We start from the raw sequence: 60,948 nt of genomic DNA, 5'->3' as shown, positions 1-60,948 counted from the left end.
CATCTAATCTAATTTAGCCAACGCTACAACTACAATGTTAGCAGGATAACTGCCAATGTATGCTTAAGGTAACCAAGGGAAATTCAGGATCTGTTTCACGTCTTTTCCCTCATTAGGACCTTCCCTCCTAGGCAATTATGTGGCCAACCAGAGAAAAGGGGCCAGGGACAGGTCCCAAACTGTAGCACCCAACCAGCAGCCTCCCATCTTCTGGGAACTTACCAGATATGCAAACTTCTGGTTCCACCCTGGACTACAGAATCAGAACCTTGTGATGGAGGCCCCTAAATCCATTTTAACCAGCCTTCCCATGAATTCCAATATATGCTCAAGTTTGCAAACCACTGAGCTGGAGAATGGAAGCAGAAGTCAACTGTGCACAAAGCATTTAATAATGGAGAGTTGAGTGGACATGTGTCTTAGGATGGTGGTTCCCAAACTTGGCTGCACACTGGCACACCTGAGCATCTGGGAAATTTTCTCCCACCTGGCCCTGGGGGTGTTCAAGGTGAAGCTATCCTCAGGTAATTCTATTGTCAGAAGCCTGTGGTCTGGAGAAGCTGCAGTACCTCACGTTATCACCAAAGGCAAGCAGGGTGCCCTGAAATAATTGGGGTGACCCAATAGCAGTAGGTTGGTCTTTTTTAGGTGGGCAGAAGCAGCATACCTGTAACAGATTTGTAGAACCGGTTAACTCAAATCAATCTCCTTTTCTGTGTCCCAGGGTCTCATGCAGGGTCCTTTGCTGCATTTTGCCTGCACATTATATATATATATATATTTTCTGTATGTTGCATTGATTCAAGAGGGAATTCAGAAGGGACTCTGTTTTATGGGAGGAAGAATTTTGTAGGAATAAAGCAAATGAGCTCAGTGGATTTAGGGATCAGGGCGGAAGTTGGTGAGGCTTTAGGGAGAGAGAGGCTGGAGACCAGCAGACAGGGCACATTTTGCATTCTTTCAGAAGTGAGGGAGCCGGGAGTGCCTTGGGGTTGGCCCCGCCGCAGGATGGAGATCTTGGAGGAGGAGCGGGCTGGGAGAACATCATGCAAGGGAAGGGGCTGCTAGCCTGCCGGCACCAGTCAGGGCAGACATTGGTTTCCGTGGAAGACCAGCTGCCCTGAGGCCAGAGGCTGCTGAGTTTTTTCAAGCCTGCAGCTACATTCTCCTCTGACTGACCTTCGTGGTCACCTTGTGGATGAGGTGACTGAAATGACCTGAGTGGCTGGCCCTACGTACCTTATGTCCACCCTCCTGTCCTGGCCTGGCGAGCAGCTCAGGAGGTTGAAGGGGGAGCAGTGGGGAGCCGGCAGTCCTGCTTGATGAGCAATCCTGATTCTAGGGCTCAGTTTGCCTCTGACAATGTCTGGGGTCCTAGACCTCCCTCTCTATCTCTCCGGCCAATGCCCTAATCTATGATATAGGACTATTAGACTAGATTAGTGCAATGAATCTTCTCCAGGTTTAATTTTTTAAAAAAATATGCATTGTGCCTCTGATACATAACAGTGTTATTGGACAAGAGGCCAATTGGACTGATTTACTTGCCGTTTAGCTCGCAAGGTAGGTTCGAGTCTTGCCTCCAACACCTTCTTGTAACATGATTACATTAGAATTACTGGGGATTTTCAGTCATATAAATAAAGTTGGGTTTAATTAAACTTATATACTTCCATGGCTTGTAAATTCTTAAGAAAGAAAGTGGTTGGCGGTAATAATAACTATGTATTGATTATCTGCTGTGTGCCAAGGGTTTGACATAATTTATCTTATTTAATTCTTATAACAACCCTAGGTGGCCTAGAGGAATTCATTCATTTGCAGAAGTCACAAAGTCAGCAAATGACAGTGATGGATATTTGTACCTGCTTCTTTTCCTCATCTTCTGCTACTCTCACCTCTTAATTTGGGGAATTGCCTCTCTCAGTCCTGCGGGGGTTCTCAGTAAAGCTACCACCTCAAACTCATGGGTGGCATATTCTCAAGGACTGGCCAATTCTATGTTCTTTCCAGACATAATGGTTGGCCCAAAAGTGGGCAAGTGACCACAGTGCAGCAGTCCTCGGCCTTCCCTGGGACTGTAGGAATGGCCACTGAGAAAGGCCTGTGCTCTCCATCTGGTGGAGGTGTCAGGCTGAGGCAAGTTGTGCAGAGCTGGTCCCACCCCAAAACATGCAGAAAACCAGCCTCTTCAGCCACAGGGACAAAAGAAGGAGGGAGGTCAAGACCAGAGATACCTCATTCCCCAAAGAGCCAGGCCAGCTCCATTTCTAGCTCTCCCAGTCACAGAGGAATCAAATCCCATTTCTGGTTAAGGTAGTTTGAGTTGGATTTTCATCACTGCCAACTAGCATACTGGCAAGACCCTGGGCAGAGCTGTGATGTGACCTTCTTGTCTTCACAGGTCTGCAGTGAGTGGAGGATGCACAAGGGAGAGCTGTTACTGTGGAATGTCTACCCATGGACCTAGTTTCAGCACCCAGCACATCTGGTGGGCTATATGGAACTACCTGGGTCTCCAGTCCCCTGGGCTTTAGGGGAGGGAGGACAGTGGCTTATCTGCCATCTAGCCTAGAGGACTGGTAGCCACAAGGGGACATCTTTCAACTTGTTATATGGCTGTAGGTCAACCCCATCCTACCATTTCAGGCCCAGGTCAAAATCTTCCAGGTTTCCTTTTTTCTTTCTTTTCTTTTCTTTTCTTTTATCTTCTCTTTTCTTTTCTTTCTTTTCTTTTCTTTCTCTTCTCGTCCTTTTTAAAAAAGATTTTATTTATTTATTTGACAGAGAGAGAACACAAGCAGGGGGAGTGGCAGGCAGTGGGAGAAGCAGGCTCCCCACTGAGCAGGGATCCCGATGCGGGGCTTGATCCCAGGACCCTGAGATCATGACCCGAGCCAAAGGCAGATGCTTAACTGACTGAGCCACCCAGGCACCCCTCTCCCAAGTTTTCTAATAGAAAGTTATACATGTACCTCCTGTCATTAGGTAAAAATCCTTTTCAGGGCACCTGGGTGGCTCAATCAGTTGAACATCCGACTTTTGGTTTCAGCTCAGGTCATGATCTCATGGGAGGTGAGATTGAGCCTTGCATCGGGCTCCCCCCTGAGGGAGACTGCTTGAAGATCCTCTCCCCCTGCCCCTCTCCCCACTCACATGTACTGTCTCTCTCAAATAAATCTTTAAAAAATGAATTTTGAGAGCAGCTTTACATTGGGAAGAAATAAGAGCGTGGCATCCTAAAGTCTATCTGTGGGGATAGGGGGAGATAGGAAACAAGGAAAAAACTGGATGCTGGTCCTTAATGTTGTTTGAACAGGAGCCACAGATGTGGTATGGAAACTCCCTTCCTCTGCTGTTCCCCTCCAGGCAGGTGGTGTATTTGTCTCTGTTTCCTCCCACCAGTAAGTCAAGATCAATCATTCATTACCAAACTTCGGTACTTACCTGGATTACCTGGGGAGTGTATTAAAATGCAGATTTCTGTTTTTTTTTTTTTTTTTTAAAGAAGCTCTATGCCCAATGTGGGGCTTGAACTCATGACCCCAAGATCAAGAATTGCATGCTGTACTGACTGAGCTCTCCAAAAGCCCCAAAGTGTCGACTTCTGATAGAGCATGTCTGGGATAAGAGCCAGGCATTTAAGTTCCTTAACAAGCCCCTTCGGAGATTCGGATGTGTGCGAACCTTTGAGTAGTTTAAAAACTGAGGCTATGAGGATTGTCTGGATTCCTTGCTCTCTTCCAATGCTGCATTTGGCACCCCCCACTCCCATCCAGTGGAATGTCTCAGGTTAACCTCAGGTTTTCTCTTTTTACACTTTTATTTTCATGGTTAACTCTTCCCCCATCACAGTAATTTCAAAATTTCATATTTCCCCAACTGTGTCTCCTATTTTTAACTGGGAAAAAAATTTACTCCTGGTGGACAAGCTGATGAGTCACAAGGTGGGCTAAATGTTCTAGCATTACCTCCCTCACTGGGTTTATTAATATGTCTAGAAGCTTTGGCTTTGGAGATAGGGGTGCCTACGGGGTTCTATCTATGTAACTAGGTGTTTATGACTTTGCTTCCTATTGGCATCAGCAGATACTTACTCTAATAATGAAGTAATGAAGAAGAAGCATTCCCGGTTATTGTTGAGAATTGTATTCAACTCTGGAAGAAAATATCGATAAACAATTAAGAGAAATGACCTTGCAAAATTAGATCCTACCATTATTTTCTTTCATCAATGTCGAATTTATGTCTTAGTTTGTAGTCATAAGATAAGGGCAAAAGGGTTTTTTGTTTTGTTTTGTTTTGTTTTTGTTTTGTATCATTTGCCTCCTTGATATTAGGAAACTCTCTTGTAATCTGGCTTGCCAAGCCTTGCTTTATGGCTGGCATAGCTGATCCATATTTCCCTATTTCACACTGGTTTTTATCCAAGTGTATGTGTTAGCAGGAAGTGGCTTTTGCAAATGCAAAGTATGCAGCTATAACTATAAGAGCCAACATTCTCTGCAGATTCCTAGTACTTGTCTAAATCCACAAAAATGTCTGAGTTGGAAAGCTTCATCTCTGGTTCTCACTACACTGTGCCTCTTTGAAGTCCCAGTGCTGCTTAGAGTCTGTCCTGTTTTCAGGGACTCCCTGGCATCTAGCACAATGTCCAGCAAATGGTTGACATAACTGCATATTTATTAAGTAAGTAAGTCTTAACTATGTTTACAATATTAATATGGATATCACACTTGGAGCAAAGAGAAAATCCTACTAGCTTCCATAGAGAAAACAATCAGGTCAACATAAAGCAACAATGGTGGAAAATATTCAAAGTTCTCAACCAAAACAGTGGAAGCTGAATGATGATAGAAAAATACCCTCAAAATCCCAAAGGAAAGTGACCTTGAACCTGGAATTTTATACCCAGCCCAACTGTTGATTAAGAATGAGATTACAATAAACATATATTCATGTTTAAATATGTAAATTCTCAGTATTTATCTTCAAGAATCCTCTCTGAAGAAGTACTGAAGAATATACTCCCCATAAAAGAAAGGAGGCATAGATCAAAAACAAGGATGCTGGTGAGGGAACCTAAAGGTGACCAGGCACAGAGCATGGCCAGTGTGTACTGGGGCAGATCAGAGGGCTCCAGGAGGTGTCCTTCAAAAAGCCAAAACTGACAAGATACCTGATACATCTGACACAGTTGGGAGGAGATTTAGACAATGAGCATAGTGTTTGGGGTTAAATTTGTGGGAAGTATAGATAGCTAAGCAATGAAAGTGGAGATAATTATTGTTAGAAACAGGATAATAAAATGTACAGGAAAAGAAAGGTCATTATACGACCTGCCTTACCTGTGGATAGTGTTCACATAATTATAACAACAGAAACAGAGAAGATTGATAAAACCAAAATTCATTATATTAGGAAGGCGGATAGTTAGGGTGCTTTTAGATGCTTGAATAGTATGGTGAAAGAAATCTAAACCCTGGTTTCCAGAGTGGCTAGTTCCTAGATTCTGCCTTAATCTAAAAAACTGAAAAGTAGCAATATAACCATTTTATTTTTAAAAAATGGAAACAAACACACAAAACAAATTGAGATTGGTTACTCTGAGAAATTGGGGAGGATGTTGGGATACTAGTCTTTTCCTGATAAGCTTTGTAGAAATCTTCACATTTTTGAACTGTAAGCAGCTATTTTTAAAAATATATAAATAAACACCAAACCAGCAAAACATTTGCATCATAAGGACAACCTTTAAGACTGCACACAATCATAGAAGTCCCTTCAGGGAGCTATAGGTCAGTTGATGTGTGGGGGAGCTCTGGCCCCTTTTGCAGTTTCTGGTCATACCCTCCAGAAGGGTAGAGCCTCTCTTCAGAAGGTGGCACGTGAATGATTAGGAATAAACTCATCATCACTTCAGCTGGGCAAGCACAATGTTTTCATACAACTCTTTTGCTACCACCGTTGAGCCCAGGGACATTTTGACATGACCTAAAAAAGATATCATTAAGCGTTCAGCTATTTTTATTCCAAGCAATGTGCTCAACAAACATCCTCTCCTCTCCCCATGGGCTCAGCCCTTCCTAAAACTCCCCGAATCCCATCTAAGGATGATTGCAGGGGGAAGGTCAGCAAGAGAAAAAAGACTCCAGTTGTCTTACTGATAACACGTTCTCTGGTGACATTTCATAGTGTGGCATTTGGACACAGCATGATTAAAAAGAGCTCCCTTAAAATGGAATACCAGCAAGCTGTGAAGCATTCACAGGGAAGAAGAAACAGGGCAGTTACCCATCACAGAGTCGTAGTGCTTTTGGTGCTAAGACTCCATTCTGCCTTGTCATTTGAGAGCTATTTGGAAGCAGAACGGAATAAGGGAAAGTGTTCAGCTTTGGAATCACATCAATATCCAACTCCCTTAGCAACTTGTCCTGCGACCAATTCTCTGCGTTTCATTTTCCTCGTGTGTAGAATAGAAATAACTATTGTGTCACAGGATTACTAAAAAGGTAAAATGGGACTGCTGTAATTAATTGCTGAGACCCACATCTTATTCGTCTTTGATGACTTCTGCAGAAGACACTGCTCGGCACACAGGAGATTTAAAATAAGAATCTGCCAAATGAACATACATTGCACTGATGAGCACAGAGCCAGATAGTGGGAGGTGAGTGCTAGTACCTGTCTCTTTCCCCTCTCACCGCAGCCTCACCCCCTGCCTTCTGGCCACAAAGAAACTGAGAGCCTCCAACATTAAATGCTGTGTTTTAGTCGGTGGCAGAAATTGAATTTGGATGAAGGTTGCCAGATTTAGCAAATAAATAATACGCGATGTCCACTTAAACTTCAACTTCAGGTAAACAAGCGGTAATGAAGACTTGGGACATAACACTAAAAACCCTGGGGTTTACCTGAACTTCAGCTTTAACTGGGCATCCTGTATCTCTTCTGACAGCTCTAATTTGCATAAAAGCCCTCTTGCTCAGAGTCTAGCACTTGCTCTGTGCTTGTCTAGAGGAGGAAAGCGGTGACAAGTCAGAGCAGGGGAGCCGGCTGGCTGGAAGCCCCAGCTGTGTGTGCACACGTAGTGATGTGAGCAAGCATCCTGGGGCGGCACTCACAGCACCGCCGGATCGTCCACGAAAGCCCAAGGGACATGTGACATACCCCTGCTGGATGGGAAGAGATGTGCCTGGATAGGACGAGCATTTGACACACTCTGAAAACTATGCAACGGGTTGCTCCCTCCCGGCTGCTTGGCGGTCCGCCTGCCCTTCTCAGGTGTCCTGAAAAAAGAATCTCAAGATGCCTCCTCTGTCCTTGCTGCTTCCCCTTGGCTTGGGGGCCCCTTTACCAGGTTGATGCATTACACATCTCACCGCGAGTCTCGGTTACTCACGGAGAGTCTTGCAGGTTCCATATATGGCATTTCTCAGCTGAGGCAGCAAGGCCAGGTTTTCCTTTGCTGTTCAGATCCGTGCTTGTTCAACGGGAAACACTAGGCTGAGCACCTCGCTGCTGTGGGGTGGCCTCAGAATTGGTCTTTCGGGTTACCCTGATGCAACTCAGTGGGAAACCACATGAGACATCTCTTGTCCTTCCCCAGTGACACATACCTTCCATTAAATTCAAACCAGCATAGTCATAGTAAATGCTATGAGCCCTTTCCAAAATCCCCTATGAAATAACCAGACTTAGTGCTCAAGTCCCAGGGACAACTTCCTCTGCCCAGAGACACACCTCGAGCTGTGGCACTGCTGGGGGCCGGCCATAAAACAGGGTTATACTTGAACCGCAGGTAAGAAAACAAGTCAGTGCGGGAGCAACCGAAACTTCCCTTCTGCCAGGAAAGATCAGCAGAAACTATGAGTAGGAAAAAAAAAAAAAAAAAAAAAAGAACTTCAAGGTAAATGGAACGGTTTCAGCTTAAAGAAAGGCTGATTGTTTTCACAAAAATCCCCACAGACCTGGCAGCGATTATTAAAGAAGTGATTCCTGAGGATCAGGGCATGGAGATTTCAGATGAATATGCAAACGATCAGAGCCATGTTTAATTCAGGGAAGTAAGCAAACAGTAGAAATAATTAAAAGCTGTTAAGGCATATGTCTGTTTGGCTGACACATATGTTATTAAAAAACAAGAGAGTCTATAGCCAGTTGCCTCTAAGAATCTGTCTTTGCTACCACCCACTTCCATTAGTAATAGTGCACAATAATAGTTTACATCCATGGAGCGCCTTTCATCAAATACATCAGCTCTCCACTCCGCGTTGCACTCCAGCAGACAGACATTCACTGTGGAGGTAACTCACCTCTGGACTTATCAAAAGCCACTGGCTTGGGTTACTTGCTCCAGACAACTGTTAATTTTATCTATAGATGGACAACAGGACACCAGGAGACGCCTTCCTCATACTCTGCTAGCCGGACACCTGGCTTGCCACCCTGGAACTCTCCAGCTGGAAGGAGGAAGGGGAAAGGAAGGGACGCTCCATCCCCTGAAGGCCGTTACTGGAAGCTGCACCCACTCCCCCACTCATCTGACGGGGTGGCCCTTTAGTCATCTGGCTACTGACCCCTGGCGCTCTTTATTCTGAGTGGCTCCGTCGTTTCTTGGAAACCAGAAGCTCTGTTACTAAAAAATAAGGCACAAATATTGAGGAACAACTAAGTAACTTCAACAGCACTCCCCAAATCCTCCAATCAATTGAGTCTATATGCCTAATTAACTTAGGTATCGACACATGGTGATTACCCGAGGAGTACAGGGCCATGAATGTAACACTACACTTAATGGAAAGCAAACCATTCATTTGCTCTGTAAGACATGAAAAATACAACTGTTGGAGCTTTAGATGACACACTCAAATATATACTCATAATCCTTGATTGATGAATTTGGTCACTAATTTATATTTAAAATCACTTATAAAAGGTAATTTGTTAATTTAAGAAATATTTGTGCTTATATTTTATAAAACAATTATGTTAAGGGTCAAGCTGTTCATGAGTATGCTGGACATCTATTTATCTTGAGCTAGAGTTTCTAACGGTATCTATGAAAGAACCTTTGAATTATCAATGGAATTTCCACTCTCAATTATTGTTTGAATCATCACCACAGTCAAGGAGGTGATTATATCTATTTGGGTCCTATGTGGTTGAGATGAACATGAAATCTTGATCTTGCTGAGTGAATCAAGAGTCCTTGGAAATCAGAAAATCAATTTGTCTGAGCAGCCATGTACCATCATCACTCTGAAAAGAGAAAGGGCACTGGTGGGTCTGTTCTGTTGTGTTGCGTAAAGTAAGGCACACGGACCCGTGTTGCCGTAACCTGGTGTTCTGCCTTCCCTGGTGGTGGCTGAGGGATGGTAAGAGTTCATCACAGCCATTTCTTGATGGGATCATCCTTGAAATCATCCTTGAAATAGAACAGCCAGGAGGAACGGAAGTTAAAATTACTAATTTTATTAATTCGATATATTTTATTACAAACTAAAATTACTCATTGGTACTACTCGTTAATAAGTCTAGGGTAGTGATTCTTCCATCTGGCTGGTTATCACAGTCAGCTGGGCAAATCTGTTTTGAATTACAGACTCCTGGGCCATACCTAGGGCCTACCGAATAAGGATTTCTGGGACAGGACTCTAGAGTCTCTATTTTTCCAAAGCTCCTGAGGAGACTTTGAGGCAGCCAACCTGACATTATTCCTTGGAACAGGATTTGGGAAACATCGGCTAAAACTTTCAAGAATATCCTCCTCAAAGTTTGGAGGGTGGGGTCAGAATTTAGGAGGCAACACTCTTTGGCGTAAGTGGAAGAAAGGACACTTGAACAAATAAGATGTGATTCAGAAGACTTAGGTTGGTTTCTTCTGATTTCTGTTTGTTTTTTACTATGCAAAATATTTTATTTACAGCATGCATATTCAGTGATGCCTCTAGCTTGAGTGCCTCCCAGTACCTGATGGCTTTTTCTTTTCTTTCCTGTGCTCTCCTGCGTTGTAATTCCCATGGCAATAAACAGGCTCCTAGCTCCCATGGGTCATGCTGTCTCCCTTCACTTTTATAAATGCACAATTGAATCACTGGATCTTGATTTAGGACTGAAATTTGGCAGAGAGTTCAACTGCTCATTTATAAAGCGTGCAGGTTATCAGGAAAATCAGTTACTTCATATATCAAACTCTTGGAAGGTCCTCCCACCAACACCCACCACATACCTGACTTATTTGAGTAGTACATAGCAGTTCCAAAATGGAAATATTATACTGACTGAATGGGGAATTTACGTAAGGTGATCTTCCTCTTTCTTCCAAATGAGAGTTTACTTAGAAGACGGTCTGGAAAACTCAGGAGGAAAATTTTTACTGTTAGCTAGGTCACTGAATTTGTCATTCCACCTTCATCTAGCAGCCGTGTCTCCCTTATTTACTCCTTTATTATTGGAGAGCCTGTCAGAACAGGCAGGAGTAGAACTGAGTGTGGTGGGTGGGGTGAGGAAGCTCAGGAGAACTCTCCCTGCTCCGAGTGGTGGAGCATCACCTTCCTCGGATGTGTCCTGTTTGCGAGAAAGAGGAAGGCACAAGACTCCATTCCTAAACGATTTCTCTTTCTTTCTCCCTCAAAACCTTCTGCTTCTTTGAGGTACATGACACCATCTGCCCCACATTTCTCTCTCTCACTGAAGACTGGCTCTTCCCCTGGGAAGCCCTGTTTCTGATTAAGCCCGACCATGTACCTTTCTCTTTTGCCGCCCACCCCACAGCAGCTGATCACTGACAGACAAAATCACACAAGGCTTCCGTGTAAATTTACACTCACAAATCCCAAGTGGGCACTTCCCACCACCCAGCAGTCCTGGTTTGTCTTCCTATTGTCTGTCTTCTAGTCAGGAAGGTCTTAGAGATCACGTGACCTTTCCTTGCTTGTTTTTTCCTTCTGGCCCATCCCTCTTCCCACCCTATCACCTGGTTATTTTAGAATTGGTTGTCTAATCTTGCTGTCTCCAATTTCTTGTTGCTGTCTCCAAATCACTTTCCAGTCCAGTTGGCCCTGCGAACCCATTATCACTGAGACCTTCTCCCCATGCCACATTCACTCACTATGGCAGTCACAGCGTTGACCACTTGACCACCACCTCCCTGTCAGGAGTCTCGAAGTACCTGGCTCTTCTCTCTCTCTCTCTCTCTCTCAATCAGCCCTGCAGATTTTCTCCTCTACCAGCCCCAGGGCATGGTGTTTCTTCTTTTCTGCCTTCACTTTTTTTCTAAGTGATTTCATCCTGTTCTCTCTGTGCTGATGCTGTCCAAATCTCTATCTTTAGTCTAGGCACCCCCAGTTTCCTTTTCGACATGTCCTTCCCCGTGACTAATAGACATCTCAGAAATGATATTCCAAAATGGAGCTCTTAGTTTCTATCCTTTGCCCCCAAATCACTTCTGTGGTTTTCTGCATTTTCTTTATCTACGATAAAAGCCAAAGTGTCCTTGATTTCATATCTTCTTTCAACCATCACATACATATTTTTAAGCAGAAATTAAGATTATATGTAATGAAAGTTTTAGAAATTTTTAGAAAAAAATGTATGCCAAACTAAGGCAGAATGAAATGAAAACTCACAAAGCCATAATACATGGTGATTGAAGTGGAAAGGATATAACGCTGACAATTTGTATCGAATCAAGAGAGTAAAATTTTTGCAGTGAGAGCCCATCTCCAAAAATAACAGAAGAGGTTATTTATGCCAACTGGGCATTCCAAGTGTAGAAAAGCCACAAGCTCCAAGCTCCATTTAGGTTTTCAGAGGTGAGTTTTGCATAAAGAACCTTGAACTGAACCTTGCATGGCATTAATATGCTCAAATCACAAGAGAGCATTGAGCTTTTTAATGGGATATAATTAAGTTTCTTCCTGGAGGTTTGATGATGTCACTGGGTCAATGCTTTTCTTGAATAATCTGGCTTCAAATACAAAGGTATTTGTATCCCCTTCTCATTCTAAATGCAAGATAAAATAACAATGAGGGTTACCTTTCAGATCACCATAAATCATATTCAAGATGATAGGATGATGGCAGGTGAAGGGAGAGACTTAGAATCACACACTTTGGCACAAAAGAGTCTGTGACAGGAATCACCAGCCTCTGGGTTCCAAATGCCTGGTGGCTGTAAAGGAACGTGTATGGCGGGAGAAGGGAGTACACTGTGTTATAAACAGGAGACGACACGAGTGTGGATTCCTCTCCTCTTTACTCTTAAAAGTGCTATATAAAGTTTATAGCTGAATTTGGAAATTACGTATTTTTTTCAAATGACAATTACTAAATAATTACAAAAAAAAAAAGTAACTGCTCTCATGAGTTGGTTCATGAGATTTTTGAAACTCCACAGGTAAATTTGAATTCATACCTCACGCCTTGGAGCAAAATAAATTTCAGATGAATCCAAGACCTAAATGTAAAATATAAATAAGTCCATAAGAAAAAGCCACAGGAAGATATTTCAAAAATAATCTTGGGGGTGTCTGGGTAGTTTAGTCCGTACGGGTCTGACTTTTGATTTCAGCTCAGGTCATGATCTCAGGGTTGTGAGATTGAGCCCCGTGTCAGGCTTGGTGCTGGGCAGGAAGTGGGCTAAAGATTTTCTCTCTTTTCCTCTCCCTCTGTCTCCTCTCTCTATAAAAATAAATAAATAAACAATCTTGGAACAAGGAAGACTTTTTAATGTAACCTACAACCCAAGATCTGTGGGAAAAAAAGGGAAAGAACGATTGTTGAATAGTGCTCCATAAAACAAAACTATGTGTGAAAAATTGCCATAGTCAACAACATTTGTGACTTATTTTACAAAGGGCTCTTTTTATCAATATATAAAAACTTCTAACATCAATAAGAAAATGCCCCGAACTCAGTAGATAAAAGGGCACGTTTTGTGATCAGGTGAAGGGCAGGATATAGAAATAGATCTTAAATAAGTGAGAAGATATTCAAGCTCATTTAGAATACTAGAAGTGCATATTTAAACCTCATGGAGATATTTTCTGCCAATCTTATTGTTAGAGCACAAAGGGTGTAATGCACATCCTGTTGCCAAATGTGTAACATAATAGAAAGTCCCCTATATCCCTGATAGAGATGGATACACCTCTAGGAAATGAAAGTTAGCAATAGCATAAAAGTTGCAAATGTGGATGCCTTTTTACCTGGCATTTTCACTTTTAAGAACATAGCCCCATAGATGTAATCCATACATGTGTGAAATAGATTTTCTAATGGGTCACTTATTACGGCATTATAATTGATGGCAAAACACTGGAAATAATCCAAATGTCCATCACTAGGTCGGTAGTTAAACAAGTTATGAAAATCCATACAGTGGAATGCTAGGTAGCTATAAAGAATGGGAAAGACTCATTTTGTAAAAAAAGGAATTCTCTCTTATTTTATACTGTTAAGTGAAAAAAAAAAGCAGTATGCAAAATAGCACACCTGGTCTGTCCCCATTTGTGCAAGAGGAGAAAAACACATGTCTTCTTCTATATGGATAATATAGCTTGGAAACATTAAACGAGAATCTGTTGATATTGGTTGCTTCTGGAAAGGAGAACAGGGTGGAGAAGGGAAATTTTTATTGTGTATCCTTATACACATTTGCATTTTTAAAGACAAGAGAGTTTTATAAAGCAGACAGACTGGAAGGAGAAGTGTTTGACAACCACATTTCTGGTTTGTTCCCTACTTTGAGGAACAACTTGGGTGGAGATGTAGCTTGCTCAGGGTCAGGCAGCTCAGTTGTGGGGCAGGAGAGGGGTCTTTATGCTCAGTCTAGGCCTCTTCCCCACAACGACCATCAGACAAAGAGAGGGACAGACTAGGAATCCTTAGTTCCAGGATTTGGAAACAGCCAAAACACCATGACCACAAGCATGGAGATCAGAAAACAGAGAGCATGTCCAGCACCCAGTGAGTGGAAAAAGCAGGTAGCATAATGTGTAGAAGAAATGAAAATAGGAAGAAAGGTGAGCCCAGAATGCAGTGAGGGTGGTGCGGGAGCAGCTGGTGTGAAGGAAAAGGAGGGACTCGAAGGTTCTCTTATGGAGTTTAGGTGTGTACACCTGTAGGTGGTGGGTTGCTGAGGAGGGACTTTTCACTTACAACCAATGTGAACAAATGTGGACTTGGATTAGGAAAGAGTGTTCTGATTACAGTGTGTGAAATGGACTCATGACAAAGAGACCCAGACAGGCGGGGTCAAGGCAGAATATGGGCAAGACTGCAATGTTGTGTCATACTTCTTAGCAATAGGTGAGAGTTCATCTTTCTATACTGTGCATGGACAAATGAGGGTTAATAACTACATTTGCCTTAGCAACACATCTTGGGAACTACTGAGTTGCCTTATGAGAGCTTTGAATCTCTAAGAATGACTTGGTTTGGAAGGATCATTGCTGATGTTTATCTTGAAGTCCATAGGAATCGATCCTTCCCAATACCCACCATACCACCGAGTTATTTTCTTTCTTTATTAATTGAGTGCTGTTGTGATGGGTAATTGTGTGTGTCATCTTGGAGGGTGTTTATGGATGAGATTGACATTTGAGTCTCTGGATGCTGAGTAAAGCAGATTGCTCTCCCTGATGGGGGTGGGCTTCACCCAATCAGTTGAAGGCCTGAGTAAACGAAAAAGACTGGTGTCCTCGAGCAAGAAGGAACTCTGCCATCAGGAAGCCTTTGGACTTCATTTGCACCACTGACTCTCCTGGGTCTCTGCCTATTGACCCACACAACAGATTTGGACTTGCCAGCTTCCATAATTCTGAGTCAATTCCTTATAACCAATCACGTATCAATTCATATATTTAATAATTCATGTAAAAATATCTATCTTATTGATCCTATTGGTTCTGTTTCTCTGGAGAACCCTGACTAATACAGTGGTAACACCCCACAATTCCTGCATCTCTGATAAGTGTACTTTTTTTTTTTACAGCTAAGTAAAACTCATTTTTTAAGCACTTAAAAAATACTCTTTAAAATGATAAACATCAAAACATACAGAAAAACATGCCCAGATCCTAAGCATACAGCTTGATGAATGATCACAATGCGAGGAAGCTGGTATAGCTGCCTTCTGGCTTGAGACAGAGCATAACCATAGAAGAGGAATGCCCGCTTCTCACCATGCACTTCACCTGGCTTCCCAAAAGGACCTCTGTTCCCAATCTCTGGCACCCTGATTAGTTGCTATTATTTTGAACGTTGCATGAGCAGAACCACACAGCATATAGACCTTTTCATCTGGCTTCTTACACTCAGCATCATGCTTGTGAGTCACTCAGGTTGCTGTGTGTTATAATGTGTTTACTTAGTTGCTGCGTAGAGTTCTATGTGTCTGCTCCTGATGGACATTTGAGCTGTTTCCATCTGGGGGCTGTTACGAGAAATGTTGCTATGGACATTGTTGTATCTGTCTTTTGGTGACGTATGTGCACATTTCTACTGAGTATAAACCCAGGTGTGGAATTACTGGGTCATAGGATGTGATACGTTAGAACTTTGCAGATAGTGCCAATATGTTTCCCATAGTAGTTGTACCAAATTACAATCTGAAAGGCAGAGTTCCGGCTGCTTCACATCCTGGCCAACACCTGTTATTGTTAGTGTCTTTATTTGAAGGCATCCCGGTAAAAAATGTAGATACATAATATTATAGGACGCCTCATCACTTTTGAATGTCAGATAAACAATAACTACTTTTAGCATAAGTATGACCCAAGGATTACATAGGACATACTTATATTGAAAATTACTTGTTGTTTATCTGAAATTCAAGTTTAACTATGTCCTGTATTTTCATTTGTGAAGTTGGGAGATCCTGTGTTAGTAGATTTACAATATCTTCAGATAGATTCTTACTTAATATATATGTTTCTTCATAGTGTGTCTCATTGTTTTGAGTTGGAAGGCAAGTCAGAAACCAGATAGTTGGGTATGGTTTGAAAAAGAACTCTCACTCTTTTGGCAGATTTTTTTTTTTTTTTAAGATTTCATTCATTTATTTATTGAAAGAGAGAGAGACCAGGGGGAGGGGCAGAGGGAGAGAATCTCAAACAGACTCCTCACTGAGCGTGGCGCCCAATGTGCAGCTTCATCCCACGACCCCCAGATCATAAGCTGAGACAAAATCAAGAGTCGGACACTTAACTGACTGAGCCACCCAGGCACCCTTGGCAGAAAGTTTTAACTCGAGAGTTCTGGAAGACTGGACATGCCTCATTTCACCCTTGTTTTCTTTGTGCCTGACATACTAAGAACCAGAATAAATATTGGTCAGATGGAGATGAATTAAATAATCCACTGTATACCAAAAACACACCCACCTCACGTTGCCATTTACCTGTGTAGTTATGTCATGGGGACATGGCCAATCTTCCTGGTGAATGAGGGACATCAGCTACCATTTTCAAGTGGGTAGAACAATTCTCCTAGGATGCCACCAGCAGCTGTGTCTAGTTCTCTCTCTATATATGTCCCAAGACTTGGAATTGTTAAGTTCTTGGTGTTTCTTTTCTTAGGTGGATTTTCTCTCTTTACTCCTTGTGAATTGGCTGGCTTTGTCTTGCTCAAGGAGCAAGTCTAGAGATCATCGGTCGCACTCACTATTGCCCACCACAGCGAGAACTGTAGGCATACGTTAATTGTCCTGTTAACAGTCACCAACTGTAGCCACATGGGTTATGCATGCTGCAGAATGAGGACTTGGACAGCCCAGGCTATTTTATTGTTCTGAAGTCATAATGGGTTGAGGACACTTTACTGCTTAAAGAATGGAATGATCAGTAGCTTAATTGAGCTGAACATAAACGGCCCTATTTAAATCTCTTAAAATCTGCAGAGGAAACAAATCTCTCCCTTGTTGAATGTTAAATTGAAACAAATTGTGAAAAGATTTCTCTATGTTCTTTTAGCTTACTTTACCCCTGCTACCAAATCAGAAAAAAAAAAAAAAAGCGCCTTATAATAAAAAGTGGTTGGGGGGGGCGTTCTACAAGTAAAATATTTAGTAGGATGCAAAACTCAAGGTAACTTTTCTTAAAAATAAAAAGAATTTTAGCTTAAGGAAATTTTTGAAGATCCTGAAATACCAAGTAATTAAAATCACTCAGAGGAAATCATATAATCCAATGGATGCTGCTTTTGTATTTACAATTAATTAATCTCGCTTTTCTTAAGCACAAACTACTCCCAGATTGCCGCGCTACCTTTTTCTTTAGGACACATTTCAAGCTGTCAAAGACTAATTAGGTAAATCATCACTAGTATTTTGGAATAATTTATCTCTTTATTCTTCCCTTAGGTCATTAAGGGATAATCTCCATTTGTTGCTCTCATTCTCATTCACAAGCCTCTAGGCTAATTTTTTAAAATGCAAATTTAGTGCTCTGCAAGAGTATAGGATCTGTCTAAGTGCCTGCCTTTCCTCAAGTAGACCCGGGACAGTTTCAGAGACACACACACAAGCCAAGTGCCCTGTGAAACCCACCAAAGGGTCACGTCCGGCTCCAGAGAGTTTACCATCTCAAATCTGTTACCTGGAGTATTTAAAAGCATCAGTTTTTTCCTTCTGTGATTGTAACAACCCTTTCCTTCCCTGAAGAGTAGGGAATCGGTTTGAAAGTCAGCAGCTTGAGGACGTTTCCCAAGGGTTAGACGTTGTGGGAGGCACAGTGTGTGAGTCCTTCCTTGCCTCTGTCCGCTGCCCGCTTCCATATAATGTGCACATGCAGACTGTGTGTTTGGGGGAGTTTAGTTGCTCTCATGCATGTTTCCAAGTCTGGGTCTGAAAGCACCTGACCTTTCACACCATGCCGGGACCGCCCTTGGGAAGCCGTCTCTGTGCCATGTGCTCCCGTGCCCAGAGGTGCAGCCCCTGCCATTCGATGCCCCTGTGATCATATTTTGTTAAGTGGCCGCAAGTTCTCATCACCGGTAGCTCAATGCACAGGGAATGCGGAAGAGTGTAAACACATGAAGATGTATCATTTAGGAGTAAGTTATTAAAGTTTACTTAAGCAGGGGCGCCTGGGTGGCTCAGTCGTTAAACGTCTGCCTTCGGCTCAGGTCATGATCCCAGGGTCCTGGGATGGAGCCCCGCATCGGGCTCCCTGCTCGGCGGGAAGCCTGCTTCACCCTCTCCCTCTGCCCCTGCTTGTGTTCCCTCTCCCGCTGTGTCTCTCTCTCCATCAAATAAATAAATAAAATCTTTAAAAAAATTAAAACAAAAAAATAAAGTTTACTTAAACAAACAGAAAATGGGATGGCTTATTCTTATCCTCAAATTGGATCTTTTGTTGTATTCATTACCTAACACGACTTGTGTCATTGCGGATTCTAAATTTTAACTTTGTCCTGAGAGCACATGGTAGTGCCGCTCGTGGGTTCTCCATGTAGGAATTCTCTTCAACGGAGGAAACGAAGCATGTGTTCAATGTGTTCTTTGTTGAGTCTTCTAAGGGTGAAATTCATGTTCATGGAATTGTATGGTGTCTTGTAACCTTTTTCCCTGTCCCTCTATTTATAGTGTACACATTTTTGCCAAGCCTGGGCCAAAAACTATGTCAAAAATTCAAGCAATGCTGCAGTGTTGAATTCTTGAACACAGATCGTTTCTCCTCGGCTTTGGTTTCGTAACTGCCGTGTCCTCATGAACTGAAGGTTTATGCTTCTATTTTGAACCAATCTGTTAGACTCATTAGCATTCCCGGCCGCTTGCCTTACATAGCTGGAGCTGTTTCCCTCTTTAGGTGTGAGAACAACAGCTGTGGAAAATATTCAAATTAAACTGGTGACCTTGTTAGCAAGGAACCTGTGAGCACATTTACCTCCGTCGGCACTGTAATTTATAAAAATATAATTTGGCCACCGAGCTAGTAAAATGGGTTAACAATTATTTTCATTGTCTGGGCTGTTTTGTTGTGTCATTCCATATTTGTTATTCAAATTGCCATAATAAGAACAAGGCATTTTACCGTTCTCATTACAAGCCATATAATGTCTAACCCAAGCAGTGATTTAGAAGAAAAATTGGAGTGTGGGAAGTGGTAATAGCAGTAAGTTTCTTTTATGAGTAAAATAAACAAGGATAGAAGAGCCATTTCCACCACCGCAGTTCTGGGCCGACCCCTCTCACGCCACCACCTTGGGGTCTCCTCGCTGCCCCCTCTGACGACAGCCCATCGGTCTGTCCAGGTACCTTGGGCCAACACTCTGTAAGCAAGGTCCTCCGTAACATCCATTAACAGATTCTAGACGTCCCTTTCTTGGATGACGACTAAGCAGAGAACAGAGAAAACTCTCCCACATACAGAACAGAACATCTTCTCTGTTTCTGGGGTGCGTCCACAACAGATGAGGGGGAAGCGCTGCAGGCTCTGTTGTTAACAGGTCTGTGCAGCTGGATGGTGCTGTTAGGTACTTGTCCTTCCAGCCCTGCGCGTCCTCCTCCTCCAGCAGCCTTCATGGAGAGCCAGCCCCGTGAGGATTGCCCTTCTGGGATTCCATGGGCTGTTGAGGCTTAGCATGGCACCTTGGCTCCCACGGGTCTGCCTGTGTTCGCTTCTGCCCACAGTCCCATTGGCCTGGCCTTGCTGGGCCTGCTTCTCCCTGCAGAACACGAGCACCTGACCACCTGCCATGCTGCTGCCCGCATCCCTGCCGGCTCTCTTCATGCTTCCCTCCACTGTGTTAATGTCACCCGTGGCACCTCCAAAGGGTGCAGCCTGGGCACCTGGCTGTCTCAGCCTGAAACCACTTTTATCTATGCTTCTTTAGACCATCTGTTTTATTTACTTATTTTTATTTTTTTAAAGATTTTATTTATTTATTTGAGAGAGACAGAGAGCACAAGCAGGGGGAGCAGCAGAGGGAGACGCAGGCTCCCCACTGAGCAGGGAGCTCATCTCGGGGCTCGATCCCAGGACCCTGGGACCATGGCCTGAGCCAAAGGCAGACGCTTCACCGACTGAGCCACCCCGGCGCCCCTAGACCACTCAGAACGAGTGGGTGTGAGGATATTACTATAATTATATTGACTGATGAAGTGTGAACAGATATTGCTAGGAAATAACTCTTTCTACTATTGGCTTGGTGCTTTTTCAAGTCATTTCCAATTAGCTTTGATTTCAGATTTATACTATGGTGAGTACAAATTTTACCAAGGACAGGTGACCGTGGTAGACTCTAAGGAAGATAGATTAGAAATCTTGAAGCTGTACATTCATTAGGGAAGTAAAATGGTGCACACACACACACACACACACACACACGTAATTTCTTCTTTTTTTTGCCAGATTTCTGCTGCTGATACTTTATGGCAGCTTACAAACCTGTAAAGTTTATCTGTCTCTCCCAGACACTTCCGAGTGCCTTGTGGGTTCCCGGCAGAGAAAGGAACGCCCCAAGCTTTCATCCTTTCACCTTCTGGGCTCCACATCTCCGCCACCTCATTCCTATGCTACTCTTTTCTGTTGGCAGTGTCACTCCGAAATTCCAGACGGCTATCACGTAAACCTGCCTTCCCGTCTTTATCCTGACATGTGCTGCTTGGAACTGCTGGGAAATGAACTTTCAGGTGGTTTCCTGCTTCCTTGCTTTCCCTTCTCAGGGAGCATGTGTGTGCGTGCGTGTGTGTGGGTGCATGTTGTCTGTGCACGCATACCCCTGTACACACAAGGACACGAACGTGCATTCTGTGCGGAGAGCTACAAAGCCACAAGGTCAGTGTCTGACACATCACAAATATTTTTCAAAGAAGAGGGGGCAGGTAAAGGTTTACTGGCACTAGAAATTTAGTAAAAAGGAACCAAACTTCTAAATTTGGAGTGGCCTTTTGAATGCAGTAGTCCTATTTAGTTATCACTAATTTCGACCTCAAATTTTTAATCTACAGAGGATTTTTTCTTTCTTTCTTTCCTTCTTTCTTCTGAGAAGGAGAGAGGTGGGGGAGGAGCAGAGGGAGAGAGAGAATCTCAAGCAGGCTCTATGCCAGCACAGAACCCCAATGTGGGGCTCAATCTCCCGACCCAGAGATCACGACCTGAGCTGAAATCAAGAGTCAGATGCTCAACCAACTGAGCCATCCAGGCGCCCCTAAGGAGCATTTCTTAAAGTATGTCCACCTGATGTTAATAAATGAAACTAAAATCTAAAGAAAGATTTAAAAATAGGTTCAATGACTAAAAAAAACCTTGTGAAATCCTGTTAAACATGATTAAAATGGATTATTTTCTGCAGGGCTTGGCGGTACTTCTGATCTGTTGGATTGTTTCATGACTCTGGAAGGGCTAGGGGTGGGGGTTGGGGGCTCTACTATGGACTATAGGCCATCATTATTTGACCACAGAATACTTTTTTAGGAATAGTGTTTAAAAAAAAAAAGTGCCACTCTGAGAAACACAAGCCTGGAGAATCCAGACTTACCAAGGGTTGTAAAGGGTTTGTAGAGGGGAGCACTATAACCTTCTCCTGGGTCCCCAGATGGAAGGCTGTGCTGTGTTCTGTACTCATCTGCATGGTAGCTCAGCCCTGATGTTAATTTATGCTCCAGACATTCTCTAACTCCCGTCTCTGAAATTAAAAGGTCAATATTTTCCATAATGTAAAGTTCCTTAAGAATATATTGTAACCCCCACCCCAAGGGAAACTGAATGACACCTTCTTGTCCTGTTTAAGCTCATCAGAGAGCTTCATATATCCTTCCTTTATCATTTTATGGAGGATTAAAGTGGAATATACAAATATGCAATAAAACTGACACAATTTATGGTCACCTTTCCTATGAGAATTGTTCGCGAAGATCGTAAATCAGGGGTGTTTCCTTCTGGGAGAAGCGCTTGCAAGCCCCTGGGAGCCATGGTGCTCTTGCTGGTGCAGAGGAACCATTGTGATTCAAGGCCATCCTCACCTGGTCTTAATAACACCTTGTAGCAAAATTAATTTACTCTTAAAATTCCCGTTGCCATAACAACTTGGTGCTGCTGGTCATGTGACTTAATGAGATTCTAGAAGAGAAACGTTCTAGGGGGATGAGGGCACAAATGGAGATCGCCCACCTTTAAGTACTTGCATGTAGATGTTAGTTAGCCAAAGGAGGTGCTTGCTGGTAAGAAGAGGCACACACTTTGTGTGCCTCTTCTTTGTTTCTGTTTTTGTTTTCCTTGTTCTTTAATCCCAAGGCAGCCGTTGCGTCTTCTCTCCTCCTTTTTCCAGGGTTTTCCATGGGAAGCAGTGCATTTTAACCGGGTTAAAGCAGGCTTGAAATGAAATGGAGATTATTTTGATTACAAAAAAATAAAGATTACTTTATATCGACATATTTCTTCTTTTATTACGCAGCCCGCTATTACGGTCCAAACACGTTATGTGTGGAATAGGAAATGTATCTGCAGTAAATTTCACTCCCATTCTTCTTGTATTTTTGCTTGTTGACACTGTATATACCGTCCTAAAATACGAGATACCAGCTAAAAACCTGAGTGTGACTTGGTCTTGTACTGGGCCACCCAAACCCAAATGTCACTTTTTTTCAAGCTTTGTAACCCATTCCTCCAACAGGGAATAAAAATTGACCTTTAAACATGACAAAAACCATCAAAAGAATTGTGTGTGTATGTTTTTAAGCAGTTAAATAGGTGGTAAGATTAGCAAAACAGTTGTAAATCCTTTTGTGTGTGTGGGCCTCAGTCTGATGGGTTTGTTTAATTTGCCAGTGAGTGGAGAGGGCATACATGTTGTTGAAAATTTGGAAAATATAGAAGAAAAGATGGGGAAAACAAAAGTCTTCTTATCTCATCACCTAGAGATAATCACATTCTATAATATATTCCCAGCCATTCTGGAAGAGAACCTATCCTTTTAACTCCAATGATTAAACATCCTTCCACAATGTGTCTTGTAATGGTGGTCCTAATTTTGTTCTGCCATTGTATAATAAATATTCAGGTCAATCTCCTTTATTAAACGTTTAGAGTATAGCCTTCTTTTGCTTTTGTGAATAATTCTGTAAAACATATAGTGTCTCCAGATTTTCAATGCATCTCTGTTCCTGTGGCTGATTTCCTAGGGATTGAATTCTTGAGTCAACACACATGAATAGGTTAAGTCTTTGGGTGCACATTGCTAAATTCCTTGTACAAAGCCTGTACCAGTTTCCCTTTGCACCAGCCATATAGGAAAAGGCTCTTTCCCCCTCCTACTCGCTACTCACACCGATGCTGGATATTATCATCAAAAACGTTCTCTTACACACCTATTAGAGTGGCCAAAATCTGAACCCTGACAAATGCTGGTGAGGATGTGGAGCAACAGGAAATCTCATTCCCTGCTGGTGGGAATACAAAACAGTGCAGCCACTTTGGAAGAAAGTTTGGCAGTTTCTCATAACCCTAGACATACCCTTATCATGTGATCCAGTACTCAAGCTCTTGGTATCCACCCAAAGCAGCTGAGAATTTATGTCCACACAAAAACCTGCACATAGGTGTTTATAGCGGCTTTGTTCATTAATTGCCATAACTGGGAGGAGACCAAGATGTCTTTCAATAGGTGAATGGATAAACAAACCATGATATATCCAGACAATGAAATATTATTCAGCACTAAAAAGAAAGGGCCTATCATTCCATGAAAAGACATGGAGGAAATATCACTAAGTGAAAGGAGCCAATCTGAAAAGGCTACATACATACATGCATGATCCCAACTCTGTGACATTCTAGAAAAGGCACGACTATGTAGACAGTGAAAGGATCCGTGGGTATGAGGGGCTGGGAGGGAGGGAAGGATGAACAGGTTGAGCACAGAGGATTTTTACGACAGCCTGTGTATGATAGACAGAGAATAATACTCTGTATGATACCAAAATTATAGACACATGTTATTATACATTTGTCCAAACCCATAGAATGTACAACACCAAGAATGAACTATAATGTAAACTATGGGCTTTAGGTGATAACAATGTCAGTGTAAGTTCATCAGTTGTAACAGATGTACCATTTGGTGGGGGATATGGGGCGGGGGGCAAAGGGTGTATGGGAACTCTCTCTACCTTCCCCTCTATTTTGCTGTTAATGCAGAAATACTTTAAAAAATAAACTTTTTAAAAAAAGTTCTCCAATTTGATAATTGAAAAAAAAACCTCATTTTATTAGTGCATTCCACTGATTGTCAGTACCAAGTTTAACTTTTATTGGTATGTTAGCACCTGAGATCCGTCCACTGGTCCTTTGAGGCCTCAGTCAGGATGGAGGGAGCTTCACCCAGTCCGCTTAGACGTGAAGTTCAATGTGTTTAACTTGTTCACTTCTGGCTGGAACTCCAGCCTCGTTCAATGTCTTGGGTTCTCTGCACATGGACCCAAATGAGGAATGTAGATCCCACCTCCAGGTATGTCTGCGCTCCCTAAGATGTACACACAGGCTGTTGATGTAGCTCAGAGAGTGTTGCGGAAGAGCTGGGGAGGAGATTTACACTGAAAGTAGAAACAATTAAGGAGAATATCATATGTCCCTGTTCTAATAAGCCTTTCAGCCCTTCACTACTTGCCTTGGCCAACATCCTCTTTCAAATCTCTCCTGTCCCCCTCTTTAGGATTCCTGATTTCTTCCCATGCTCTCAGGTTTGGCAGATGACGCCCGTGCACCCATAGCCCAAAGCGCTCCAGGTGGCTGCTCTTCTAGGGCCCAAATGCACTTGCCTCCACAAGGGAGTATCTGCCCCGCATTTCACCCTTCTGTCCCACCCAGCGTCAGCACAGGGAGGGAGCAGGATGGACATTTCCTATCTCCCTTGAAGTATTGCAGTTTTCCTAGGAAGCAGAAGCAGCTACAGTTTTAAATAACAATTTTTCACACAGGAAATCCATAGCACACTGGAAAGGCCATAGACCAGGGCTGGGGACAGATTGGTCACTGAGAGAGCTACACCAGGATAAGGGACCTGGAAGACAGAATCGAGAACCAGAGTTGGCAGTTTTCTAGCAGAATAACCCTCAAACAGAGGCTATGATTGGGGTGTTCAAGTTGCTATGAAGATTTTCTTATGTTGAGATGAAGTCTACCTCCTTGTGATACCACATCACTGGGCCTCCTTTTGCTCAAAGTTTTACAAATAAAACCACACAGCGTGTAGAGGTCAAATCTGTAAATTTACTGAAAAAAGGAAAAGATGTGCTCTCCATCTGGGATGGAGATTAAGACCGCATTTCCAACATGGTGCTCAGGATATTACTTGTACAGGATGCTAGCAAAAGGAGCAAAAAGTAATGCAAGCTGCGTGCACCCATCCCTCCGGCAGATACTAGGGTGAATGACGTAGAGCAGAGTTGCACACCCCAGCACCTCGGCTCGAGCTTATGTGGACATTATCATCAGTGCTTCCTCGGTGGGTCTGACCATGCAGTCTCTTTCCAAGGGGAATCTCATGGGGCTTAGTCATCCACAAGAAATACTTTGGGGAGAGGTATTATATGACCACCATACTATGTGGTCAGTGGAGACTGTTGAGGGTAATCCCACATTCAGTATCTCCCTTGGCTCTCAACAGCCTGTCCGCCAGACCGCCTTGCAATGTCCCCATCTTCAGCCCCTGCCTCCTCCAGGTGAAGGGTGCCCATAGATTTTATAGGTCCCCTGCAGGCGCTGGCCACATCTGGCTGACTTCCTCCAGTACCCCAGAGCCTAGCGCCATCAGCAAATACAGGTTTGCAAGACCTTTACGCACCAACTACATGGTAGTTGAACGCTCACCTTATAACTTCACATAATTATGTTTGGTTATTTCTATTCATAGTTGTTATCCTTCAGGCTCTGCTATTTGACCTGCATTATGAATTTGTCGATGCAATAATGATCCCTGTTATTAGCAGTAATCTATTCTAATTATTTTGGTCATGATTTACTATTTTCCTATTAATAACCATTCACCCAGGAGGTTAAAATGTTTCACATAGCTTATGTATTTAATATATTCTGTGATTTCCCCATATATAGCTTTTGGATTGTTCAGTGTGCATAGGAATTAGTCCAGGTTTACAGAACCACCCCCATGTCTAATTCCCATTTTGTTTTAAAAATATCTCATGTAGCTCACTATGTGTCAGTAGAACGAAAACAGATTTTTCTTCCTTATATCTTTCTCCAGTAGAGTTTCATCTGTCTTATGTAAGTTTCTCCATAGTGGAGACTATGTGGAAGTTGGAGCCAAACACCTTCCCTCATCCTGAGTCTAGGTCACAGGAGTCCTAGGGAATGCTATGACTTGGGGCTGGGGTGGTTTCTATCGCCGGAGGAGCAGGGACTCTAAACAGAATCTAAACTTGATTACAGGGAAGAATAAGAAATTTCCCCTGCGTCTGAATTGTATGGCCTGTTACTCATGTCACCTGGGGTCTCTCTGGTTCTTAGTTGAGGAAAACTTGGACTAGAACTGGAGTCAGTATTCAAACAGCATTCATGACCCTGTGCACAACTGGGGACACAGAAGAAAGATGGGGGGCCACCAGAAGGTAAGCTCAGAAATACTGCTGAGTGCTTTACATTTCGAGATTTGAAGAGCGTTCTGTGAAGGAGTGAGAAGCTGGCATGGACATCCTCTTAGAGTCTGCACACGAGAGTAATCTGTGCCACTGGGTTTTTGCTGCAAAGGGACATCCACAAGAGAAAAATATGACTACTGAGCCCACCCAAGCAGAGGGACCTTACTGTCTGCCATCAAACTCACACGCTCCAATCTGCCCAGCAGGGGAGGCCCGGGATGCTTGCAAGGAGCCTGGACTTAGGTGAGCACGCTGGCCTGCCCCACATGGAAGGGTGAACCGGACCTAGGGCACATGGGCCCTTCCCTTTGTGCTGCTCGGACAGAACGCAGACGTTTCCCAAGACAAAGCTACCCACCGAGAGACCCCACATGTGGGAAACGGTTGCCTGGGCATTTCTGAAGCTGGAGAGAGACCGGAGGATGCTCATAGCCCCGGGCTCAGCTGAGAGCATCTCCTTTCTCAGAGGACCCAGTCAAGGCCCGGGGTGGTGGGATTCACAGAGCAGCGAGGAGAACCTGCTGGGATTGGAGATCCGGGCTGTAACCCAGCATATGTCATTACCAACTCAAGCTCCCAAGAATCGGCTCATTCCAGAGCCCTGGGTTGGGGGCTCTGGGAATGGAGTGCTCATTGCAAAGGGACAAGCTTCTTGAGAGAAGACTAATGCACCCAGAGTAGGGACAGGAGAACTTCCAGCGTCCTGGTTACCTGCAAGGGCTTGCCGCCCCCGGTGGGAACACCGCCCTCTTGGCCTTATGCTGCTTTGGGTGTCAGCATTTCCATATCAGGGAACCCACCGTGGACACAGACCTGCTTCCCACCCCCTCAGAGTGTGTGGACTGGAGCAGAACAGGGTTTAGGGGACAGAGAGATTTCTGAGGGAGAAATGTGGCTCTGGTCAGGTCGCCGTAGAACTTTCAATGGTCACTGACCTCAGGGAGGTAAGATCCTGGCTTCTGCCTTTAAAAAGTGACCATGCAGCCCTGAGAGGTCAGACGGCAGTCAGACATGGTCCCAGGGCATGGCCTTGGATGTGAGCATGGCTACAATGAAACAGCACTTCCAGATTATACACCAGGGAAGACAAATGGGACACTACGAGGAGGTACCCGGAGAAGGGGGCCATGCTTGGAGACGTGAGTGACTTTGCAAACAGTGCTTCTTTATTGGTGCATTATTAAAAAGGATCCAATGGGGATTTGCTGCTTTGGTGGCAATGGTCAGGGCTGAATATTACCCAGAGTCCTGGAATAAAGATAAGGAGCATCACTAGAGATAGTACTGGGTAGTGTCTTAGTGGCTTCTTAATTCTCTTATAAAAGTAAGATTTCTTCACAGTAGCCACTCGTGTGTGTTTATCTCCTAGAATACTCGTAAGATTTACTAAAGTAGGGATTCCTGGGTAGTTCAGTCAGTTAAGCGTCTGCCTTCAGCTCAGGTCATGATCCCGGGGTTCTGGGATCGAGCCCCGCATCCGGCTCCCTGCTCTGCAGAGAGTCTGCTTCTCCCTCTGCCCTCTGACTCTCCTCCTCACTTGTGCTCTCTCTCTCAGATAAATAAATAAAAGTTTTTTAAAAAGATTTAATAAAGTAAGAAAATATTGTTTGAAAGTCAAGATTTATGGCATGTAGGTAAAAGATACATGAGTACCTGGTTATTTAGAGGTGGTTTCAATAATGGATCTAAAACCTCCTTGTACCAGAGGCAAAGAAAGAGAAGGAGAAGAGAGGAGGGAGGAAATGGGAGGGGGAGAGGAGGAGAGTTAGATATCTGTGGGTGTTCCAGAGATAGGGCCTTTGCCCTGCTTCCCTAACACCACAGTCTTGGCCTGCAGTCTTGGGTGAGGGTCATCTAAGGAGATCCTAGATTACGCACTGTACCCAGCAAAGTGCAGGGAGTGGCCAGGATTTCTTTGGTATCCAGGAGGGACAGGCAAATATGTGTAAAGGAGATTCTTTGCATTTGCAGGGATGAGGACAACGGTGTATGGGACCCAATGGCTGGAGACACAGTGGATCTCAGGCATCTCACAAGGTATTAGTGTGCATGGGAAGCCTTGTCCAATGACCAGATTCCTTCCTCCCACCCCAGACTTTGGCAGCCATGTGTCCCTGAAATGTGGGCACAATCCCAGCTAAAATTGGCTGAGATCATCCTGAATTGGCCAAGATGAATTTTCTGCCATTTGTTGAAAATGAGGCTCAATAAAAGGAATTAAATTTAATATCCTGTGTTTGGGTTTGAGAATTCATACATAAAGAAGTCTAGCTAATGAGTAACTACTAGAGAGCTCTTGGATCCCAGAGATTTATTGGCATATATGCCCATGGTTTAAGCACATCTCTGGCGGAATTGCTGTCCTTTTAGCCTGGTTAAAAATCACTTTCCTTCAAGTTACATGGTTGTTCACGTGCTCTGGATTTGAAGAAATGGGAGCAGGGAGAGGAGGGAATATTTCAGTAGGGTCTCTGAAATGTTTGGGTGGATTTTGCATGAATATATGGTGATTTATGATACCCGGAGTCACCAGGGAAGGGGTGATTGCCACTTATGTGTCATCCAAAGGCAGTGCTGGTCCTAAATGTGAAGAAAAGGATGCAATTTATCATTGAAGGCCCTGGCTTTTTCTCCCTGTTTTCCTCCCTCAGACACCCACTAAGCCCACTAGGATGGCATTATCTTCTTCGTCCTCCTAAATTGTATGTCCTTGTGTCCTTTGGTCAAACAGAGGCAGGTGGCACAATGGGAGGAGTTTGGACTTCTGGAACGCTGCTACCATAATGCATCTCAATCTGGCTCTGTAGCGTTTTTTTCCTCTTATTGCTGTCATTTAATGATTTCATTTCCTAATGAAAACACACCTATAGAAATATTAAAATATTAAAATATTTTTATGTAGTAATGTGCATGATCCATCAGAAGATCTGATTTAGCCCAACTATGGCAATAAGAGGTGAAAAATGAATTCTACACATTAACTAGAGTTTCATGTTTACTCACTTTCTCCTATCTTTGGAACTTGGGAATATAACACAGCAGCTTGGCACTTTAAATTTCAAAACATATTGGAGTATATTTTGATTCATTAGCATGGAACAGAACTTTAGGCAAAGAGATGCATTATAAACTGCGATATGTTCCCTTTTATAATAAAACAAACCACATTTTCAAGTTTGGAAAATGTTTAAATGCACATGGTTATTATGAATTCCCTAACATTGCACTTACAATGAAGTCAAATTTGGAATGTTTCCAAAGATATTCTGTATGATCTTCATAACACAGAGCATGCAAAGAGTCCAGAGTAAATGGTATTTGCATTTCTACTGGAGATTTTACAGGGATACTCTTTGTGGCAATCGTGGTATATCTTAATGTTTCATTTATTGTTTGCCAAAGGTCTTTCTGTTAAAAGACATAAAATGCTCAAGTTCAGCCATCTTGATTTCATAATCACCGGTCAGTTAAGTGGGGAATCCAGCTGCAACTTTCTGACTCATTCCTGGTGCTTATGAAAAATGACAGCATTGGGCAGAGAAGTGCTTTTTTTTTTTCAGGATGAACTGGCAAAGAGCCATCTCCTGCTTAATAATCTGTTTTTCACCTCTCCTTTATGGAATCATAGCTCAGATTCAGAGAGAAGATACTGAGATGCAAGAATATGATGATTCTCTCATCTTATTCACCTGGTGCCTTTGTCACTCACACAGATAATAGTATTTTTCTAAAACATTCTCAACTTGTACCAAATGCTGATCTGCTGGCTCAACTGAAAAGTGTTCCTTCCCTTTGGGTACGATTCTGTCATAAAGGAGATGGTTACAGCATTGCCTTTTTAACTCACTAGCAGCGAATGCTTCGTCATCCATTCACGCGGGAAATATTTTAGAGTAAAGCTCCCGCATCAAGAAAACGGTCACACTACTGTCAGATTCCTATCTCTGCAATCTGGTTAAGCTTTGATGGGCTTTTAAAAATCCCTGAGACCTAAAGGAGGATGGATTTTACCATATCTTCTCAACAAACCCTTAGTACAACACAGTCTCACACACGCACACACAAACAGGAGTTATCCTACAACATGTTGTCATGGCAACAAAACCACTAAACACACTGGGAGGGAAAACACTTGGAAAAATAAAAAAAATTGAACATAATTTTAGGAGGACTTAAAATTATATGTGTGTATATGTGTATATATACACACACACATATGTGTGCATATAAAAGTTTCTTGGTTTTTTTCTTAAGTGAGGGCCTTAAAATAAATGCAAATGCAATGTATAAGTTTAATAAAAAGCAAATACCCTTTATTCAAAATTTGTGATTTCTGCAGCTTTTTAATTTTGAATGGTTCTTTCTGTAATCTAGTTTTCTGGGAATTTATTGTGCTTTTATCTTTGGCCTCCAACTCATCTAAATGATTACTGTAATTCCATTCATACTGGCAAGCATCTGGCCCTGACTTTGCATTTTCTATTTTGTTCTCACTTTTATGAGTCTTCTCCCAGTCTCTCATGCATTTCCTCAACTCAACCACCTGAAATTAAGCAAATCTCTACCCTTCAAAAACTTAGCACAAAAGGCAGGCCATCAGCCACCCTTCTCCAAAAGCTATTATTTGGGTTGCTGACTTACTTAAGTGATTAATTTTGTTGTTCTGTGTCCATTTCATCCCACAAATTCCACCACATTTTTTTCTAGAAGGAACACCTAATGTACACTTGTACAAATCTTCCAGTACCTTCCTGAAGCCAAGTCAGATGTATCAACAAGATGAAGGATGTGTAAACAAAATGCATTTACGTATTTCCCTTCTGTGTATCTGCCAGATTCTAAGGAGGCAACTGATTTAAGAATTGAGGTGAATCTTTGCAAGATGTGTTACTCAATGGTCACAGAAATCAAAAAACATCACATGTTCTGAAGGAATCAGAGAGTCATGAGGACGCTCATGATCTCAGCGTCATGAGATCGAGCCCCATGTCAGTCTCTGTGCTGGGCGTGGAGCCTGCTTAAGATTTTCTCTCCCTCTCTCCCCCTCTAAAAAAATGCTTTAACCAATGAAGTCAAGGTCTTTGTCTGGATATGGAAAGATTTATCTGATGTATTTTTTAAATTGAGGTTTAAATGTATGCACAAAGAAATGCACAGATCTTAAATGTATAATTTCTTTTTTTTTTTAAGATTTTATTTATTATTTGAGAGAGAGAGAATGAGAGAGAAAGCATGAGAGGGGGGAGGGTCAGAGGAAGAAGCAGACTCCCTGCTGAGCAGGGAGCCCGGTGCGGGACTCGATCCCAGGACTCCAGGATCATGACCTGAGCCGAAGGCAGTTGCTTAACCAACTGAGCCACCCAGGCGCCCTTAAATGTATAATTTCATGTAATTTTTTTAAAGTAAACTCTACGCTCAATATGGGTCTTGAATTCACAACCCTAAGATCAAGAGTCCTGAATATATATGCCCATGACCAGTAACTCAGTCAAGATACAAGACATTTCCATCATCCCAGAAACTCCTCCTCTTGTCCCTTCCAGTAAATTCCCACTCCCTATTGGCAACAACTATTTTGATTTCTATCATCACAATTAGTTTTGTCTGTTCTTGAAGTTCCTATAAATGAGATCATACAGAACATTTCCATTTGTGTCCGGCTTCTTGGAGCAATGTGTCTTTGTGATTCATCCATGTTGTTGCATGTATCAGCAACTTACTCATTTTATTGCTGATCTAACTTCTGTGAGATGATTACGAAAAGTTAATCTGTTCCACTGTTGATGAAATTTGGATTGTTCTTAGTTTCGGGCTACTAGGAATGAAAAATGCTAAAAACAGTCTTGTGCAAGTGTTTTTGTGGACATTGTTTTCATTTCTCTTGAGTAAATACCTAGAGATACAATTGCAGGGTCGTAAGGTAGGGGCATGTTTAACTTTGTAAGAACATGCCAGTTTTCCAAAGTGGTTGTACCCTTTGACACGCTCATCGTTAGTGTAAGAGAGCTCCCTGTTTCTCATCCTCCTTATTGGCACATGATGGTAGCACTCTGCTGAGGTCAGGACTCGGTAAGTTTTAATCGTGCATTTCTCTGATGGCTAATGATGTGGAAAGCCTTTTGAAATGCTTGTTAGATATGTGCCTTTAATTTTTCAAGATTTTCCTCTTTTTTGTATCTTTTGGTATTATTTATTTAGTATTATTACTGGGATGGGGAAGTTGTTTATGTATCTGGAGTCAAGTCTTTTTGCAGATATATGGATCGTGATGTATTCTCCTAGTTTGTGGCTTAGTTTTTCATTTTCTTAACCTTTGATGCCTAGAAGATTTAATTATGATGAAATTTGTTTTATTGTTTTTCTTTTCTTTCAGAGTTGGTGCATTTTGTGTCCTAAAAAATCTTTACCTACCCTAGAGTTGTGAAGATAATCTCTTATGTTTTCTTCCAGAAGTTTTATGTTTTTGTTTGTATGTTTTTCTCCACAGGATGAGCTAACATCTGAGATTCATTCTCCCATGGTTGTGCTGATCCGGTTATTCAGCACTGTTTGTTGAAAGACTTTTCTTTCCACGTTGCACTGTCAAGGGGCCTTCGTGAGGGTCTGTTTCTGGAATTTCTAGTATGTTTCCACAATCTACTTTTTAACCTTACGCCAATACCATGCTGTGTTGATTATGGTAGCTTCATAAGTCTTGAAATCAGGCAGTTTGAGTCTTGCAAATTTGTTCTTCAAATACATATATTCTTAAATTTAAAAGGCCAATAATTATTTTGGCATAAGGAGATAATATATGAATATGTGCATAAGTAAATTTATACATTACCTCCCTTCCCCGTGGACAAAGCAAGAAACTACAAGCTATGGTTTATCCTCGGGAAATAGAAATTGTTATTAGAATGGGGGCAGAGTTTTGCACTTTTGATTTTATGCTCTGTTGAAGGTATGTTTAATTCTTTTAAATGAACTCATTAATTACTTGCATGCTTGAAGTGTGTTCGTGGTGAGCTATGAATCTTCTTTCCTTAATATTGCATTGTATTTAAAATTTTTAATTTTAATTTTATTTTAATTCCAGTATAGTTAACATGCAGTGTTATATTAGTTTCAGGTGTACAGTACACTTATTCAATACTTCCATATATATGACTCAGTGCTCTTCATGAATAAGTGTACTTTTAATCCCCATCACCTGTTTCTCCCATCCCCCACCACCTCCCCTCTGGTGACCAGCTGTTGGTTCTCTAGAGTGAAGAGTCTTGGTTTCTTGGTTTGTTTCTTTTTCTCTTTGTTTGTTTTTTCTTCAATTCCACATATAAGTGAGATCATATGGCATTTATTTTTCTCTGACTTATTTCACTTAGCGTAATACCCCCTGGCTCCATCCATGTCATTGAGAATAGCAAGATTTCTTTCTTTTTGATGGCTGAGTAATATTCCATTATATACATATACCACATCTTCTTTATCCATTCATTTGTCGATGGACACTTGGGCTGCTTCCATAATTTCCCTATTGTAAATAATGCTGCAATAAATGTAGGAGTGTATGTTTCCCTTCAAATTAATGTTTTTGTTTTCTTTGAATAAATACCCAGCAGTGGGATTACTGGATCGTAAGGTAGCTCTATTTTTAACTTTTTGAGGCACCTCCATACTGTTTTCCAGAGTGGCTGCACCAGTTTGCATTCTCACCAACAGTGCATGAGGATTCCCCTTTCTCCGCATCCTCACCAACACTGTTGTTTCTAGCACTGTTGATTTTAGCCATTCCAACAGGTGTGAGGTGGTATCCCATCATAGTTTTGATTTATATTCCCCTGGTGATGCGTGATGTTGAGCATCATCTCAGGTGTCTACTGGCCATCTCAATGTCTTCTCTGGAGAACTGTCCGTTCATGTCATCTGTACTCTATTTAAAATTTAAAAAAGCACTTTTCTCTAAACAAATTTACCGATTTTACATTGACAGGTAGAGCTGATGGAAAAAGGAAGGAAACTCTTTTTGTGATTACCTGGTGTGGATCAATGCTTACAGATACATTCTCTCAACAAGAAGACATTACTGGCTCGGAGGCATGGGTAACTTGGTCAGTAGGTGATACAGGTGGGACATGACTCAGGTACATGGTACTTGAGAAGGAGAATGCTGTTGCTGCTGGTGCACATGGCCTTCTGCCACGGCTGGCAGGAACTAGGCAGAGCTCCCCAGGAAAGGCCTCTTCCATGCTCACTGAGGCCCATGGATCTGAGCTGGGTGTTGCTCACGAGTGGCATGCTCAGTGTTTGTCCAGAAGCAACTCCAGGTATCTTTACTAAGAAACAGGAAGACCACTCTTTACATTCTGGGGAAAGACCCGAGTCTGGCTTTCAAGGCCTCGGGAAAGAATTTTCAGACTGTGAGCATATAGCCACTGTGAACCATCCAACCATGGGATGTTGCAAAACCACGGACAGGGTTAGCTGGCCCTCAGTGAAAAAGAAGGTCAGCCCTTGACTGAACACCCAGGGAAATAGCACACATACCAAGCACTTAATGAAGAGATTTTCCAAAAAGCTGCAGACAGAGCAAGCCTTTGTCTGTCATCCTAGAAGCGCACATCCCCCTTGACTCACAGCACAGAAGCAACCACAAAGGAACGGCCTCGTCTTCCCACGACCCCCACCAGCGCGCACGCTGCCCTCCTGCTGGGAAGGACGAGATGGGGGCTTCTGTGGGAGGCCAGGCTGGAGTAGCTCTCAGCTTCCTACCACTGCACGCGCTGGGTCTCTACAACCGAGACTGTCCTCGCCCTGTCCTCGGTCTACCCTCCATCCGAGGGTCATTCCTGCCTGTTGACAAACCTGCTCTCCCAGGTCTCGTCCCAAAGACAAAGACCCCACTCCTGTGTGGCTTTTCCTGGAGGAGCCCTTGGGAGAGTTGATGTGCTGTGCCTATGCTGCCCTCCCTCTCCTCCCCCTGCCGCAGCAGCCAAGCGCCCTCACCTCCCCCTGCACTCTCTCTCAGCCAGTGCCAGTGGCTTCAGACCCACCTGCATGCCCACGACATCCACATTCTTCCCTCTCCCAGAGAAGTAGCCTTCATTCTCACCTGCCACTGCAAATTTCTTATATTCTTTTATATATTTCTTGTAATCCCACAGCCTTGTTCTTTCATAACTCCACATTACCTGCCTTCATGCTGTGTTTAAAGTAAAAGCTCAGTGTGTCTTTATTAAAATGAAAATAAACACGAACCTTCTCCTTAAAACATATGGGATCTCCCCTAAACATATGGTGTTGTCTTGAATATCAGTAGAATAGCAATTTAGGAAAAATGACCCAGATAGCAAACCATGCGTCTTTCCCTATTGTTCCTAAATTCAGCAATGTCTGTCTTGAGTGTGAATTGTTTGGGACAACCTCACAGATCTGGCCTTACCCACCCAAGTTTCCATGAAGGGCGGTCTTACCTGATCAGGCCCCTCCACACACCTAATCTTGGTTGTCGATGTTTATTGGGTTTTTAACTGGATCGTATTCCTGCCTGAAAACATACAGGAAGCCGCTTGGCTATTAATTCATGGTTTTATGGGGACAAAAGGAAGGATTATGTGATGGACGGTAACATAGATCCGATTATGTTTCTAGACACCCTTAGCAAGTAAGACGCCCTGCACGTAGCAGCACGTGTGTTTTCCCCTCGGGCCCGGGGCCGCCACACTTGGACGTGGCTGCCGGAAATGTGTGCATCTTCCTCCAGGCGGGTCCTCTTCTTTCTTCACGCTTGCTCTGTGTGCTCTTCTCGTCCTGTTTTGTGCCATTTTCACAGAATTATCCTTCATTCCATGGCCATTATGGACTTCTTGTTGAGACTTCTTGTTGCGTTTCTGAGCTCCGGTCTTTCTGTGTCACACTTGAAGCCGGAGATCAGAAGCAGGGAGTGGAGTGTCATAGGCTAACTATGCCTGAACATGTCCGTTTTTGTTTTTCTTTTTGGTGTCCCACAGCATCCTTTATTTTATTTTATTATTATTTTTTTTAATTTTTTTTTTTTTTAAGATTTTGTTTATTTATTTGACAGAGAGAGATACACAGCGAGAGAGAGAACACAAGCGGGGGGAGTGGGAGAGGGAGAAAGCAGGCTTCCCGCAGAGCAGGGAGCCCGATGCGGGGCTCGATCCCAGGACTCTGGGATCATGACCTGAGCCGAAGGCAGACGTTTAACGACTGAGCCACCCAGGCGCCACCGAGCATCCTTTATTTTAAAAAGGTGAATGATTTGTTAAGTTAAAGAGCAGGGCATTTCACCTAAGATGACATTTCCAATTTCTTTTGAGAAAACCAGGAAACCTAGGCCAGTGTTTCCCTCCGTAGAGTAGTCATCGAGAGGTGCGGAGCCGCTGCTCTCCTCCTTGTAGAAGGCATGGGGTCCCAGGCTCACCCCCATCTCCTCCAGGGGGCCAGCGACTTTTCTTTTTCTTTTTTTTCTCTTGACCCCTCTTGGCATTTGAACAGGTGCATTCTGGCTCCTGCCAAGTGCTCCAGTCTGCTGTCTAGCCCGCATCGCTCCGCTGGTCCTGAGGGATGGACAGGCCCTGCTCCACTGGTCTGCTCCCGCTCCGGCCCTACTTGTCCCGTAAAACGCCCGAACCCAGAAAGGGTGGCCTCGTCCATTCCGCGCGACACAGCACGCCTGCGTCTCTTGTCCTCGGACACCGAGGGTGGTTTCAAGTTTCCCAAGAGAGAGAGGCTTACGGAACCTGTCTCGCTTTGGGCGGGCAGTTCGCCCCCTTCACGAGGAGCACTCTCGAGGAGGTCTTCACTGCTGGTCGGAGCTGTCCCTGTGCCACCAAATTTCCCCCTGGTACAGCCCTCGGGGCTTTAGCGCTTAGCTACTTCCTGTTCTGGGTGCGTCTGTGAGTGACAAGCCATCTATTCACCCCAAATGAAATTACCTGGTAGTCCGTGTCTCTCTTTTCCTCAGCACATGTGACCCATGGGAGACAAAGAAACGTAATCTGTTTTTACTCGGGTTACATTGTGGTCACCGGGGGGCTTCCTGCTATTCATTTATATACCATGCTAGCCTGGAACGTAAAAATACGGTGACTATCCACGCTTATTGATGAACAATAACATTTTCAATTTTTTTTTTCTGTTAAAGTTTCGAATTCCTTTTGAATTTATCAGTCGTGCATTTTGAAGGTATTTCAGAAACAACCCTTTCCCCCACTTCCTTACTTAAATGGCATGCACATGACTGTTTCGAGTGCCTTGAGGTGTCGAATTAAGGATTTTACACGTCTGTCCCTACACTAATACTATTTTTCCAGGAAAAACTGCATTTTTGACTTCCAAATATGCTCCTTTAATTATGCATGGCCTGGAAGCCAATTTTTATTAGGTTAAGCTCTAATGGCTGATTCAAGTTGATCGCCACCATCCTTTACAAGTCTCCTTAAGTGCTGGCTGGTGTGAGAGGATACTGCTTAAATTTTCTGATAGGAAAGAATTATAGGCGATTTTAATATTATCAGCAAACATGCCTGTGAATATTTAGCCTTCAAACAGCCAAAGCTCTGGGAGGAAAACATAACCGCAGTTGGGAATAAATCCTATTCTTGTGATGGTGTCAATCTCTGTTTTCATTAATAACTTGGTAAAGAGCATGTGTCTTTTGTAAACATCTCAGGTGGATTTCACAGAGCAGGAGGTTGATTTCAACAGAAATGTTGTATGAAGGACCAAATAGCACTCGCTCGTTCCCCTCCTGTCATTGAAAAGACAGACTAGCCGTGGGATTGGCACTTCTCTGCCTTCCAAGTGAATCTCTGTTCCGTAAATATCTGCTCAGCCAAGGGCATAGGACTAAATAATAGAACTCAAAAAACCACAGAAACCAAAAAACAAAAAGCTAGTCAGCATGAGTGTGTTCTCTTCTCACCCATCCTCTATTCCCTGGTTTGTAATTACTCAATAAATTCCAATGAGTTGTAGTTTAAAAATGTCATCCGTCATCCCAGGGACGCATTTAAGTTTTACTCAGCGCGGCATGCTGACAGGTGTCCCCCTGGACGCCAGGGTGGACAATGCTGGCCGCTGCTTGGGGCCCCTCCGCAGAAGCTGCCCAAGTTTACAGAAATTCACACTTCTTATGTTTTACCCCATAGTTGTACTTACTGCTCATAGATTACAATCCCAGGGCTAGAAGGGGTCTTTCATACTATTTTATCTGATTATTTTTAGTTTGTCTTTTTTTTTTTTTTTCATCCAGAAAACTCTTTCTTCGTGTCCTGCACCTCACCTGGTCCCATCACATTCCTTTTTCTCTCTCCAAGGACTGTGTGAAGCAGAGTTTTAAGTGCCTCCACGAGTCACTGCTGTTTGAGAGACATTGTAGCAAGGTTTCTGAAAGGACAGGACTTTGTGGGGTGTATCTTTCAGGATAGACTAGGGTATGCTGCAATAACAGGTTAGTTTTGAAACCCCGCTGCTATGTGCAGCCACCACCATATCTTGCTTGGAGGGCATCTGCTCCAGGTATGGGGGCTCCTGACGTGGTTCTCCGAAGCAAGTCGCCCTGCCAGCCATGGCAATGGTAGGCTTCTTGGTTGGCACTGGGGGAAGGAGGAGTTGCAAAGTGTCATGGGGCTTCTTTATTCCCTCAGCCAGGGACTGACCGATGGTGCACCTCTGCTCACGTCTCATTGGCCAGACCTGACCACAGAACCTCTCTGAACTGCAAGGAAGCTGAGCGGTCTGCTTTGCGTGTGCTAAGAAGAAAGCGCCTGGGTTGAGATTTGGTGAACAAGCCGTGAATATGGGCTGGGGCTAGGGGCTCCAGCCCCCTTGCTTTCTCTGAAACACAGTGCGTATCCTGGTATTCGCTTGACAACCCGTTCTAGAGGTAAATGTCAGTGTTAACACTGGATGCTCTGGATTTATGCACGTTCACTGGGCACTCATCACGTAGCCCAGAGTAACTGCTTGATTTAGATGGGGCAGGACAAGCCTGGCCAGCAATGATAGCATTTAGTTTGGTGACATTAAACATTAAACTAGTGAATGCAACCCCTTAATAAGAACTGGGAATTTAAACACTCCTTTTAAGAACCACGTTGGTTGGGGCACCTGGGTGGCTCAGTCGTTAAGCGTCTGCCTTTGGCTCAGGTCATGATCCCAGGGTCCTGGGATCGAGCCCCGTGTCGGGCTCTCTGCTCAGTGGGGAGCCTGCTTCTCCCTCTCCCACTCCCCCTGCTTGTGTTCCCTCTCTCACTGTGTCTCTCTCTGTCAAATAAATCAATACAATCTTTTAAAAAAAGAACCAAGTTGGTTATCAGTTAAGTAATATATAATCTTGGACATACTGATTTGAAAGTTAAAGTTGAAACCGAAGGCAGAAAAACATCACATATTCTCAGTGAGGTCACCTCTAACTCTCCCCAACATGGGAAGGTACATGGGCTGGTCTACAAACCCACTCGTGGTCTGACCCTCTGCAAACCAGTTAGCCCTTCCTACTCTCTTTTCCCCTAATTTGTTTTCCGACCATAAAAAAGAACACATGTTTATTGTGATAAAATTGAAACTTATTGACAATTATAAAGAAAATAAACAGAATAAAATACTCTTACCATATCAGTGTGTCTCTTTATTCATGTCTTTGCGTATGTATCTATATATATGTATATATTTAAACAAAATTGGTACTTACGTAATATCATCTTGTATCACATGTTTTACTTGACAGAAAAATATGAAGATTATATTTCCGTGCTATTAATTATTCCTTGAAAACATAGCATTAAAATTTAACAGTAGGATAGAAGCACAAACAGTTAACAGCCCATATTATTGAGTCATTTCCCTATTTTGGGTATTTAAGAAATTTCTATTTCACAATATTCCACGTAATGCTGTAGGAAACATCTTTATAAATAAATATTGTGTACATCTCTGATAATTTCTTCTGAAGACACATCAAGAACTATAATAGTGGGACTATAACTATGTTTAATATTATTTGCGTATATTGCCAAATTACCCTGGAAAATCCTGAATACAGCACTATAATTTTCTTTTAAATCTTTCCTTTTAAGATAATTTATATATAGTACTGCCTTATTATTTTCATTTCATTTTGGATGGTTGAATAGGTCAGGTTTTTTTATCATGTATGTATTGATTCATTATACTTATTTTGTTAATTGCTTTTCTATCCCCAGTTTTTCTAATGGGTTATTGCGCTTTCTTGTTTCCTTTTAAAAAGTTCATTTTAAATGAATAATATTAATGTTAACCCTTTAAATTCCAGTTACCAATACTTTAACATGATAATCATATTGGTCTTGGATTTAAAAAAAGACACGCAAATATTGAGTTAGCAGCATTAAGCAAGAATATTCAGTAAAATGTAATGCAAAAGGATTATTCATACGGTAAGGCTACTAACAATTACTATTTTTGGACTGCTCTCTGTGGGAATTGAGTTATATGCTCCACCTACACCAGCTGCTGAAGACTTCTGAAAAATGGGGGCGCCTGGGTGGCTCAGTCGGTTAAGCATCTGCCTTCAGCTCAGGTCATGATCCCGGGGTCCTGGGATCGAGTCCCACATCGGGCTCCCTGCTCAGCGGGAAGCCTGCTTCTCCCTCTCCTGCTCCCCCTGCTTGTACTCTCTCTCTCTCTCTGTCAAATAAGTAAATAAAGTCTTTAAAAATAGATAAATAAATGTTTTTTTTTTTAAAAAGACTTCTGAAAAATGGGTATTATTCTTCCCCATGTTCAGATGAGGAAGCTGAGGATTAGCAAGATCACATAGCTTCTCTAGCAACTAGCATCTTGTGGAGCTGGAATTCAAATCTAGGTTTTGTGTGCTCCAAGGCTTGTCTTCTGGTCATGATGCTCATCATAATAAGCTCGACCACAAGCACTGCAAAATGTCTGGGAATGAGCTTGCAGGGAATCCTGCAAGACCTATTAATTATAGCCATCTCTAAGATCCCGATCGCCAAACTTCATCTAAATGGTGTGGTGGTGATCTTCCGCACCCCCAGCCCTCTGCCATGAGAATGCAAGGCCCACAGCAAGAGCTGAAAAAGTCAGAAACCAGTGCCTCCAATGAAGGTGTCATGTCTTGAATGGTCCTGGGAGAGTTTCTGAAATTAGTTTTATTTTGCACCAGGGATTACAAAATACATAAAATGCACAGGGAAGATTTCGTTGTATGTAAAGGGTCTCTGAGTTTGGAGGACTTTGAGATGAAATCTCACATGCCCTGTGGACTGCAAACCCCTGGGAGCTATGCAAACATCAGGGCTCTCACACCCAGGTTCTGATGAGAGAAACCCTAGAACATACCAGAAAGCAGAAATTAGAACCCAGAAATTAGCGCCAGGGAACGACTATTTTACTGTGACTCCACATTTCCTCCTATGGAAGGGGGAGGCAGGGGGATGATGCTGAACATCCTTGACTCAAGCACTGTGTTGGAGAGACCGTCGTGTGGATTCTGTCAATGCATGTAAGTTAATATCTATTTGGGTATTGTCTCAGTCTTTGTACTTAACACGCTTTACATTAAGGAACTTAAAGACCAATTCCATCCTGCACTATCAGTCTCAGAGAGCTGGATATTATGATTCTGTTTTCCAGACAGACTCTGGAGAAGGCACTCACTGGGGGGATTTGCTGAATGGGGTGAGGGCCTGAGAGCTCGGGGCATCTGAGCCTGTGTTCTCTGGGCAGGTAGGAGGTGAAGGGGAGGACCAGCGTGACTCATTTCCAGCAAGTCTGATTCAAATTCTGGAAATTGATCACATTTCAGAAAAACTTAAGGGGTTCCACATTACTCATTTACATTCCTTCCTTGATGACTAAACATTTATTAAGCACCTGCAGTATGCCAAGCAGTTACACTTTCTAGGATTCTGATTGCAAGTTTGGAAAATTATATTAAAATCTTCAATTGGTCATACTGCTTGCTTAGTGCTGTTTTAGAAATTTACTCAAACCAACTGTCAGATATGCACCTAAAGATTGATTATGAGGATCAAAGCATTATTTAGTTTAGAATAAAAATGTTATTTAAAAATAAATTGCTCTCTCTCTGTCTCTCTCTCTCTCACACACACACAGGCAATTATTAAGCCACATGATTGTTATTACATTAAAGTCAAATAATTGATTAGTTGACAAAATAATTAACCTTTGAACTAGCAGTGTTTATTGAGAGTAGAGAATTTGCAATTCCTGTGCTCTCTCTGCCAGTGGAAAATGGGGCCATGTTTTTTTATTTTCCCTAGAGAACAAAATAGTATTGACTCTACTGAGAATTATTTTTAAATGCCTCTTTAATTCTCATGAAAATGTGAGTATTTTTCTTGAAGTAGTGCTTACTTCTTTTTTGTTTATTTTTTTATTCAAGTATAGTTACCATGCAGTGTTATATTAGTTTCAGGTGTACAATGTAGTGATTTAACAATTCTATGCATTTCTCAGTGCTCATCACAATAAGTGTGCTCTTAATCCCCTTGACCTATTTTTCCCATCACCCCATCCACCTCATTTCTGGTGACTACCAGTGTGTTCTCTCTATTTAAGAGTCTGTTTTTTTGTTTATTTCTTTTTTTCTCTGTTTGTTCATTTGTTTAAATTTCACATATGAGTGAAATCATATGGTATTTGTCTTTCTCTGTCTGACTTATTTCATTTAGCACAATACCCTCTAGCTCCATTCATGTTGTTGCAAATAGCAAGATTTTATTTTATTTTTTATTGCTGAGTAATATTCCATTGTATATATACATCATATTTTCTTTTTTTTTTTAACTTTTTTTTTAAAGATTTTATTTATTTATTCATTTGAGAGAGCGAGAATGAGAGAAAGAGAGAGCACATGAGAGGATGGAGGGTCAGAGGGAGAAGGAGACTCCCTGCTGAGCAGGGAGCCCGATGTGGGACTCGATCCTGGGACTCCAGGATCATGACCTGAGCCGAAGACAGTCGCTTAACCAACTGAGCCACCCAGGTGCCCCATATACATCATATTTTCTTTACTCATTTATTATCAATGGACATTTGGGTTGTTTCTATGTCTTGGCCATTAAAAATAATGTTTCAGTAACCATTGGGGTGCATATATATTTTTGAGTTAGTGTTTTCATTTTCTTTGGGCAAATACCCAGTACTAGAATTACTGGATCATGCAGTATTTCTATTTTTAAATTTTTGAGGAAACTCCACACTGTTTTCCACAGTGGCTGCACCAGTTTGCATTCCCACCAACAGAGCATGAGTGTTCCTTTTTCTTCACATCCTTGCTAACACTTGTTATTTCTTGTGTTTTGATTTTACCCATTCTGACAGGTGTTAGATAATATCTCATTGTAGTCTTAATTTGCATTTCCCTGATGATGAGTTATGTTGGGCATCTTTTCCTGTGTCTATTGGCCCTCAGTATGTCTTCTTTGGAAAAATGTCTATTCAGGTATTCTGCCCATTTTTAAATTGGATTATTTAGTTTTTTGGTGTTGAGTTGTATAAGTTCTTTATATATTTGGGTATTAACCCCTTATCAGATATATGTCATTTGCAAATATCTTCTCCCATTCAGTAGGTTGCCTTGTTGTTTTGTTGATGACTCCTTTAACTCTGTAAAAGCCTTTTTATCTTGGTATAGTCCCAATAATTTAATTTTGCTTTTGTTTCCCTTGCCTTTGGAGACATATCTAGAAAAATGTTTCCATGACTAATGTCAAAGAAGCTACTGCCAATATTTTCTTCTAGGAATTTTATAGTTCCAGGTCTCACATTTATGGTTTCAAGTCTCACATAAGTAGGATATACAATTGTTATATCATTTTGTTGGATTGTTCCCTTTATCATTATGTAGTGTCCTTTGCCTCTTGTTACATCTTTGTTTTACTTTTTTTTAAGTAAGGTCTATGCCCAACATAGGGCTTGAACTAATAGCCCTGAGATTAAGAGTTGCATGCTCTACTGACTGAGTCAGCCAGGTGCCCCTACAACTTTGTTTTAAAGTCTATTTTGTCCAATATAAGTATTGCTATCCCAGCTTTCTTCTCACTTCCATTTGCACAGTAAATATTGTTCTATGTCTTCACTTTCAGTTTGCATTTGTCTTTAGATCTGAAGTGAGTCTCTTGTAGGCAGCATGTAGATGGGTCTTGCATCTTTATCCATTCAGTTAGCCTATGTCTTTCAATTGGAGCATTTAGTCCATTTACATTCAAAGTAATTATTGATAGGTATGTATTTATTGCCATTTTGTTACTTGTTTTCCAGAGGTTTTGGTAGTTCTTCTCTGTCCTTCTTGCTGTCTTCCATTGTGGTTTGATGGTTTGCTTCAGTGATATGCTTGAATTCCTTTCTCTTTATTTTTTGTGTATCTATTACAGGCTTTTGATTTAAGGTTACCATTAAGTTCATATATAACATTTTATTCATATAGCCATCTGTATTAAGTTGATGTTTGCTTAAATTTGAACCCATTCTATTCTGAAGGGGAGGGGTTAGCCTGGTGATGGGTGTTGAAGAGGGCACGTTCTGCATGGAGCACTGGGTGTGAATCGTGGAACACTACATCAAAAACTAATGATGCAATGTATGGTGATTAACATAACATAATAAAAAAAACCACACTTTCAAAGAGAAAGAATAGAAGAGGAAATAAAGTTATTTGGTAAGACAAAAAAAAAAAAGTTTGAACCCATTCTAAAAGCACTAAATTTTTACTTTCCCTTCACATTTTATGTATATGAGGTCATATTTTACATCCTTTTATTTTGTGAATCCCTTGACTGATTTTTAGAGATATAATTTATTTTACTGCTTTTGTGCTTTAACCTTGTACTGGTTTTATAAGTGATCAATCTACCAGTTTTATTATGTTTGTGTTTACCGGTGAGATTTTTTTCCTTTCCTAGCTTTCTTACTCCTGCTTATGGTCTTTCCTTTCTACTCAAAGAATCCTATTGAACATTTCTTGTAAGGCTGGTTTTGTGGTCACAAACTCCTTTAACTTTTGTTTGCCTGGGAAACTGTCTATGTCTCCTTCTGTTCTGAATGCTAGCCTTGTTGGATACACTATTCTTGGTTGCGGGTTTTTTCCTCTCAGCACTTTGAATGTATCGTGCCATTCTCTTTGGGCCTACAAAGTTTCTGCTGAAAAAGCAGCTGATAGCCTCATGGGGTTTCCCTTGTATGTAACTGTTTTCTCTTGATGCTTTTAAAATTCTCTCTGTATCACTACTTTTTACCATTTTAATTATTATGTGTCTTGGTGAGGACCTCTTTGAGTTGATTTTGATGGGAATTCTCTGTGCCTCCTGGAACTGGCTGTCTGTTTCCTTCCCCAGATTCTGGAAGTTTTCAGCTACTATTTTCAGCTTCTGTTTTCTGCCCCCCTTTTCTCTCCCTTCTCCTTCTGGGATCCATGCAATGCAGTTTTTTCTTCTTGCTGTTCAGGGTGATTGCTTTCCATTACTCTGTCTTCCAGCTCACTGATCCATTCTTTTGCTTCCTCTAGTCTACTATTTATTTCCCTCTAGTCTATTTTTAATTTCAGTTAAGTTCTTCACCTCTGATTGACTCATATAAAAACGTTCTATCTCCTCACTGAAGGTTTTACTGAGGTCCTCTATTCTTTCTCACATCCAGTGACTACCTTCATGACCATTACTTTGAACTCTCTATCAGGTATATTGCTCATCTTCATTTTATTTAACTCTTTTTTGTGGTTTTGTTCTGTTCTTTCATTTGGGAAACATTCCTCTGTCTCCTTATTTTGTCTAACTCTCTGTGTTTGTTTCTGCATACTGAGAGTCCGTTATATCTCCTGATCTTGAAAGTAGTGGCCTTATGAAGAAGAGGTCCTGCAGTGTCCTGCAGTGCAATGTCCCCTTGTTCACCAGAGCCTGGCACTTTAGGGATGTCTCCTATGTGTGTTGTGTGCACCCTACTGTTGTGCCTTCACAACTGTTGTGCCGTGTTTGCCTTCAGTCTAGTTGGCTGCAATGACCCGCTTTGCCTGTGGTCAGCAGAATTTGATCCCTGTGCTCTTACTGGGCTAGACTGGTACTGCTGTGGTTTTGTCGTTGGGTGGTGTCGGCAGTTAGGCCAGATGCCTGCCCTCAGCCTGTTTGCCTGGGCTGCCGTTGCTGGAACTGCAGGACAATTTCCCTGCCTTGTCCCCCGGAGGCTTTTGTTGGTGAGTGAGGCCTGCTTACAAACCACCTGCCTGCCTCCAATCCATCTGCCCAGGCTGTAGTGACCCTGAACTCCAAGGCTGTCTCCCTGTGCTGCCCCCCAAGAGGTTTTTGTTGGTGGACAAAACTGCAGTGAGATCAGATGGCTGCCCGTACACTGTGTGGCCAGGCAGGGCTATAGACACACCGATCAGCAGGACAGTCTCTCTGCACTGCCAGTGACAAGCTTTGGTGGCTGTTGCCATCAAACTGGTGTGTGTGGTTACCTTCTCCTCTCCCCAAGGCAGGAGTCACTTTGGAGTGGTGCTGGTCCTCACCCAGGGCTGCTTGCAGGATGAAATGCAGCAGGAGCAGCTTTGGAGGGACTCCCGCTGAGTGGGGCAGGTTGGCTGGGCAGATCTGTGGGAGGATTTCAGGGTGGGGTGGGCAGTGTTAGCAAAGTTGGTGGACAGTGTTCATGCTGGTTCCCAAAGTGCCTGGGTGTCTAGGCTGATGGAGCAGAGGGTTGGTGCCTGCCAGCTCTTTCCTTCTTGGGGAAGTCTCCTAAAGATCCATGTGCCTCCTGTACACATTCTGAGATTAGTAAATGAAACTCCTTCAAGTATGCCCCAGGCATTTTTCAAACTGCTTTTTCTGTGCTGTCTGTATGGATGGGTGGTTTTTGTTATGCTGTCTTTAAGGGTAGAGACTCAGTTTCCTATCACCCTCAGGCTCTCCCAGAGCTAAGCCCACTGATTTTTTAAGTACCCAGAGTTAAGGCTTGCTAATTGTAAAAACTTGTGAAGTTAAGTCCCACTGGTTCTCAAAGCCAAATGTTACAGGGACTTGTCTATCCAGTGCAGTGTGCCTGGGGTGCCTGGGGTGGGGACTGCTCCTCTCCCTTCTCCGTGCTTGTGGTATCTCCCGTTTATGGTGAGTCTCATAAGGAGTTTGGTTCCTGACCACATCTGTGCCCCTCCTACCCTTTTCATTGTGGCCTCTTCTTTACAATTAGCTGTGGAGAGTCTGTTCTACCAGTCCTTGGGTCATTGCCAGGTTTAGCTGTACTGATGTGGCTGTTATCCAGGTGTATCCACAGGACCAGGTGAACTTAGGGATCCTTCTACTCCATCACTTCCCAGAAGTCTCTCACTGGCTCCTTTCTTGACCATAGGCATCTCTGTTTCTAAGGAATCTCAAATTATTTTTCTACAGCCTACCTCTCATTCAGAAGCAACCCCACATCAGTGAAATAAATGGCAGTTATGTTCTAATATTGATGTGTTCCTCATCTCATTTTGCTAATTTGGAAAAGATAATAAACACTTTTCTTAAAAGAATTTGGCAAAGAAAAATTTCAGAAATAGCTTTATCATATTCAAGCTTTTTCAGTATCTAATTTCAGCGAGGGAAAGGGTAAGATTGAGTAAAGAAAGGAAATAGAATATAAATTTCAACTGTATTTGCTCTTTTCATTTTACTAGGGGAGCAAAGTACTGTTTTGCAAAAATGCCAGTGCAAGCCACATTTAATGAAATCCAAACCAAAGTTGACATATCTTGGTTGAAACTATAATCGCCATAGACAATTAATTCCACACAATATCGTCAACACTTCTTTGAAAGGGCAATTTTCGGGGCGCCTGGGTGGCTCAGTCGGTTGAGCGGCTGCCTTTGGCTCGGGTCATGATCCCGGGGTCCTGGGATCAAGCCCCACATCCGGCTCCCTGCTCAGCAGGAAGCCTGCTTCTCCCTCCCTCTATTCCTACCACTCTGCCTACCTGTGCTCTCTATCTCTCTGTCAAATAAATAAATAAAATCTTAAAAAAAAAAAAGAAAGGGCAATTTTCACTTTTTTTAAACACCAAAACATTTGGGGGGTGGTGGAAATGGTTTAAAAAATGACCAATTTTCATATACTTAAACCCGGGCTTGACATTCGTTTTACTCCAAGCAAATCTGATAGATTCCTGTCGCAAGGGTCTGCTCTTGACTCATGACTCTGGCCTCTGAGGGGCCTGTTAACCTACAGTGTCTTGCCCTTTTCTGGAGCTTGAGCTCCCACTTGATGCTGTTTCAGTCCCATCCCATGTTCCTGGGGACCTCATAGCCCCGCTCACTTCCCCTCACCCTTTGTGCACTGCAGCAACCCTACGTTTTTAAACTTTAGTTTGCTTTGTAAGTTCGGGGATCCTGCACATTATAGATATGTACACACACGTGCAGATAGGCATACACACGTGCACACAGATACAGACAGGCATGCACACACACAGGCATGCACACGTACAGAAGCACACACACATGCACATACGGGCACACAGACACACACACACATTCACACATACAGATGGGCATACACACGTGCATGCACATACAAACACACGCAGGCACACACAGCTAACACTGCTCGGGACACTTCCTCCACACCCAGGGGGACTATTTTATGGGCTGCCTGACCTGAAATGCAGTTAATATCAATGCAGAAATAATGAAATGAATGATCGGTTTTGTAAAGCTGTTTAGGCAAAGGCTGCCTTGAGGCATCCTAGAATTCCTTTGTGAACAAGTCGTCATCTTAATTGTGTCCAGACTACTCCCCACATCAAAACACATGGTGACAGGGTTAAGGTCTTAGCAACATGGTAGCTGCGGGTGATGATCTTCCTAAGAACAGGTCCCAATATTTGGGGGTATGGGATTTCTGTTCCTTTTTAAAAGGCTTGTGTTCCTGCTTCAGAATAGATGAGAATTCTCAAGACTTTCTTTTTTTTTTTTTTAAAGATTTTATTTATTTATTCATGAGAGACAGAGAGAGAGAGACGAGGCAGAGGGAGAAGCATCCCAGGACCCTGGGATCATGACGTGAGCCGAAGGCAGACGCTTAACCGACTGAGCCACCCAGGTGTCCCTCTCAAGCCTTTCTTAAGAGATGGATGAGAAGTACACGGGCTGTTCGCTCCTCTCCCATCGCTCTCGGCACCGCCACTGTCTGCCCACTCAAACTGCAGCTTGATGTTCCGATGGGTGCCTCAGCCAGGTAGCTCGGCGCATCTGGTGCTCGTTTTCTCAGCCTGAAACAGGAACAGCATGGAAACAGGCACCTTAGGATCAGCACGGTGATGTGCACAGTCTGTCTGAAAGGGCTCTGGTAGGCAAAATGCCCACAAGGGGACGGGACAGCTCCGTGAGGTGTCACTTGCCTGGATGCCTGTGTGCTTCCATGTGGCCATGCACACCCTCCTACATTTTACTATAAAACATCCCTCTTGTAAAGACAGGTGAAGGGACCGCTGTCTGTGCTGAGTGAGCATTGTTTGTGAATAAATCAGGTGTCGTGAAAACGTCACAGCTGGATGGTAACTTGCCCTATGCCAGCCCTCCTCCTTAGTGGGATTGCCATGTGTAAGATGCCTGATTGACCTCAAAGAAGGCTCTAGCATTTGCAGAGATGACTATTACTGCTGACCTTAATAGGCGATTGCTATCATTTGATGAGAAGGTGAGCGCAGCTAAATGCCCGGAGAGCTGAGACCACATCTGCCGGCCATTCAAAAACTGCTTTTCCAGTACAAGCTCCTCAGACAGGACTCTGCACTCATCACAGGATCTTGGGGGAATGATTTAGAAGGTCCCTATTTGGGGGCCACTGCTACATCCAGAAATTTCCAGCGGACCGGGGGCTCCTTCCAAAGGCAATTCAAGAAGCAAAGCAGACACTCAGCTAGGCTAGGGCAAATTCCTGACCAGCCTTCAGATCACGTCACACCAGGACTCTGGAGACTGGAAGAGGAGCCTGCTCCTCAGAAGGTTCAAAGGCTGGGCTATAGTTTCTGCTTTGCAACAATTAAAACAGAAATAAGGAGGCAATTCACACAATTTTGTGTAATAATGATAGCCAGAATTTATTGATTGCCTGCTCTGTGTCAAGCCCTGCCTGTGGTAAATTCTTTGCAGACATGATTACTTACTGTTACAAAAGCTCTGCAAGTATTTTTTCACCTGCATTTTACAGATGAGTAAACTGAGGCTGAAGTCTAGAGAAATAAGGCAGTTTGCCAAGGGATTCTGCTTATAAATGCCGATTAATCTGTGATGCTTAGGTGATTTCATTTTATGACAAATGGTAAATTATTAGCTGCATAAAAAGAAAGTATTTTAATTGATGACCTGTTTATTTGTTTCTTTCTGCTTTTGGTTTCCATGGAGATTCAAATTCCTTCTGGAACATTCCTGACAGTGGCAGAGACAACCTTACATCTCTCTTCCTTCTGACTTTAGAACAGCAGGTCGGGTGTGGAGGTCTGTCTCCTTGTATTTGGGGGCAGCCTCCTAGAGTCACACCCACTCCCAGGCTTCCAGAAGACAGAGGACCAAGACATCAGAAAGAGGGAGATGGGGTGACAGAAATGCCAAGACTGTCTTCCCTCCTTCTCTCTGGCTTCCCCAGCCTCTCATTTTCTTCCTTCTCCCTCCATACCAAAGATAACTGTCACTGAAGTTGGTTAAAACTGGTAGAATATTTCCGTATGGCAATAAGGTAATGAGTGTTAACCACTTAAATAATAAAGACTCATACCCTTTGAACCAAGAATTTCCACTTCATTTTAAGAAAACCAGAAAACAAAGCAGACAAAGAAGTATATTCATGGATATCCATTGTGACGTTGCTTGTAAGAACACAAAATACGAAAAATGCCTTAAAACAACACAAACTTATTATCTTACATTCCTGTAGGTAAGAAGTTCTTCAAGGCTCTCTCTGGTTTACAATCAAGGTGTCAGCAGGGCTCGTTCGTTTCTGGAAGCTCAGGGGGAGAGTCTGTATCTCTGCCCTTTGTCCAGCTTCTAAAGGCCACCATGTCCCTAGGCTCGGGGCCCCACCTCTTGTCTTCAGGCAACATCACCTCTTTCTGCTATTACATGCATCTTCACAGTTTTCTCTGGATACAGTTGGGAAAAGCTCTCTGATTTTTAGGGCTCTTATGATGATCTCGGGCTGACCTGGGTAATCAGGATAATCTCCCATTTCAAAGTCTTTAATTTGATCACATCTGCTGGTTCCAGGGTTAGGCAGTGGACAGTTTGGGGGGGCCATCATGTTGCCCTAGCAGACAGACATTGTCTTTCATTACGAGACTTTACCTTAATCCTGCTTTATTGGTAGTTGGAATTAATTCTGCCATGTGGTCTTGTAATGCCCATGCTGTCCTTTCACTTTCAAAAAATTTGGTCTCCTTCCCTAATTGATGTTGAATTGATGGAATTAATTCTCTTTTCTCTTTCTACCAGTGCTTTTAATTTACTAGCTACACTTAAATTTTTAAATTGTTTCCCTTCATTTTTTTCCCTAAAAACGTTCAAAGTTAGTTTCTTCAACGAGACAATTATCTATTTTAACTTTCCTCCAGATAGCCATCTTCCCATCTCCGTGTTGCTATAGTCTCAGGTTTAATTAGAACTTGTTTGTCTAACACAAGTGGTCACCATTATCCTCATAATCACCATTGTCATTTACTTCTCAATAATAACACAGATCCAACTATGCTTCTTCATGATTGTACCACTCACTCTTAGTTCTTACATTCTATTTATTTTATTTTACTTCTGAGTTGTTTTCTCCTCATTGAAGGATATGCTTTATTATTTTTGTTCTCTGAGGAATTGTAGGTAGTAAATTATCTTTTTTTTAGATTTATTTATTTATTTGAGAGACAGAGAGAGAGGAGGGGCAGAGGGAGAGGGAGAGAGATACCCAAGCGGACTCTGCGCTGAGTGTGGAGCCCAAATCTTACTACCCTGAGATCATGACCTGAGTCAAAACCAAGAGTTGGACACTTAAGTGACTGGGCCATCCAAGGTGTCCCAGTAGTAAACTATCTTATCATTGAATGTCTGAAAATACTTTTATTTCACTACAGAGTTCTGGGTTTCTGGTTATTTTCCCTTAGCACTTGAAAAATATATGTTTCTCCTTTGGCTTCTGCATCATTTATTACTAATGAGAAATCAAGTATCAAATATGGCATTGTTTTTATTTTTATTTTTTGGTAATTTCCCCTGTTTCCATAATATATTCTAAAACATAATCTCTCTATCTCTTGTACATTGTAGGTTTACCATGATGAATGCAAGTATGGATTTTATGGTTTTACAAGTGCTGAATACTTGATATGATGTTTCTGTTTGAATGCTTATGAGCTTCTTCAATCCTGAGAATTTTTGAGTCATTATCAATTTAAGTATTGCCCCTCCCTATGTGCTCAGTTTTCTTCATTTAAAACTTTCTTCATCTATCTTTGAAATCCTTTAACCCATTTTTTTTTTTTCATTTCCACCTATTTATCTCTCTGACCAGTGTTCAGGATTACATCCCATGTTGTGCCCACCTGACTATTTTTCCCATCTATTGAATTTTTGCACAAATTATTAGATGATCAATTTCCACACTTTGCACTTGATTCTTTTTCATTGTTGCCTCTTCTTGCTATTGTTTTATGAATGTCCATTATCATCTGTTTATTTTATACATGCTTGTGTGATTATCATTTTTAGATTTCTCAGTTGTCTCTTTGATCCTTCTATGAGCCTATTGGTTCCTAATCATGACTGTGGAATTCTTCATCCAAGCTGCCATCTTGATGGAACATTGTTTTGGGTAAATATATTCTCCCACACCAGTGAGCCTCTTTCCCAGGCAGGGCTGTTGTTTTAGCAACTTATTGAGAATATGGTCCTGAATCAGCTCTGCTAGTAGCTCAGGGGCTTTCAGCCTGTGAAGATGTTGGGTTCCCAAATCCCTTGTCCATTTCTGAGTGCCTCTGCTTTCTTCTTTCTCCACAAGCACATGTTTTTGGCCTGAGCCTCAATGGCTGGGCAGAAATATTTCAGCTTCTGTTGCAGGCAAAGATTGAGGTCTCAACCAATAGCTACCCTCCAGAAGTTCAATTCCAGCTCTTTGGCATTCTGTAAAGGAACTAAAACCCTAGTCTAAATGGCCCAAATATGGTTTCAGTTTACCATGAGGCATGAACCAGGCAACATGCCCCTCTATTTCTGTCCACAGAAATTATCCTCTTACTTTTGACTGCAGCTTGTCTTTCTAAGAATGATCTATTGTTGTGGTGTCAATGTTCTATCTATGGCATATATTTTGCAATTACATAAAAGGTGTAAAAAGAGGATAAGGTATATTAAACAAATAGTAAGTGAAAACCAAAAAAAAGTAAAAGCAATATGATAATAATAAAAGCTGACATTTGTTAAGCTTTTTATGTGAAGTAATTCATTCACTTCTTTTGATGATCCTGTGGATTAGGAACTAAAATTATTACCATTTTACAGATGAGAAGATGGAGGTGCTCAGAGTTGGAGTAAGCTGTCAGAGATGCACAGTACAAAGTGGCCGAGCTTGTCTCCTTACACAATGACATACTGTCTCCTGCTACAGTTAACCCTTGAACAATGCAGGGGTTAGAGACGCTGAGCCCCGTGCACTTGAAATTCTGCCTATAACTTTTAACTCCCCCAAAACTTAACTATGAATAGCCTACTGTTTCTCAGAGGCCTTACTGGTAGCATAATCAGTCGATTAACACCTATTTTGTATGTTATATGTATTATATACTGTGTTCTTACAATAAAGTAAGCCAGAGAAAAGAATGTTATTAAGAAGATTATGGGGGACAAACAATCCTAAAATTTGTATGGAATCAGAAAAACCCCAAATCGCCAAGGAAATGTTGAAAAAGAAAAACAAAGCTGGGGGCATTATGTTGCCCGATTCCAAGCTATATTACAAAGCAGTGATCACCAAGACAGCATGGTACTGGCACAAAAACAGACATATAGATGATTGGAACAGAATAGAGAGCCCAGATATGGACCTTCAACTGTATGGTCAAATAATCTTCGACAAAGCAGGAAAAAGCATGCAATGGAAAAAAGACAGTCTCTTCAATAAATGGTGCTGGGAAAATTGGACAGCCACATTCAGAAGAATGAAACTTGACCATTCTCTAACACCCTACACAAAGATAAACTCAAAATGGATGAAAGACCTCAATGTGAGACAGGAATCCATCAAAATCCTACAGGAGAACATAGGCAATAACCTCTTTGACATCGGCCACAGCAACTTCTTTCAAGATACATCTCCAAAAGCCAGTGAAACAGAAGCAAAAATGAACTTTTGGGACTTCATCAAGATAAAAACCTCTGCGCAGCAAAGGAAACAGTCAACAAAACAAAAAGGCAACCCACAGAATGGGAGAAGATATTTGCAAATGACACTACAGACAAAGGGCTGGTATCCAAGATCTATAGAGAACTTCTCAAACTCAACACCCAAAAAACAAATAATCAAGTCAAAAAATGGGCAGAAGACATGAACAGACACTTCTCTGAAGATGACATACAAATGGCTAACACACATATGAAAAAATGTTCATCATCATTAGCCATCAGGGAAATTCAAATCAAACCACATTGAGATACCACCTTACACCAGTTAGAATGGCAAAAATTGATAGGGCAAGAAACAACAAACGTTGGAGAGGTTGTGGAGAAAGGGAAACCCTCTTACACTGTTGGTGGGAATGCAAGTTGGTACAGCCACTTTAGAAAACAGTATGGAGGTGCCTCAAAAAATTAAATATAGAGCTATCCTATGACCCAGGAATTGCACTCCTGGGTATTACCCCAAAGACACAGATGTAGTGAAAAGAAGGGCCATACGCACCCCAATGTTCATAGCAGCAATGCCCGCCATAGCCAAACCGTGGAAAGAGCCGAGATGCCCTTCAACAGATGAATGGATAAAGAAGATGTGGCCCATATATACAATGGAATATTACTCAGCCATCAAAAAGGATGAATACCCAACTTTTACATCAACATAGATGGGACTGGAGGAGATTATGCAAAGTGAAATAAGTCAAGCAGAGAAGGTCAATTATCATATGGTTTCACTTATTTGTGGAACATAAGGAATAGAGTGGAGGACATTAGGAGAAGGAAGGGAAAAATGAAGGGGGAGAAATTGGAGGGAGAGATGAACCATGAGAGACTATGGACTCTGAGGAACAATCTGAGGGTTTTAGAGGGGAGGGTGGTTAGCCCGGTGATGGGTATTAAGGAGGGCACGTACTGCATGGAACACTGGGTGTTATACGAAAACAATGAATCGTGGATCACCACATCAAAAACTAATGATGTATTGTATGGTGACTAACATAACATAATAAAATTAAATTAAAAAAAAGATCATGGGGAAGAGAAAAATCTATTTACAGTATGAACTGTATGTATTGGGAAAAATAAATCTGTGCTTAAGTGGACCCACATAGTTCAAACCCTTGTTCAAGGGTCAACCATACTCAGGGGTGCATGAAAGGTGGGGACAAATATGAGAAAACAGATTCATCCTGGGTGGTGGGAATAAAAGTTTGTTTTATTCTCTTATTTTAGTTGGAATTTTTAAAATTGTCTACACTGCACCTATAACAATTTTGTAACTAGAAAAAATAGTAATAAAAGTTATTTTTTACTATGCCTTTTAAAAGCCAACAATGCCTTCTCTCAAAGTAACGTTTTCATTGTTAGATAAAAGTAGCCAGAGGTAAAGTCAGCCAAGAGCCAAATTACCTGCAGTATGGGCTAGAAGGCTGAGAATGGGGGAATGAGCATTGCTCAAAGACAACAGGGAAGGTACCCGGTGGGGGGGCTACCCATTTGATCTCTTTCACTCAAGCTGGTTCTAACTGTAGGCTCAAGATCATCTTGAGCCCCTTCTGGCTCACAGGCTTGGTTTGGCACACCTCCTCCCATTTGCGGTTAGCTAACCTTCTTTCTGTGTATTTTAGTTCCAGAGTGTTCAGTTTCTATGGCAATGATGCTATTTGAAATGTAGAAAAAGGCCACTCTGTAGATGCAACATTTCTTTCTTGTGCAATGTAAACTCATTAAAATCCATGTAAAAGACCATAATCTCATGTCCACAAGGTGACATAAGAAGTGAGGATGGAACTGTGTGTACACAGAATGCATGATCTAAAAAGCCACAGAGGGGTGCTTAATTGTTAAAATTCGAGGCTGGGGAAAAGGTGAGTCCTCTGAAGGGGGTAGAATGGCAAAGATAAGAAACCAGGGCTGGAGAGGAGGGACCACTCAACGGACCCAGGGCAAAGCCCTCAAGTGGACCATGTCCCTGGAACAAGGATGGGAAGAACAGAGAGTGGGAGCCAGGAGCCAGGGCGATGGGACCTGGGTGCTTCGGAGGAGTGTCATGTGACCACGTGGGGCCACCACGGTTCAAGGACTGAGGGAGTCAGGTTCTGATAGCGTGCTTGGATGTCTTACGCACCTTGCAGCCCACCTGTGCCTTCCTATAGGATTTGTGGAGCCAGGCTGGTCAGAGGAAGGGGCAGTTCAAGTCCTTGCAGAAAAAGCATGAAGCGATGGTTCGTCCATGATCCTTCTGGAGCTTGCAGAGTTGATGTATCTTTGTTCTCACATCCAGAGAGCCCTGATCAGGAAAAGATGGAAAAAATTCTATAGACTCGACGTGAGTTAGCAATAAATCATTAAATAAGTCCCACCTCAGATTCGTGGTGGCCACTACAAGGATGATACAGAGTGTGTTATTTATGAGGCATATTTTATATGCACAAAACTACATAGCCTCCATATTTAGGATGATAAATCACAAAGTACATTTATTTGGCCTCACTCTGAGTTTTGCAACATCAACCAGCAATCCCTCCCCTTCCATTAATGCCTTTCCTCTGAATCCTATTCATCAGAGAGAAAGCAAACATTTGCGTATCCCAAGACTTGACAAAGAAAAGCAGAATTTGCCCGTTTTTTTCTGAGAATTTTTTTAAATGGTACTTTCCTTAACCAAAACATGTGGGATTTCAATGTCATGATCTTGATTTACATCAAACCAACACAAATGTATGAATTTTTATGGCAGGAATTTGTGGGTTGCATGGAGGGATATGCCAATAAAAGGAAGCAACATTTCTGCTAAGAATCGGTAATTCCCAATGACAATTACCTGTCAAGGGGAAAAGGAGAAAGAAAGTAAGAAGTTTAGAAATGTCACAAATTAATAAATCATAATATTAGTAACTCTAAGCATGTGATGAACTGTATTACACCTACAATGTGGCTGCCAGCCAGATACACGAATAAAATATTTTAATTCATTGTCTTTGAAAAGTTCCTATTAGTGTTTTTCAAGGGAGCTTTCCAATCTGTCAAGTTTATCTAAGACGACTCAGACGTTGATTTTTATGCTGCTATAAATGGTTTTTACAGTTGTCATAAACTCAGAAACATAATATACTAGATACTATAACAGCAAGGGTCCCAATTAACGTGTTCCATGCCTGATTTTAAATAAACATCAGTTTCCATATCATTATTTTCTCCTTTGATTTTTTTTCTCTAATGAAAAAAAAAAAGCCAGGAGTACCTGTGACAATGCAGTAATGTGCATTTTCAAATATCAAAATAAAATATGGCTTAGCTGGATCTGACATAGTGCACAAATGAACTCAAAGGCAATTAAATAGAATTTCAACATTTGGTATAAAAAGGGCTTGAAGAGAGAATGTGGTGAGTTGTATGTATGTATGTATTTGATTCACTCCTTTTGTATCTATAATTTTGGAGCATCTGGAACTTTGCTAGATCATCATTTGCAATGATAAATGGTGAGCCTATTTTGGACTCTACAGAAGTCATTTTATATTCTAAAAAAATTTTTTTAAAAGTGGGGGGCGCCTGGGTAGCTCAGTCGGTGAAGCATCTGCCTTCAGCTCAGGTCATGATCCCAGGGTCCTGGGATTGAACCCCACATCAGGCTCCCTGCTCAGTGGGGAGCCTGCTTTTCCTTCTCCCTCTGCCATTCCCTGAGCTTGTGCTCTCTGGCTCTATCTCTCTGTCCAATAAATAAATAAAATCTTTAAAAAATAATAATAATAATTCTGGAACTTCCCTTCCTAAGTTCAGCACTTCAGTGATGTTATCTTAAGTTCTTCAGTAATGAAAGATCTTTCTCAGTTAAAAGTGGATTTGATAAAGAAAATACAGGTCAGCTAGAAATCCAATCTACATAAAATACTCAAAATACAAAAGCCTTCCCAATAGTTAGAGAAAGTTAAGTCATTCAAGGGAACTTTTAGAACACATTTACCATATAACATTTATCAAACTGTATTTATATACATTATCATGTGCGATCTTATGTTTCTTGGGAATAGAATCTATTTTTTAAAATGTTTTTGTATACTTGCTAGCTCTAGTAAAGTCCTTTATACAGACCAAGAATCCCATTATCGTTTGAGGACAGAAAAGACTAGGAATGAGATGGGGACACTGTCAATGAACCATCTCTCATAAAAAATTATTTCAGAATGAGATGGGAAACAGTACAGAGGAAAAGGGCCCAAAATTCCCAAGAAGAAAGCCCTCTTCAGAAGAAACTTCAAGGGACGCCTGAGGGGCTCAGTTGGTGAAGCGTCTGCCTTCGGCTCAGGTCATGATCTCGGGGTCCTGGGATCGAGTCCCACATCAGGCTCCCTGCTCAGCGGGGAGTCTGCTTCTCCCTCTCCCTCTGTCCCTTCCACCGCTTGTGCTCTGTCTCTCTCAAATAAAAAAATAAAATCTTTAAACAAACAAACAGAGTTTAGTGTGAGTTGTACTCAGAGTCAGAATCAGAGGATGTTTGCGTTATAAGTGTTTCCAGAGATCACGGGTTCTTCCTCCCTTGACGATATCCCATTTGGTGATCAGTCAGCCCGAGCATATGTATCTGCAGTGATTTGGATCTTTGAAGGGCTCAGTTCTTTCTGAAGTGCCCTTCTTTATGCTAACTGAAGTAAGTTTGCTGTGGTCTGGCGCTGGCACAAGGATCCAGACCGACTCCTTACGCGCCTGAGCCCATCCCTCGGGGGGCAATATCCCCCCGTGTTCCGAACCCTGACATTAGAGAACGTTAGGGAGCCGAGGGGACCCAGGTGTGCAGGCGCTCCATACGCGCTGGTTGTAGGTGTGCAGCTCAGCAAGGAGGGCTCCAGTCAGCAGTGCTCGTCCCGTGCCCCCGGCCGGCTCCCCAGGTCGCTGTTGACACCGCCCGCCTCTTCAGCCCCTCCTGCGGGCTCGTCTCTGCTCCGTCAGTGCACCGCCCGAGTCTTGCCGCCTGGAGACATTGTGCAGAGCGGGATGTCCGCTTTAGCCCAGCGACCCTCAAAGGAAAGAAAACGCATTCACACGTGTAGCTGAGCTTGAATAAAAATGGGTGCAGCCATTCCTTATGCTCTTCTTTCCTCCGGGAAGATACACATCTCCTCTCCTCTTGAAAGCTGCAATTGCATCCTATGCCTTCCATGTAAAAGAGTTTGGAAGACAAATGTGGTGAGTGGCTGTCAGTATTCATGAGCACCTATGCTTATCAATGGAATGTAGGAAATAAAAGGAGCCACGGTTCTGGGTATCAGACATTAGATTCTAGTCATAACCTTGTTGCTATTAACTTTCTGACTGACCCTGGAAGGTCACAGAATTTCTAAGTCTGAATTCTCTTGTTCATAAAATGGCAAGGTTAGGATTAAATGATGGGTATTTTTCTTTCCAGCTATATTTTCTTTTTTTTTTTTTTTAAGATTTTATTTATTTATTTTAAAGAGAGAGCGCAAGTGGGGGTGAAGGGCAGAGGGAGACTGGGGGTGGGGGAGAGAGTGAGTCCCAAGTAGACTCTTGCTGAGCACAGAGCCTGATGCAGGGTTCGATCCCACAACCCTGAGATCATGACCTGAGCCGAAACCAAGAGTTGGACGCTCAAAGGACTGAGCCACCCAGTTGCTATGTTTCTTGATTGCACTCCATTCTTAAGTTTATTCAGTGAGAAGATCCTACTAGATGTTAAGAGCTGATATAACCCAGAGAGTAGGCAGAGGGCTCTGTCTTTTTTAATGTTTTATTCGGGGGAAGGAGCTCCATGTGCATTAGGAACATGGTGGAAGGAGAGCAGGGTCGTTCATGGACAAGTTCTGGGCAAGAGTCTGCAGCTGTCTCACACACTGCAGAACTGAGGACAGAAATGAGACCAGGACAAAGCAGGCTGAGGTTTGATGCAGGATGAAAAACAGTG

General features: G+C 42.4%; 2 long non-coding RNA genes across 3 annotated transcripts; one reads left to right on the top strand and one right to left on the bottom strand.

The window, feature by feature from the left end:
* Positions 1-465: 465 nt before the first annotated feature.
* LOC144382087 (uncharacterized) lies at positions 466-7,494 on the bottom strand. Of its 2 annotated transcripts, XR_013448489.1 has the most exons (4): positions 7,403-7,494; positions 4,098-4,158; positions 2,642-2,752; positions 466-667 (listed from the first exon to the last, which is right to left on the bottom strand). It is a non-coding gene; the product is annotated as an uncharacterized LOC144382087 (long non-coding RNA). The 2 variants fall into 2 exon arrangements; XR_013448488.1 differs by lacking the exon at positions 466-667 and having other exon boundaries at positions 1,859-2,752.
* Positions 7,495-32,478: 24,984 nt separating this feature from the next.
* On the top strand, positions 32,479-35,838 carry LOC144382086 (uncharacterized). Its single transcript, XR_013448487.1, has 3 exons — positions 32,479-32,671; positions 33,090-33,223; positions 34,575-35,838. It is a non-coding gene; the product is annotated as an uncharacterized LOC144382086 (long non-coding RNA).
* Positions 35,839-60,948: the final 25,110 nt, after the last annotated feature.

Source organism: Halichoerus grypus, chromosome 6, assembly GCF_964656455.1.
Source record: "Halichoerus grypus chromosome 6, mHalGry1.hap1.1, whole genome shotgun sequence".
Taxonomy (NCBI): Eukaryota; Metazoa; Chordata; class Mammalia; order Carnivora; family Phocidae; genus Halichoerus; species Halichoerus grypus.
Note: the sequence above shows the minus strand (reverse complement) of the source record. Positions and strands in the feature narration are given on the sequence as shown.